The sequence below is a fragment of the Ammospiza nelsoni genome, chromosome 6 (assembly GCF_027579445.1).
Source record: "Ammospiza nelsoni isolate bAmmNel1 chromosome 6, bAmmNel1.pri, whole genome shotgun sequence".
NCBI lineage: Eukaryota > Metazoa > Chordata > Aves > Passeriformes > Passerellidae > Ammospiza > Ammospiza nelsoni.
Window position 1 is genome coordinate 2,456,118 of NC_080638.1, and position 72,089 is coordinate 2,528,206.

The window sequence follows — 72,089 nt, forward strand, 5'->3', positions numbered from 1 at the left end:
ACATATTTTTGAAGATAAAAGCCCAAATATATTCTTCCCTTCCAGCTTGTCAAAAGATAAATGCAGAGCTGCTGGAAAACTTAGGACACAAAGACACAAAATAAATCAGGTTTTCTAAATGGCTTTATTTGATGTCAGATAATGTTTGCTGCTGGGAATATCCTGTGACAAAGGGTTGACTATAGAAGAAATTAAGATATATTTTGAAAACTGATGTATTCAAAAGCTAATATTTTTTATATATTTATATTTAAAACTGAGATATTTAAAAGTCATCCTTTCTTTAATTAAGAAATAGAAGACTATTTCAAGTTCTGTGAATTAGAGAAGTAAAAATATTCACAATGTGAACAAAAAACATTATATCCATTCCAGTCTGGGTATGATCACCAGATTATTGGTTTTCTATTTGATGATTTCAATTATATTCCACTGAAATTTTCAGTGCTGCCAGACCTTGATCTTCTTGGTTTCAGAAATACAGGGAGGCCAGTGTCTCCTTTAGAAATGTGCTCCTACAAATTTTATCCGTGCAAGTTTGTCCTGTTAGGAGAGCTCAGTGATAGCAGGATTGTTCATAGCCATGTCCAGTTTGTAAATATTTCTCATAAAAGTCACTGCTGCTACCAACAAAAATCCTCCATGTGTGCTATTATGATTCTCTATTCTTAATTCTATCCAAATCTGAAATACTTACCAAGAATCAAATTTGGTTACATAAACTGAACTTAATAGTTTTGTTGAAGCTCTGTGTTTATTTTTTCGTCATTTCAAATTCATAGCAATTATTTGCAAATTTTTTAACACGTTGATTATGGTTTCAAAGAACTAGTCTTACCATAATACTCCCTGGTATACGGCCAAAATGTTAAATGGCAAAGCTTTAAATGCTAAACAAAAAATTTAAAAACAATTGCTATCTCCTGCTACCACGTGTGTCAACAAATAAGTGTGTGTATGCCCTGTGTGCCAGTTCATCCTTTGATGTGAAAACACTGAGGTTCTGCTGTGCTGCAAGGTGCCTTCAAAGCTGCAGCAGACACAACCAGGGCTCGAGGTAAATAGCTCAGATCCTTCAGGCTGGGAATTGAAGAATTAGGAAGACTTTTGGCTCATTGTGCAGGTACATATATATATATTTTTTTTCTAATATATAAATAAATAAGTGTAATGTCTGTATCTAAATATTTATAATATATAAATATATAAAATATTTATTATATAATATATATTATATATTATATTTTTATATGTATAATATAATGCATCTTTTATATGTGTGTATATAATATAAAGATTAGGTTTTGAATTTTTCATTTTCAAGATATATATTTATTTCACAATAGAAAGATCAGCCTGATTGCTCCTGACAGTTTAACAAATGAGTGAGTGATGCCATTTGTTTCCAACAGAAGTTCAGATATCCGTGAGCTTTCTGTGGATTAACTTCAGCAAAACTTTTTCCTAAGAAGTTATAAATTGTTATTCTACACGCTCATATGTTGACAAATTCTTTAGTTAATTTGACAATTTCTGTTCTTTAAACAACTACCATTGTCATAGTCACTAGTTGTCACCAGAGAAGAAGGGGATTCCTTCTATGGTACTTACAGCAGTCTGAAGGAAATGTTCACAGAGCTACAGATTTTCTGTTTTGTGGAAAGAAATGAGAGGTGCCATAATTAAACATTTTCCAAGCACTAGTGATAAGAAAAGCAGCTGGCTGGTGTGAAGAAATGTGGTATGTTTTGTATAAATATTCTGGTTTTCATTTTAATATAATAATTTTCTACTTAGTGGCTGAGGATCTGACTCTTGCAAGGCTACAGGTACATAGCGATCGCGTGCTCTGAAATATGGATTTGTCATTTTTGTTTTTAGGTTGTTGCTCAAAAAGGTAGGAAATGAGCAATTACAGTAAAGAATCTGAACAGTCTGAGTCCACACAGGTTACTAGCACAGTAAAAAATGTCATGTACTAATCACTAAAATGGACCACTGAGACAGGAGCAAGAAACAGCAGCTGGGAATGGTTTTGGAAAGTATTTCGTTTACAGGCAACAGTTACATAGAAAAGGGAGAAGAAAATACAGAATTTTATTTGAATAACTTAGAAAATGGTTCATGTTGATAGGGTATGGTGGCTAAGACTCAGATTTAAGCAAGATTTCTTGAAAAAAAATCCATTAACTTTGCATGTCAAAGCTCTAAAAAATAGTTGTCATTAAGGTCACTAAATAAACCATTGATTTGCTACTTCTCAAATCAGCAAAACCTTATCAAATTTTAAAAAATAATAAGCAAATAATTCCTGATGAATTTTCAGGTATTTCTAGCAAAAAATGACAACAATAAAGGAGCAGTAAAGATGAAAAAGGACAACTGCAAGTATATGAATATATTCAGAGACAAAAATCTAAACTAACATACATGTCTCAACTTCCACTGAGAGCTGAGACCATCAAGTGTTTATAGAGATGGTCCCATCCAGTGTTCAATATTTCAAATACTGAAATTTGGCCATGTTGCAGTGGTTACCAGCTGCACTGGACAGGTCAGTTTTTCTGCAGAATACATTCCTCTCCTTCACTGGGAAGTGCTGTCAGGAGAAAATCAGGTTTATAGGAGGCTGAGGGCCCACCACAGGGACATCCTGGGAGTGAGAAGCAGCTGCCTTTTGATGGGGTGCTCCACAGCAAGGTGATTCTGTTCCATGGGAAACCCTAAATTCCCACACTTCAGAACCTGATCTTGTTCAGTGAAGCATTAGTTCTTGCGCTGTTCTTTTTTCTGTCCTCCCTTCTCTAGGGCTGAGAAACCTTCCTGGGGAGAAGGGAGATGGGAAACCTTCTTGGGCAGAAGGGAGATGGGAAACCTTCTTGGGCAGAAAGGAGATGGGAAACCTTCCTGGGGAGAAGGGTAATGGGAAACCTTCTTGGGCAGAAGGGAGATGGGAAACCTTCCTGGGGAGAAGGGAGATGGGAAACCTTCCTGGGGAAAAGGGAGATGGGAAACCTTCCTGGGGAAAAGGGAGATGGGAAACCTTCCTGGGGAAAAGGGAGATGGGAAACCTTCCTGGGCAGAAGGGAGATGGGAAACCTTCCTGGGGAAAAGGGAGATGGGAAACCTTCCTGGGGAGAAGGGAGATGGGAAACCTTCCTGGGGAAAAGGGAGATGGGAAACCTTCCTGGGGAGAAGGGAGATGGGAAACCTTCTTGGGCAGAAGGGAGATGGGAAACCTTCTTGGGCAGAAAGGAGATGGGAAACCTTCTTGGGCAGAAGGGAGATGGGAAACCTTCCTGGGCAGAAAGGAGATGGGAAACCTTCCTGGGGAGAAGGGTAATGGGAAACCTTCTTGGGCAGAAGGGAGATGGGAAACCTTCCTGGGGAAAAGGGAGATGGGAAACCTTCCTGGGGAAAAGGGAGATGGGAAACCTTCCTGGGCAGAAGGGAGATGGGAAACCTTCCTGGGGAAAAGGGAGATGGGAAACCTTCCTGGGGAGAAGGGAGATGGGAAACCTTCCTGGGGAAAAGGGAGATGGGAAACCTTCCTGGGCAGAAGGGAGATGGGAAACCTTCCTGGGGAAAAGGGAGATGGGAAACCTTCCTGGGGAGAAGGGAGATGGGAAACCTTCTTGGGCAGAAGGGAGATGGGAAACCTTCTTGGGCAGAAAGGAGATGGGAAACCTTCCTGGAGAAAAGGGTAATGGGAAACCTTCTTGGGTAGAAGGGAGATGGGAAACCTTCCTGGAGAAAAGGGTAATGGGAAACCTTCTTGGGCAGAAGGGAGATGGGAAACCTTCCTGGGGAGAAGGGAGATGGGAGATGGGAAACAAAGAGCATCTCACAGTCCAGGTAATGATTTCAATGATTACAATGATTTCAATAGTTGCAGAATGGGGTGCACAGGCAGCTAGGGAGTTAAAATACACTGCAGTAGCTATCCTATTTCATCCACAGCCCCCTGTTTCATCCACAGCCACATGCTTTTGAGAAAGAGATCCATGAGGGAGCTTTGGCTGCTTTCCAAGCTGGTTCTGCTATTTCAAGGTCAGTGGCATGCCTCTGCTCTAACAGAAATGGAAGTTTGTCCCATCTAAGGTTCTGTATAGCCAAGCTCTGCAAAGGGCCTCACTGAGGGGGTTCCCAAAACCCCACAGCAGGGTAAGCAGGTTTCCCCAGTTTGTTCACTCTGGGCATCCCTGGGTTCCAGACTGGGGAAGTGAAGCACATCTGCTGTGATGTGGTAATGACCAGGTGGTCACAGGGGTATGGGAAGGCATTGCTTCAGCTGCCTGCAGAATTATTTACCAGTGCTCTCATCAGGAGGGGGGGTGTTGTTATAGGACACAAAACAACATGATTGCACACACTGCTGCTCTCCAGGTGAAGAAAAAGGGGAAGTTTATTTTCTGACTTTAACATTTATAGTTTTCTAAAAGTGACAGTGGATTGGAGGGTGAAAGTGCCATCTCTCCAGTGACACTGGACAAACCAACAGTCTATCAAATTTTTCTCCTTCTATAAAGGAATGCAAAACAATGAGTTACTTACAGAAAGTGAGGAAGTTTGTTACAAGAATGTAAACATGAGAAGACCTAGAAAATTTTTAGAAATCAAAGTGACAGGGGGGAGCAGCAGCTCTGAGGCTGGATATGTGGGATAACCTCATGCCTGTCTTTGGGCAGGAAATGCAGTAATTTACAGAGGAATACCACAACCTCCAGCTCCCCAGAACTGACACCACCCTGTCACATCTCATCATCATTCAAGTGTGAAACAGCTGCCCATCTCCCTCCAGCTCAGGTTTTCAGCCAGAAGAATTGCTGAAATCCATCTTTTAGCCTTACAAGACTTTTTAAAACATGCATGAGGCTTGAGCATGGAATGTTACTCAATGATTTTTGTAGGCACCTTGGCAGCCAATTTCTGCTCTGATGAGACATATCAAACATCTTCTTTTAGAAAGCAGCTCAGGTCTTTGTACAGTCTTAACAGTGGACTTTATTGCAGCTCTTATTTGTTAGTAGGCATGTTTTACCATACAGCCATCACTGATCTGATTTATCTTAGCTGTACTTTGTTCTTAAAAACAAAGCTTAACAAACAAATGTTTTACATTTGTGTGTATAAAACAGTTCAGCAGGAAGGTAAATTGCTCATCTTAGTTGCTTGAAAACAGTGAAAAGAAGAAAAAAATTAATTTGGTCCAAAGTAGATGGTAAAAATTGAGGTTAGATTTTTCCCAGTGGAGTTAGTAAGAGTTATTACTTAATAAATTGAGTTTCTTGAGTAGAACAGTGGGTGCAGATGATCCAGAGCTCGTGGTGTATATTTTTGAGGGTGGTGAATATGTTCTAGATGACCTCTGTGCTGGTTTTATGGGCAGAACACCACTAGAAGCTGTGTGCATCTTCTGGTTTAGTTCTACTCTGCACACCCTAATGTTGGTGAACCACATTGGTTACATGGGCACGGTAGAAATTATTCACTTCACAGACTTCAAAGCTCCCAGGCTGCATCTGCATCAGGGTTTCAGTTTGATGTGTGATTCTGAGTGCAATGGAATCAGTTATTCCCTTGGAATTGTTCTGGGACAAGTTTCTTGAAATCCCCTGGGTGTAATCCTTCGTGTTGAAATTCAAAAGGTCGAGGAGAAGTTCCAGCTTTGAAAGTGTTGCCACCAGGAGAGAGAACATCTTTTGTTTTACTTTGCAGGTACTGTTTTTGTGGAACAGAAATATTCCCCATCAACTGTGTATTTGTTTGGTTTTGTTTCCTTGTTTGTTGCCTCAATAAAACCCACACCTGTTTGTTTTGGCACCAGGAACATTCAGTTATCTGGCCTGTGTACACATTTCCCACCTGCCTTGCTTATCTCTCCTCCAGTGACAAATACTCACTCCTCTTGTTGTGGGTAATTAGCAGACCCGTTAATCCAGGAGAGGCAAATTCTTCAGGACATCTGCAAACACTTCTTTTTTTTGACGCATGCTTTCATATTAGAAATCACGAGAGGGGATTTTTTTTTATTGAAGATATGCTGGGATACAGAAGATGCCTTTCTGGATGACGTGCTGTTCTGATGAGCAGCATTAATAATTGACAGTGTGCTGAGGCAGAAGGCAGTGCACACTCTGAGGGAGGTGATGATATCATGGTAACCATGAGAGCAAAGCCCCAGTGGTCTGGGATGACGGCAGATGTGAGCATTGCTCTACACGAGCTGTTCCTCTGCTGGCCACTTGGCATTTGATGGAAACCCCTTTGTTAAAGTCATATGTAAAGCATCCACTCCTGGATGTCTGCTGGATGTGGGTTTCTCTGGGTCGGGATTGAAGGCACTTGAGACAGTAGCTCATGTTCAGACTCAGGTGTTTATTATTCCTTATCAGTAAAACAGTCTCACTACTGTCAGTTCAGCAGCTTTTCATTAGAAGGCACAAAATGGCCAACAATCTCTTGGTACAAGATCTTTTAAGACTAAACTATCCAATTAAGGACTGACACCTGGATTATTTTCCCTTTTAACCCAATAACTGATCCCAAAGAGCCCCCATTGTAGACTTTTCTGCCCAATTACCAAATGCCACCCAAACCCATAAAGAAGGAGGAAGAAGAAGCATGAAGGAGAAACCCAGGACAGCACCCTGTGCCCTCCATCTTGCTTCCATCCACAGCATACTACAAATCCCAAAACCTGTATTTCTCACCAAGTGACACACCTACACTGCTCTCTATAATCTATTTCACACTTTTGTGGATTCCAGTTTATCTTGAAGTCTGGGAAACTTTCTCCATGAATGAGGGTCAAAGTCAGTGCTGCCCTGGGGGTCAGGGCACCCCAGAGCAGAGAGAGAAATATTCCCAGTGCCCTGGGTTTCCACAATGGGGAGAGGGTGGGTCAGCTCAGTGGCACAAATAGGGGGAGCAGGAGAAGCTCCTGACAAGCATCACCCCAGAAATGGAAATGGAGCAGAATTTCTGTCCTTGTGTCACAGGGGAATGGCTGTGCTGCAAGGGAGGAACCTGCAGATGGATGAGCCTGTTTTCCAGAAGCAGTAGGTGAGATTTTCATCCTGTGTGCCCAGGGTGTAGCCTGCTTTATGAGATAGCTCCTATAAATTGCTGTAGTTGCAATTTCCTTTGGTAATCTGAGTCCTGTCCCAAATAAAGTGCAAAGATGTATCTCCTCTGTGGTTACTGGCATGCATCTCCTTGGATTTGTGTCACTTAAAAAATAAGATCATACAGTGCTGCCAGTATCCTCACACACTCACAAACCAGTGTACAGTAGCTCCTGAGAAAAACGTTGTTTTCTCAGATTTTTTTTTACTTGATAATTAATACACTTATCAAAATACAAAGTTATTATTTTCACTCTAATCATTTAGCAACGCGGTTCCCATGATGATAACCTCCTGAAAGGGCAGCATTTTGACTCAGGCGGCAGCTTTTCAGAATGGTGCAAATGGGCAGGATTGGAGCTGAGACTGGCACAGGACAGAGGACCTCCAACCCAATTTTGCTGAGGTGTCAGTGCCCAGTTTCCTGCTGCCTTTCCCTTTCCATGAGGGAAGGATGCACGCACACAGGGCATCACACAGAGCTGCTGCTTGTCTCACCATGTTCCACTGAGGCCTTGCCTTTTTGTGCATTCCCAGCTTTCACTGATGTTCTGCTCAGCTGCAGGAGCTGGTAAAGAAACTGACTTTTGGCATTGGAGAGTCAGCCTGGTGTGTGAATTCCATCATTGGAAAAGAGGTCTCTGCCCCCACAGCAGCACCGTGACAAGGGACCAGCCACCACAGGGTTCTCCTGGCTGTGCCTATCAATATGTGTGCCTGGGAAAGAAACATGTAGCATGATGCTGCAGGGAACTTGACATAAAAGGTGTTGCTGGGCTCTGCTCTGTGTGCAGCCCTGCTCTTTTGGGTAGTCCCTGTTTGGCAGCAGTATTGCCTCAGGCTAAGCAGGAGCAGGGTTGTCATGTCTTGTTTGTCTTACCCTTTGCATAAAGGATGACAAAAATCCTGAAAAGTTTTAGACATAAGATTTGTGCTCTTATCCCCAGCCTTCAAATCATGGACTGGGCTCTCAAGTGCTGCCATTAATTGAATAATTTTGTTTGTTTATTTCTTCTGCCTGAATACACTGCTAAGGCAGTTTAAAAATTCTTTTTCTTAGCTGTAGCTTAGTTTTATGGAAATGCATTCACATAACTTTGGAATGCATAAATCTGGAAACTCAGATAAGTATGTACTTACATGTTTAGAGAAAAAGAAATGTTGGTTGGAAAAAAGAAGAGCTCTTCAACACTGGGGTTTTAGTTATCACTGCAATGTAAGGCACTGAATAATGATAAATCTAGGCAGTTCTTTAAGACATGATCAGCTTAGTATATGAGAAAGTATTTAACAAAAATTGTTTTAAATGCATAAGAAAACATAAATCTAACAGAAATTTGCCTCATTTCTTTTTGTCCCCCTTCCCCTGATACTCAGATGTCTTGTGTGAAGACAAAATATTTGAGTCACCTGGGGGAGACAGGAAAAAATGTTCAGTGACAGGACATTTTGAACTCCATCTTTATGAATGACAGACCCTTTTCAGGTAAATACAAACTCTTCTGGTGTCTGTCCAGAGAACCTGTGGAGCTTATTGATCTTCTTCACTTGTGCTTACTCCTCAGACATTCATTGCCACAGGGTAGGTTAAAAGACAAGTTTCTACAGAGTTTGAGAATCAGCCTTCAAAGCTGAATAATTTGCATTGTATTTTCTCCCTGGTTTTCCCCCAGGGTCAAAGAGCTATTATGCGTGGAATTTACCTACCAAAATTAACATGTTTTGTTTCTATTAGCATTCAGATTTAGCTCAGAAGAAAATATTCACCCATTTCAACTTTCTGGTTTGTGCCAACCCAGCTTATTACAGGCTAGAAAGGTCAGAGTCAAATATAAAAAATTGCATTAGTTTTCCCATTAAAAAAAGCAGGAAACATACAATATTGGCACAAACCCTGTATTTCCTCTTTTAGAACACAAGGTGTAAGTAAACACCACGTTTTTAGTCCAATCAATGAGATCTCTTCCAAGAAAACTAAATAAAATTGTTCTTTCTGTTTGCTTTGTGTAGAACCCGTTTGTTGAGAACTGAGCCCTCGTAAAATCACAATCAACAATCATTTTCTCATTTATGACAACATTATTACATCTGCTTCTCTCATCAGGAGTGCCAGGTCAGGCTGGTCTTGCCATGGTGTCAGCAGTTCATTCCTGTCCTGTGCAGTTATTTTCCAAGGCTCATTTTCAGGCCAAATTGATGGAGCTGACATGATTTCACAAGCAGCAGCTGGAGGGTAACGTGGTGGGCAACAAGGGGAGAGGAGAAAGCTGGAAAAGATGGTGCTGGACTGGGAGGAGTGTCCATGGAAGCAGGATCCCAAAACTGCCCTTGCCAGGACGGGCTTGCCTCTTCCCAGCCCAGCCTGAACAGTGTCCAGAGAGAAAGGTTTGGCCTGGAGTCCAGCCCAGGGCCTCTGCCACACACAGGCTCTGCCTTGTTTGTTTGACAGGCAGCGCTCACTTCTGGTTTCTTATCTCACCTGCTGTTCCAAGAGCTCCTGAGATTTCCTTTTCAGATTTAGATACTTGCACTGCCTTGTTTGGCTTTACATGAAACATTTTAGACTGTGCTTTAATCCTCTCACCTGGTTTTCCAAGAGTTCTTAAGATTTCCTTTTCAGATTTAGATATTTGCACTGCTTTGTTTTGCTCTATGTGAAACACTTTAGACTATGCTTTAATCTTTTCCAAGAGCTCTTAAGATCTTCTTTTCAGATTTAGATACTTGCACTGCTTTCTTTTGCTCTATATGAAACATTTTAGACTAAGCTTTAATCCATTTATGTGTATTGGGGTTTTTTGGTCAGATGTTTCAGGCACAACAAGAACGTTGTTTTAAGTTTCCCAAAAAATTTATTTTGGTTTCAAGAATGCCACCTAAATGTTTTTCTTTTTGTTTCAGTACTACATGGTGACCAATTATGTATTTTTCTACCTACTATTACTAAGCAACCTGTATTTTTCCAGGCTGATTAATAATAGTAATTGTAATGATATAGTTTTATATATGGATACTGTGGGTATTCAAAAGGATTTTACCCTCCAAAACCATATATGAGCACATTTTATTTCTCTGTTTTACTTTGAAGTTTAAATTAAAATAATAGAAGCACAGAACATCCTGAGTTGGAAGGGATCCCCAAGGATCACTGATGTCCAGCTCTTGGTCCTGCCCAGGACTACTCCAAGAATCACACCAGCTACATGAAAGCAGTGTGCAAAATTATTCCACTAACATTTGGGAATTATTTATGGGTAGCAGATTTACATATTTAATATTAAAAATTAAATTTTAAATGGGAATTATGAATTGAGGCTATGAATCTCTTTTTTTTCTGTCTAGCAGGCGATCGAGCAGAATTCTTAATGTGAGATATTTTCACAAATGGCACTGTAGTAGCTGAAGATGGAGTAGAAATTTGACTGATGTTGATGGACATCTCTGCATTGGTACAGAGCAGGAATGCACACCAGCTAATTATGGCACAGGATAAATCTCCCTCACTTCTCAGAGCAGTCAGTGGAGAGAGAGCAACTTTTCCAAGGGGCAGTTTAGAGGTTAGCACAGCTGTTCTTGTTTGTGCCCTGAAGGGTCACATGGTGGAGTCCTGTCAGCCTCTAATTATCTATATATCCTAAGGTTTGTGTAAGATCCCACGTTGCAGCAGCTTACCCTGCCATAAGTATTACAATAGAAAATGACAATATTCATTTTAACTTTACATAGAGTAGAAGGTTGCAGTGTTGGTAGGTTTTATAAAAATGTCTGTTACAAAATTATACAGAGGCACAATATTATTTTCAATAAACATGCACAAAGCAAAAAAGATGAGCAGCTGAACATTTAAACTTCCTTTTAGGCAGATGTCTTAAAGACAAATAAGGGATCAGAAAAGGAAGAATGTGTGCCCTTACTCAGTAGTTAATAGTTAATTACTTGCTACCCCAGATTAATAAAGTTGTGCCTCTTGGTTCAGGCACACACACATCTCATTTTTTTGAAAAGTAGTCTGGAAGATTTATTGCATCTTGCCTTTGAGTTGTAAGGGAAAAGATTAAAAAATGTCTGAGTCAAGGCATTTCATGTTGTAAAATACATGAAGTGTCATGAAAGTATCACAAGTCCCAGCACTATCAGGGAAAAGAGTTCTTATGGGTTTCTTCTTAAACCCCTGCAAATGTCAGTTTCCTTATAGCACTGTGTATTCTTGTTAGGACTTTTTTTCACAAGGATTATGTATTTCACTTTTTTGGCTCATCTTACTGCATCCTGAGGTGCTCCCAGCTTTGTTCTCAGTGCAGTTATCAGTTCCACATGTCATCAAAGGAATGCCCAGGCTTTGGGTGCCTGTTTAATACGCTCCTTTTAGTTTCGCTTTCTCAATTTACTCAACAGCTGCACAGAAAAAAGAAAACCTGAAAGCAACCCAGATGTGTTTAAAACATGCAGTCCTAGGAATAATATGCCTGTTAAAACATTCATATCTAAACTGTTAGTTTAAGTAAGGCAAGTATAATCCTGTGGCACACACCTGAACATTTAAAAATTACAACTTCCTCGCTGTCCACAATCTAAAACTTGTGTCAAAAGATGCATACTGGAGTGGAGCTATCTGCTAAAAAATAAGCAAAGTAAGCTGCAGCACTGTGGTATTGTCTAACATGTCATCAACATTCAGGAGGCCTGAGGCTGCCCTGGGATGTCCAACGTTTCAGGAGCAGTGCTGGTTTAATCAGGCTGAACCTGGCTCCACCTCCAGCTGCTAATTCCTCTCATTCCCTTTCAGTGTGCTGGGACAGCTAGCTGTGCAGCTGGGGACTTCAACCAGCTCAATCCTATTATTTTCTCTGCTGGACAGCTGTCAGTGAGATCAGTTCCCCACTTTGGTTCACAGTGTGGATGAGTAAACATTTATGCCAGGAGGTCAAGGTGCTTTAACTGGTCAAAGGCTGTTGGAAGTTTTAGAGACAGCAGAGAAACCTTTTACACCTTCCCATGCCAGTGAGGTTCAAGTAATTCATACTTTTCTACATGTACATCAAGAACTCTTTAATATGTACATATATATCAAAGATTGTGAAGGAGTGGACTAAATAAACCAGTCTGTCATGCCTTAGGAGTGGTATTCTCCATGCCTCTATGGAACTGCCAGAGCATGTTTTTTTTTAAATATTCTGCCACTTTATCAGAGTCTTGTCATTGTTTAGGGGTGAACTTCCAAACCACTGGAGCAGAACAATCCTTCAGAAGATGACCCATTTTCTCCCACATTCCATGCCACTCATCTCTATCCACTCTTGGGGCACATCTCCCTAGAAATCTCTTTCATGACTCCAAACGTGGTATGGGCCCCACTGAGGAGACCTGGAAGACTTAGGAACAAGAATATGCTCTCCTTAACATCCAAAGGGAATTCAAGTCTCAAAAGCTGTTGTAACAGGAGGAAAAGGAGGTAAAAGGCTGGGGAAAATCACCCTCCCCTGGATCCACACACTGGATATGATTATTAATGGACTCCCAAAGGTCGTGCCTGAGTGTCACAGACATATTTTCTGAAAAATCCTTTCGCCAAGGTTTTTCTCCTGAGAAGCTGAGAGGCCTCAGAAATGAAAACAATTATTATCTGCTGCTGTGGAATGTGGCAGGTGCATCTTTGATTGGTCTCATGTGAATTGTTTCTACTTGATGACCATTCACAGGTCCAGCTGTGTCAGACTCTGGTCAGTCACAAGATTTTATTATGCATTCTTTGCTAGCCTTCTGATGTCTCCTTTCTCTTTCTTTAGTATGGCATTTTTAATATAATATATAACATAATATAATAAATCAGCCTCCTGAAACATGGAGTCAAGATTCTCATCTCTTCCCTCATCCTGGGGACTCAAAAACACCACCACACCTGAGGTAAGGGCAGGAGAGCAGCACTGCACCCACATCCCAAAACACCCTCATTGCCCCTGATGTCACCATGCCACACACTGATATGCCACAGCACAGCAATCCTGACCCCTGTCCCTGCCTGGACAAGGAGCACGAGGTGGGCACAGAGTGCAGGGATGGAAAGATGCACAGGGTCAGGGGCCACGGCCACACCAACAGACCCAGCAACACAGGGAGCAGGGGCACCAACCCAACACAGCAAATCAAACCTGCTTCCAGCCTGCTCTGGGCAGGTCTGCTGTCATCTCAACCCAGCATGACCCACACTGGGCACCAGACAGGGCTGTTGTGGTGTGGGAATGGCACTCCTGAATTTGGTTTCCCACTGGAACCACCCCAAAACATGCACTGCTTGTTCCATTCCCTGCCTCACTCCACTGCCTGCGTGGCACTGAGAGGCAAAGACCATGGGCTGAGGTAAGAACAATTTACAGGAACTGGCAATGGGATAAGAAAATAAAAAGTAACCAACAAATTAACAGCCAAATTGCCTAAGGGAGGCAAGGGATCCCCACAGGAATTCTCACCATGGTCCCGCAGGGTGCTCGACAGTACCTGGGTGCCCCCACACTTCCCCATGCCCACAAAATCACATCAGGTGGTGGAAAATACCCTCTGGGTTCTGGCCACTGCAAAAATTAACCCTGTCCTGGCCAGAACCTATGCCAGGACACAGACATAGCAAACAACAGATCAACCTTTCTGAAGAGCTGAGTTAACTTTTCCAGTGTTAACTTCAGCCCACAAATTATTTTATCTACCATGCACATACATCAAGAGTTTTTTTCATTATATAGTGCATCTTTTTTTTCTATAAATATGTTGCAGATGTCCTTTCTCACAAAAGAAGGGGACAAGGTGAAGAAGTCTATTATCTTTCTTCTCTGAGTGATGTTCAAGGCAAATAAAGGGCAAGAATCCAAGGCCATTCTTTCTCTTGTTTATCCAGTTCTGTGCATAAGAAGGGGATTTTAAGAGCCATACTTAATGTAGTTGGAGTTGGAATGAAAAACATCCCTTTTTTTTCCTTCCCTATTGTATTTTTATTTTAATTATGCATTCCACGTGTTTTCTTTATGTGTGGACTTAGTGCACAGACTTTTCATTGAGAAGTGAGGTAGATTGGTAAAATCTAATTTTGTAGTCTTTGCTTCAAAGACAGGAGTACTACAGGGACAGGGCAGTAATTCCCCCACCTTAAATTTGAAAGTGCACACGGCTAACTTTGAGCAGACACACAGATGTGTGCTTTGCAACACTCCCCGGTGTGCCTACAGAAAACGTGCAGAAAACATGGGCATTACCACGGTGTGCTCTGCTGGCTCTGGCTGGGCTGCAGTTCATTCCCTCCCCAGGGGCTGAGCTGGGGCTGCTTTGGGTTCCTGCTGGGCACAGCAGCGAGGAGACACAGCTGGGGCAGCGACCCGGGGGACTGAAGGGATTCCCCAGAGCAAAGGACACCGTGCTCCAGACAGAAAGGGGCATGTTGGGAAGGATGAAAGTTTGACAAGAAAGTCTCACAGATATGTGTGCTTAGCAGAAAGATTTTTAAATGTAGAGTCTGATGAAGGGATAGAGATGGAAGCAAGTTTTGATATAGAAGAAAGGAATTGCTGAGCCAATCTCACTGGATAACGGAGGAGGCCGAGGGTGTGTTAGTTAGAAGGGGTTTTTATGGCTTAGAGAAAAGGATGGACCCACCTCAAACAAGATGTTTTTACCAAGCAGAAAGACAGCACAGGCAAACAAGCCTGCTGATGGTGCAAGTAGAACAAATGTCTCAGAATTTTCCACTGCAAGAAAACTGAAAAACAATTTCTAGCTTAAACTGTAATGTACTTTTAGTGATTGGAGAATAGTAACATGAATATGGTAATTACAGTAGTTATGATAGGTTATAGATAATAGTTAAGGTATAGATTGGTTCTACTGTATGAAGATGCTCAGCAAAGAAAAGGATATAATGCATTGTAACCTAAAGAAAAGTGTGTAATGCATTGTAACCTAAAGTATATAATGCATTGTAACTTAAGAAAAGTCTATAATGCAGTGTAACCAAAACCAAAGGGTCTCAGGCCTGCCTGCAGCTGGAGCTGACAGCTGTGGGCACAGCTCTGTCACCCACCACCCTGGACTGCTGTAGCCTCTTGGGTGGAATGAACTGCATTTTGGAGAGCCCCTGGAGTCCCACATCTCTCATTCAGGCTCTTACAGGCGCAGAGCAGGATCGGGGTGGTGGCACCGGTGTTCCCAACCATGGTGACCATTAATTATCACCTGAGATGGGCCCTGCTCTCCGGAGATGGCTGAGCCCACGGGAAGGCTTTCCTTGCTCTGCCCTGCTTGTCTGCACAGCTTCTGACTCTCCTGCTGAATTCTCTCCATGGCACCGCTGAGTTTGTGCCTCCTGTCCCTTCCCATTGTGAAAAATGTGTGGTTTATGATTGGCTTTTTGCAAATATTGAAATTAATATTATATGTGTTATGTTAGAAAGTTATGCTGTATTAATTTTCTTAAGTAGTGTGTTAAATATGGTTTTAGGTTATAACACAATGTTAAAATAGAAACTATGCTATGTAAGATACTTTTTTAAAGGAAGGACTCGCACTGAGATAGCAGGCACGGGACACCTCTCAATCTTTCAGAGAAAACAAATTTATTGTTCCATTATTAGAAGAAATGAACTTCCTCCCGCTTTGCTCAGCCATGAAAACGCCATCAGGATTCAGCAGAAGAAGTTGACACTGACCAGACAGAATCCTGTGTTTGAATGGAATTTACACATCATGTATCGTGTATGAATATGCAACAGGCTGTTGTTTTTAATCCTCTGTTAACGGGTGTCCTTTTCGGGCTTATGCTGCCCAGAGAAAAGCTACCCAGACGTCCATAACTCTTTGATTTATTGTCTCATATTGTCCTAATTCAAATTGTCCAAAGTTTTTGTTACTCTAATTATATTGCTATTTTTATAACCATTTTATTACTATTAAACTTTTCAATTTTAAAAACAAATGATTGGCGATTTTCACACCCTGCCGTCCCGGCCGTTCTGCTGAGGGCGAGGAGCGGCTGAGCCCCGGCCGTGCCCCCATCCCTGCCCTGCCCTGCCCTGGGGGAACGCGAGGGACGCTGCCCACAGAGAGCCCCCTCCTCCCGCACCCCGGGCATCTCCTCCTCACGGCGAGAGCACAGTTCGTGTTTTATTTCATTTCACACAGCGCACGCCCCCAGGGGCAGCCTGAGGGGCACGGCTGCAGGCCGCCACCTCGGGCCGGCGCTGGAGCAGAACCAAAGGCGGCGGGACAGAAACCCCAGCCCGAAGCGCTTTGGATCGGAGGCGGCCGGAGCAGCGCCGCGAGGAGAGCCCGGGGGGCTGGAGCCGGACACGCGGAGCCACAGGCGCCCCTTCCCCGGCAGCCCCGGGAGCGCCGCCCTTCCCTCACGGCCGCCCTCAGTCCCTCCGTGCTCCCTTCCCTCCCGGCCTCCCCGCGGACCCCGTGCACGGCGCTCTGCTGACGTCACGGCGCACAGCCAATGAGAAGGCGAGGAGCGCGGCCTGCCCGTGTTTGAATTGCGCGGCCGGTGGATGGAGGTTGGTGTGGAACAGGGACCGAGAGACGGAGCCCGGGGCGGTGCGGGCACGGCCCGGGGGTGATAGAGAGAGAGACCGGGGACGGCCGAGGGCACGGCCCGGGGGTGACAGAGAGAGAGAGAGACCGGGGACGGCCGAGGGCACGGCCCGCGGGTGACACCGGGCACGGGCCCGCCCGCAGGGTGAGTGCCGGGGGTGAGCCCGGGGAGGGAAAGGCCCGGCCCGCAGGGTGAGCGAGTGCCGGGCAGGGTGAACGGGCGGCACGGGGGATTCTCCGGCCGCAGGGCCCAGCCTGGCGCTGTGCCCCCAGGAAGAGCCGCCTGCGGTGGGTGAGGAGGGGCCGGGAGAGCCGGGAGGGGCTCGGCTGAGGGAGGCGAGCCGGCCCTGGAGCGGCAGCGGCGGCGCTGGCAGCCCTGCTCGTGTCCCTGCCAGGGGTGAGCCGGCAGCGCGCTGCCAACAGCAGCAATGGGCTGTTTGAAGGGAATTCCGCTTTGGGGCCGGTTACTGCATCCCCTGCGGGGCACGGTAACGCAAATCCCGCTTTAACTCTCTTGAAATGTACGCGCGACGTGCCTGGCTCAGTCCGGGGAGGGCGACACGGGCAGCTCCTCTTTGTGCTGAAGGACAAAAAGACTGCTCGCCTTGGTCCGCAGAAATGCGGTGTCTCCTCTGAAAGCTTGGTCTGTATGAAGGGAAGCCTGTAGGCCAGTTGGTAGTTTACATTCTGAAATAAACTCGAGAATTCCCTGGGGCGGTGCTGGTTGGTTCCTTTCTGGAAGCTGCGCTGAGTTCAGGCACCTTTCGGTGCATCGCGGAGTTCCCAAAGTCTCCTTGGGGCGGCCCTTGGGCCCGGCACAGGGGCCCGAGCAAACGGGGGAACTGCTGGGAGGAGTGAAAGGCTCCTATTGCAAATAAAACCTCTCTTGTCTGCCGCAGAAAGGATTCGGCTGCTGGACCTGAAAGAGCGCTGGGAGCGGAGCTGGGGGCAGCCGGGATGGCTCCTGCCAAGGAAGAAGATGTGTGCAGCCATGTCAAAGTGGTGGTGCGAGTGCGCCCGGAGAGCCAGAAGGAAAAGCAGGGCAGCTTCAGCAGGGTGGTCCGTGTCATCGACCAGCACGTGCTGGTCTTTGATCCTAAGGAGGAGGAAGTCAGCTTCTTCAACAGGAGGAGAGTGACCCACAGGGATATTAACAAAAGGCAAAGGAAGGATCTTAAGTTCATGTTTGATGCCGTATTTGATGACAACTCATCCCAGTTGGAGGTTTTTGAGCATACTACCAAAAATCTAATTGATGGCTTCCTAAATGGATATAACTGTACAGGTAACTTTGTTCTTCATCCTCTTTAGTTAAAAAAAACTTAAGGGAATTTCTCAAAGTTTCTGCTGTTCTGTCCAGTGGCTGCAGAGCTGTTAAAAAAGCCTGAGATAGAAATAAAACATTGTGGTTTAATTCATAGCTATGAAAGCCTGACTTTTTAGCATGTGGAAGTTAGGATAGCTCTACTCTATTTTAAGAATAAGTTTGTGTTAAGGTTATAATAGACTTGGGAAATTTATCTGAAATATATGGGAGTCATCTAGAGTTATTTAAGCAGAAGCAGTTGTGTCAGGGTGTGTGACAGAACTGCTTTATGAACTCTTGGAGATCTTGGGGTTTTTTAATTGGCTGCTGGAATGTGGTGGGGAAATTAAATACTTATCAGCAGTAAGTTGATGGCTTAGGGTTATGAGAGTCAGTAAATAATATTTTCATGAGATGTATCACTGAATGAATTTTGAACTGAAAATTCAAAAATGTTATTTGGAAACATCTTGCTCTAATTATAGATCTGAAAGGTATAGCCTAAGTAAGAAACTTTATCCATTTATGAAACAGTTGTGCAGAATGACAGAGGTCTGTAAATGTTCATTTGACTTTGGTCTTCCTGATTAGCTTACAAATAAATTACATGTTTTTGCTTTGCTGTCTTTTGGGGAAAATTCAGTGCTTGCATATGGTGCAACAGGAGCTGGAAAGACTCATACAATGTTGGGTTCTCCTGAAGACCCTGGAGTCATGTATTTAACCATGATGACACTTTATAAGCGCATGGATCAAATCAAAGATGATAAAACATGTGATGTTGCTGTCTCTTATTTAGAGGTGAGTTCCTGCATTTGCTATGTTGCTTTTAATAAGTCATATTTTATAAATAAAAAGAAGCTGGTTTTACTCTCCTCTGGTCCCTTCTGGGGCTTGCCAAAGTGTGTCCTTACACGAGTGAAACTGTGTTGTGCTCTGCAAACTCGGTGTTCCTGGGCTGATTTACAGAAGGCTGCCCACAAACAACCTCCACTTCTGATATATTTACTGATTGTTGATGATTTGTGTCTTGCTGACCAATTACGTGCCTCTCAGCATCTGTTCGTGTGTACAAGGAAATTTCTTTTCAGGGTAGTGTTTTAGGACTCACAGTAACATCCTATAACACTGGAAAAGCACAACAAAATGATGTTGTGATTTTACAGGGAAATGTTTTGGCACCACTGCTGAATGGTGCTAGTGAAATGGTTATCTTTTTAGCTTCCTCAAAGTCTTCATGGACCCTAGGTGGTACTTGGGAGGGGAAAGTGTGCATTGCCATATGTTTTCACAGACCAAGAAACAAGAGATTTAAAAATTTTAACAGAAGTAGCTTTGAACTAAGAAGTGCTGCAGAAGTGTGGATCGTGATGTACCGTGGAGAAAAAAGAAATGCTTTGCATTCATGCTTGTTGCCAAACTGGTTTTTGTAAAAAAAAAGTTCTTTTTCAATAAAGAATGAAGATTCTTTTTAGATTTTAGAAGTAATTCTTTTTAGTAAATAAATAATATTAATTGAATACTTTAAGCTTGGTATATGAAAAATGTCAAAAATTTATAGCATGAATTCACTACTTTGTCTTAAAGGAGTATAAAAAAGACTGCTGATTTCTGCTTTTTTAATTCTGTCAGCTATGGGAGGATATCTTAACAAAATCTTGTCGATTCCCTCTCAAAGGTTTACAATGAACAGATTCGTGATCTGCTGGTCAACTCTGGACCTCTGGCTGTTCGTGAGGATGGCCAGCAAGGGGTGATAGTTCAAGGTCTGACACTGCATCAGGTATGTAAATATCTCTAGAAACTTAAAATGTGCTTGAGATATTTGAGAAACATTCCCATTGTTCTGAAAGCTGTATGGAATTTGGTCATTTCCTAGTGGGTTTTTTTTCTGGCCATAAGCACCAGTAACTTGAAAATCTAATTAATTAGTTAAAAGCACGTTGTGGAAAAAACCTGCTAGTCTCATTGAATGCAAATATAGGAGCATTCAGTCCTTGTTGTAAAAGGGTACAGTTGGCTTGATGCTCATCCAGCAGATTTTGGAAGATTTCTTTTTGGGCTAAAATATCTTGGCATTGCCTTCATCACCACCTACACAGCTGTGAAGGCTAAAGGTTGTTTTTGTTTGTAAATAACTATATTTGAAGAAGTCCTTGGTAAATTACTTTTCCAGGCCAGCACAGCAATTCTTAGGTAAGGTCAGTGATAGAACTTAGTTTTCCAATCTGAATATCCATTCCTGTGGACCTATTTTCTTGCAGCTTCCTTGTGTACTTACATGCTGTGACAGGAAACAATATTCTTAGTTTGTATTCTAACCTCTGAACATCCTTCTTCCCAAACCTTGAGTTCTGTGAGGAAAAACCTTTTCTTGTACTAATGCATTCAATAGTGATATACTAATTTAAGTCCAGACATTGTTAAAAGAGGCTGATTCTAACTATGGAAAATCTTTCATATTTGTTTAAATTCTAAACTAAAAATATTTGCTGATTTATGTTGCTGGAATTAAGTGCTTACTTCTCATACCTTACTGCTTTTCAGCTGAGAATATTTATTTGAAGTGCCTTTTTTTGAAGGTGAATGTTAAAGCAAATGTATTTTAGAATCAGTGTGTTACTATAGTTGTTGGAAATGAAAAGAATCCTGTATTTGTCATGTGCTCTATTCCTAAAGCCTAAATCAGCAGAGGAAATCCTTCAGATGTTGGATTATGGGAACAAAAACAGGACCCAGCATCCCACAGATGTGAATGCCTCCTCTTCCCGGTCCCATGCTGTCTTTCAGGTGAGGTGGTACAGCCAGAAACAGTGGCCATTACTGCAGCTGCAGGTTTTGTTTGAAGATGGACAGAAGGGAAGCTTTTAAACTGTGCTGAACCTCAGTTTGGGGAAGAGGGGGTTGAAGATTTTCAGTTTACTCTTTTTGTTACTCCTTAGTCCTTGGAAGGATGTAATGGTTGTTAGTGTTTATGTTGGAAGAAATTAATTCAGTGCAAAGATCTCTAATTCCAATTGTTTGAGCTTATATGTATAAAATATGTACTTATACCTTCTTAACTTATATTCCTTTGAAGAAATAACTTATGTAAAATCGTAATTTAAAGCTTTAATAGACTTCCATATTGTAATTTTATAAACTGAAAGGTATTGGTGGGGTATTTGTAAAGCTTTCTGGTATCATGATGTTGCTTAGCATTTCTTTGAGAAAAATAATTTACAGAATGTAAACCATGTAAATATGTAAATATCTTAGTAAACTAAGAATCTCAAGTAGTACTTTCTTATTTTACTTGGTTAATGTTAATTTCTACAATAAAGTGATTTCCTAATATCCTGCTATGGATCAAGTTTTAGAAAACTGAAATGATGCTTCTTAGTTTTCAGAAATGAACTTTGAATGAGTTGTGCAAATATGCAAAAACTTAAGACTTCTCCCAAGATTTTTGGGGTTGGCTACACTGCCTTATTCTCCTGTCTTCTCTTTTTAAATACAGCCTGTGATATTTAGAAACTAGTCCTGTTATCAAGAATGTCTTTTTTTTTGTCCTGTTTGCTGTTACATAGTGCAAAGCAGTACCTTGAATGACTTATGTGTTTCACTCTGGATTGAAAAATATTAAAACACATTTGATTCTGGTCCTTGCATTAGAGCACTTAAGTGTTGGGAAGTTTTTAACAGTACCTACAGACTTAGTCAATGCTAAATAACTATAACAAAGTTTTAAAAAACATCTTCTATGTATGGAACAGAGCAAAAGCCATTACCACTCTAAAAGCTTCTGTTTTCCTATATACCTTAAACTTATGTTAGCAATTGCCCTTCCTGTTTTGAATTTCCCCCAGGGCCTGCCCTTGTTGTGTGCTGTACAGGGTTGCACAAAGAGTTCTTTTGAAGTGGTTTGGCTTGAGAGCTGCCCTGTCATGGATGTGTGCTGCCTTCAGGAAGGCTCCAGGTGCAGAGCTGCACACAGACCAGAGGGAACTGCTGCTTTCTGCTTGTTTACCTGCTGCTGGGATCTCTTCTCTCCCTCACCTCTTGGGGAAAAAGCTCTGCATTTTATTATCTGGCAGGCTTTTTCTCAGTGCATTTCTACAAGTGGCAAGCAATTGAATAAATCACTTCAGTTCCTCATATATTTCCACAAATCTGTGACATTCTGCATAATGAAATTGTCTTTGTTTGCAGAGATGTAAGTGGTGAGAAATCCCCAGTGCTGTCATGATTGCTCTTTATTTTTAAAGTTTCTATTATTTGAAGAGTTGCTTTTTTGTAGAGATAGGTTATTTTTGGCTTTTCTTGTTAACGTTGTGGGATCAGGATATTTTCTGAAACTGACTCAGAAGTTGGTAAGTCTTGGCCCAGGACATTTTGAGCTGATTTTAAAGATGCAAGTTTTGCTTTACTGTACCATATGTCTTAAGTTTGAAATATCTATCTGGGTCAGGCAATTACTGCATCTGAGAGAAAAATCTGAATTGCTACACTGTTCTATTGAGAGTGTTCTGCTTTGGGGCATTTCCTGTATCTTTTGAATTTTTACAAAAGCTTGAGTCATACAACAGAGTTTAGCTGTCACTCTACCTTTCCCTCCTTCATTAATGATAGTTATTATGTTGTTCTGGTAGCCTGTTCCCAGCCTGAGGTTCTTTTTTTTTTTGTCTATTATACTGGAAACAGTGCAACTGAACTTAGTTATACTGTTTAATATAGAAACATATCTGTTTGAAATAGATTTACATTTCATGGCAAGTCATAGGAATTTTATTTTATTCTTTCACAGTACTTGTCAATCTGTTTTCTGTTAGAAACTTATGATGAAGCCTTATTGTGAAGGCTTCATTTCTCATGCACAGAGCTTAAAGCCACAGCAGTGGTGAGTCTTTACTAGTCAGTCACCTTGTGCTGATGGCAGCTCCTTTCTAATTCACTGTCCAGAAGGGCATTCATTAAAGTGTCACTAACCATTATTAATTATATTAACAAATGGCAGGGCACTCAACACAAGAGAAGGGGAAATAAATACTGTATAAAGTAGAAAGCCATCTAAGGATAACTTTGTTTCTTCTTACTGACTGTATATTCATGCTTTGCTTGCCTCCTTATAAACCTGAAGAAAGAATACCTTCAGCAGCAGAAGCTTTTAGTTCTTTGTCCATCTTGGTACTGTGAAATTTCAGGACAAATGGGATGAAGCAAGTGGCATCACATTTGAGAAGATCCTGAAGTATATTTTCACAGCAGTAAATGGATATTGTTTCCTATTCATGGAAGATACAATTAAATCTAAATCACTGAAGGGTCAGCCTTTTCCTGGTTTATCCCTATGCATTTCTTTATGGTGTACTCCTAAATGTGCATTTGAAAAAGGAACACCTCTTTCAATTTCAAGTTCAGGAGTGTAGTATGCATTTGTGGTGCACAAGAAGAGCTGTGAAATTCATTTTTCCTGTAAAAAACCTCACTTATCTTTGCTGCTTTGTGAGCCTGGGCCAGTTGGTCACTTAATCCTCTGCAGCAGGAGGGGAGAGAGAATCAGGAGCAAGAAAAGGAGGTACCTTGTGATTCAGTTAAGTGAAGGCAAAGTGGCAGGACATCCAATACAAATGTCTTAAACCAGTTGTTATGCTATGAAATTAATTTACTACTTAGATTACTTAGCTGTTACTTTTTAATTGTTTTCTTCTTTTTTTTTTTTTTTTTTATTGTAGATTTACCTACGGCAGCAAGATAAAACAGCCAGTATTAATCAGAATATTCGTATTGCCAAAATGTCTCTGATTGACCTGGCAGGGTCTGAGCGAGCCAAAGCCACCAGTGCCAGGGGGGCTCGCTTTGTGGAGGGAACAAACATTAACAGGTCCCTGCTTGCTCTTGGAAATGTCATTAATGCACTGGCAGATCCTAAGGTAGGTGCTGTTTCCCATGCAGTTCAGAAACCATTTTAAAAAGTGCTCAGCTGACGGAATGATGTGGTTTACATTGTTGGTGCTACTCACATCATCATTCTCATGTAAGATTGTCTTAAGGGTTTCTACCATCATATCTGTGGTAGCTAAAAGACAGTCCCAGTGAGAGAAAATTCTCAAAAGTTATGTGCAGCTGCCTAAGGATAGTACCAAAGATGAATGGTACCTGCTTTTCTTATGTTCAAAATCAAGCATATGTAGAGAAGATTGCATGAGTACATGAATAACCTTACAATTAACCTTTAATCTTGGGGGGGAGCAGCTTTTGTAGGATAAAACAGTATCTCTTCCAAGTTGTTCTTTTGGGATCTCACATACATCCATACACACACACATCCCTGCTCAGAGCAATGAGTCAATCTCCTAATCTGGCTCACCAGCTCAAGGCAAGGAATAGGTACAGTTGTGTAGCAGAATGATAAAACCTCCTGAATTTTTGCATAAGTGAAGTCCACTGTCTACCATAACACTCTTTTTGTCCTTCTGCTCAACTAGCAAATTCCTCCTTTGTCGCAGACATTTCTCCACAGAAATCCTTTCTTTCATATTTCTGTGTCTTCGGGAGCCAGAGGCCCCCGAAGAGAAGGTAAACAATTATTATCAGCTGCTGTGGAATGCAACAGGATTCACCTTGATTGGCTCATTTTCTATGTTTATAATTAAGAGCCAATCACCAGTTCAAGCCAGGGGACTGAGTCCTTGGCCACAACTTTGTTGTGGGTTTTTTTTCTATCTCTTCTTAGCTTAGCTAGCTGCTCTGCAAACCTCTCTTTATATTCTATTTAGTATAACTATAATGTATAATATCATATATTAATAAATTCAGCCTTCTGATCAAGAAACAAGATTCACTGTCTCTCTCTCACCAGCAGCAGCCCACACAGGTCGCAGTAATACTCCTTCAAATATGCCAGGGGAAAATCAGGTTTAATTTCCCTTCCTGATGCTGCATGTCCTTGTCACCATCTTGTTGGAGGGGAGGGTGGAGTTTAAAGTCTGTGCCACAGACACATGGAAAAATCACATTGATTTACTTGATAAGGGATTGGGTTCCTAGTGACCAAACTTGGTATAATGAGATGAAAATTCTGTAGCTTCACAAAGCAGAGTATGTGTTGCCTGGAAAGGTGTGAAATCTCCATCCTTGGAGGTAATCAAAACCCTACTGGGCATAGTCCTTGCCATCTTACTCTAGCTGACCCTGCTTTGAGCAGAAGGATTGAACTAGAGGGATTTTAGAGGTCCTTCCCAATCTGGATGATTTTGTAAACTCAGTGTAATTTAATGTAGTTTACTTTTTTTGTTAGCTGCTCTATCACAGAAGTAGGAGTTACATATCCAGGCATCAGGAAATAACCTAGCTAATACGTGTGTTGCAAAGGTGTTGAACAGTTCCAAGAGACTTAAACTGCTTAAGATGTACAGATACTTCAAAGGAAAGTCACTTGTGTCAAAGAAAATTTTCATGGCTGTTTCTCATGGTTTGTGTTACCGTTGAAATTCCAAGCAGACTTTTATTTGAAGTACAGTTAAATAAACCTTACCAATATCTCTCACTCTTCTTAGAGCAAGAAGCACATTCCTTATCGAAACAGCAAGCTGACTCGTTTACTGAAGGATTCTCTTGGAGGAAATTGCAGAACAATCATGATAGCTGCTATTAGCCCCTCCTCTTTGTTTTATGATGATACCTACAACACTCTGAAGTATGCAAACCGAGCAAAGGATATCAAGTCTTCTGTGAGTGTATTGCTTTTACTGTTCTCTTGTCAAAGTACAATAATCTACTATTACAAGAAAAATTATTTCTTTTGGAATATTATATTTTCCTTCACTTCTGACTCAAAAATTTGTTCTGTTACATCTTCTTTCTCTATGGTCAACTCTTTCTTATCTGACTGGTAGGTGTAGCAGATACAAAGTAGATCTAACCCAAAAGCACCATAGCTGTGTTAGTGATATGGTGCTGCCAGTTTGAAACAGTTTGTTTTGTGAGCATGAGATTTAGAATAATTCTCAGCCAGTAGAATTCACATCCTTTTTTACTGTTTTGCTCTTACTTTCTCAGAGAGCTGTAATGTACATTAAAGAAATTTCTGACCAGTTGTACAAGAGCCAGTCCAGGATTGTACAGGTAGAATTCAGCTGGAGTCAAGAAGCTCAGTGAGATTGTCTTGATAAATGAAAAGCTGGGATGTCCTTTTCTGCTCTCTATTGTTTAACTTTATTTTTCATTATCTTTTTTGCTGCAGCTCCTAATTCTTTTTATGTAATACAGGGTTCACGGTAGTTTCCATTTGTTGTGTACTTAAAGGTAGCTTTTATAATAAAATGCACAAGACAGACATTTAAATAGTAAAACTAATCTGAAAAAATGCAAAATGTGGTTGCATATGTAAATGTAATTATTCTTGGTTTGTTGAGGAAAATGTCCTGGCCACGGGTGTGCAACAGATGACAGCAAAAGCTGACAGTCATTTTCTCATTGTGCAAGTCAGAATTGTATTAATCTTTCCTCACAACATAGTGAATGTGTAACTATGTGCTACATATACACACTGTGCTTATTATGCATGAAAACGTTGAGGAGCTGCCTTTAAATTCTGATTTGTTTCTTTCCAGTTGAAGAGCAACGTTGTGAGTTTGGACAGTCACATAAGCCAGTATGCTAAAATTTGCAATGAACAAAAGAAAGAGGTACATAAAAAAATCTGTTGTTAAGAGGTTAAAAGGTTAACTGTTAACTTTGAATATAAAAAAATAGTTAATGGGATTAAATCTATAAGGGTCTAATGTATTTTGAAGTAAGAAAGTTTTGTCTTCTAAGAGGAATGTCACCTGCTGCCATTTGTAAGGCTGTTGAATATCAGCACAGAATGACAACTTTGGGAAATAAACCAAAAACCATATTTCTATTAAAGGGTGCTTCTTTTGGTTTAGATTCTAATGTTGAAGGAGAAGCTGAGAGAATACGAAGAAAAGCAAGCAAGCATTCCTGAAAATCATAATACTGCAGAACTTTCAAACAACCAGCAAATAGAAATAGAAAGGTAAATGAATCACATTTGCTTCCAGGCTGGAGTTTGTCTAAATTGTAAAAGCATTTGTAAAACAAACCTACTCTTTCCAGTATTGATTTTCCCATTTTAACATTGCTTTACTTAGATCTAGGTATGGCTTTGCCCAACGTGCTGTTCCTGTTCAGAACAACTTGGTGGTGGTTTTAAAACGAAAGGGGAGGACGTAGGAAATGCCATGTGACAGGAAGGAGCATCTGAGTGCTGGCTCCCAGCACAGCTCCTGAACAGGTTGTGTTTGTGGGTAGGCAGAATGTCGTTTGCATAAGTGACAGCAGCTCTGCCACTCTTGGCAGGCACTAGCTCAAGTGGGATCTTTGCTGCAAGGCTTGAGAGAGACAAAACCTGGAAGTTTTTCTACAAAGGGATCACTTTATGTTTGTAGATTGCTTATTTTCTATTGCTTTAATATTTCTTGGCCTCTTTTTCTTCTTGGTAGTGTTCCTGTGTATCTTTTCTCTTGTGACAGTCTCATGAGAGAACACAAAGTGTAACAAACTAAAATGTGAAGTAGCAATTTGTTGCAGAAATCGTTGTATTCCATGAAGAGGGTAGGTTTTGTAGTGAAAGACTTTCTGGATGGTCTCTGCATATCTCATCTTTCTGACAATTACTCACCTAAGTTGATTCAGCTAACTTTTTTTTTTTTTTATTTGGCCCTTTGAATATGCTGGTTTTTAACCTGGAAAGCTTTCTGAGGTATAGTAAGAACTCATTCGAAACAAGATATTCTCTGCATTTTATTTTAGTGGCATTGCAGACATTTCAATAAACCCTTTCATTCAGGTTATTTAAATTAAATTTTCAAAAGAAGTGTGGGCTTCTAAGTCATGTTGATAGTTCTGACAGTTTTCCTGCATATTTTTGCACTGTATGTCTTTAAGATTGATTTATTTCCTGTGATTTGCCCTTTATTTCATTCTTTGTGTGTGGGAAGAGTCAGTCAAGGGCAAGGTCTCTAAAATATCTTTTCAAAAGGCTGGATGTATTCTATGCCAAGGTTTGCTGGTCAGAGAATATTTGTTATGGAAAATCCAAAGGGCCAAATGTAGACCTGTCCCAGTCCCTCTGGATGTCAGGAATTATGTGCCTGTCTCATTCTCTTCCTTCTCATGAGTATCCTGCCAGGCTCACCATACTGTTGTGGTGTGGGTAATGAACTGATTTCTCCCATTCATTTACGGCTTTTGAAGGTATTGTGCTGCCTTCTCCCTTTTAGTGGGGACAGAGAAGAGAGCCTTGTCCATGATCTGGTGTTTAGGTCCAACCACCCGTGGTTTTTGCATCACTGAAGAAGCATCACTTGCTTCTTCAAACCTAAAAGTCATTCATCCTTCTGCTAAAGCTTGGAGGTGGGTTGTGTGCCAGCCCTTCAAGTCTTGAGCCTCTTAGGGTAGACAGTGGGCACTGGCTCCATAACTACAACCAGCAGGTCCTTGAGCTCTTGGACACCAGGTAGTGTAGGGGGGCTCATACCCTCAGTGTGCCTACAGGGTGACTTTGTCATTTTTACAGTGCACACCAGAGGGTAAAGGTAACTCCATAAGAACAGGAATGTGCTCATTGAAAGGCTGAATCCACAAAGGCTTCTGTACTTGATGCTGTATTGGGAACACTGGTAAATAGAAGTACACAAAAGGTTGGTTTTCCAGCAGAGGCCCCCCATAAGGAGGGTAAAAAGAAGCAGAATCTCCATCCTCACCTGAATTATGCCCGACTTTCTACTGTGATCTCTTTCTCCGGGCAACAACAGACAGAGCAAGAGGACACAGTCTCAAGCTGTGCCAAGGGAGATACAGGCTAGAATTAAGGAGGAAGTATTTTACAGAAAGATGATTCCAGTATTTGACCACTCTACCCAGGGAGGTGGTGGAGTCACCATCCCTCGAAGAGCTTAAAAAAAGACTGGATGTGGCACTTGGTGCCATGATCTAGTTGAGGTGTTAGAACATGGATTGGACTCGATGATCTTAAAGGTCTCTTCCAACCTAGAATTTCTGTGATTCTGTGATGGAAACTGGGAGGATTTGCTTTGATCCCTTATTGCTGTGTTTGCCAAGCAGCTGGGAGGCAGCATGTTTCTGTGGAGGACAAAAATTCTGCAGGCAGTACAATCAGTAGTAAAGCTGTATAGATAGGAGCAGTGTAGGGTAAAGCTCTGATACTCTGCAGCTGGCTGTTGCATTATTATAGAATCTTTTAGGTTAGAAAAGACCTCAAAAATCATATACTCCAACCATTAACCTGTTATTGTTCCTTAAAGAAATGGCTCTTATGAATTCTGTGAGTGTTTTAGTACACTTTTTTTTTTTACCTAGATATGATAGCATCCTCTAGACACTCAGTGAAAAGCTCTTGTATTGCTAAATCTGTGGAGAAGAATTATTTTCTTAATTCTGTTTCTTTTTAAAAGGTGAGTGATAAAACACTCAGAATAGAATAAAAGACTTAGTTATTCAAACTTTAGTCTGTGAAATAGATTTGCTACTTCTGAAACACTGGCAAGAAGTCAATTGCATGACAAGAATGTCTCTTCAGCTTGTTCTGGAGTTGAACATGGGGTTTTTTACCATTTTTACAGTTCTAATTTTATGAGGTTTTTTAATACTAAAAATTGCATAACCTCAAATGTTGCATGTCTTTAGAACACTTGCATGTTAAACTTTGATTTTTGTGTACAGTTCTAACAAGATAGGATACAATGAAATACTTTGTGTATGTGGTTGGTTATTTTTGATATGTACAGTATCTTTTTGGCCATTCTGTACTGTTCATTTTCAGTATTCAGGAGTGAAGAGGTGCCACCAGTGAAAGTTACATGGCAGTATGGCAATGCTTCCAAGAGTTGTTCTTGTTACTCTGGCTTGTGTGGCAGACTAGGGGTACCCAGAGAAGTGGTTACTCAATAACTCCTTGAGTACCATCCACCACAGTTTGGTTTTCCTCCTGGTGTTAAAACATGGTGAATGTTCTGATTTTTGTCCTCCATAAGTGATGGAAATTGTACAGCTCCTTGAGGGAAAGTGAGCATCCAAAGACCTTTGTGGTTCTCCTTTTCTTTGAGGATAGCTTGTGGGGTTTTGAGCACCATGTGTGTCTATGGCAACACTAGTCTTATGTGTTTAATAAATAGATGTTAGAAGTAGAGAACATAGGTATTTAGTATCTTCTGGAGTTAGAGAAAGGCATCTGAAACTCCTTCACATGAGCCTTTTAAATCCCCGTGTTGTCTTCATAATTATAACAGGATTTATTTTTAGTGACTCCTTCCAAATTTCCCATCCCATTTTCAGGTCAAATACATAAAATTCTTACTGATGTACTGACATTTTATTTAGTGCCTATCTATATTAGGCTTTACTCATTTCCTTTTCATGTCTTGATTTTATTAATTTAGATTTTAAAATTCCCTTACCAAAGAGATGGTCATAAAAAGTCTTCAGTAAATAATTAATTATTATCCTTTGGTTTTAGGTACAAAGAAATACTTAAAAATGTTTTTACAAATCGTGAGGAAATCAGAAAAGAGTACCTCAAGGTGGAAAAGAAACTGAAAGAAAATACACTGAAGAAATATTATCAGAATCAATGTCATGAACAAATTCAACTGATATGCTCTGAAGAAAGAGTAGAAAAGGTGAGTTTTCTGTAATGTAGTGCAGGGTATCATCTCTTCATTTTGTTATAATTGTGTTAATTTTTCTTAAGTAACTGTGTAATTAATTAATCCATAAATATTTCTTTCAAATGGGAAACACAGATTATCACTCCTCTGTGACTGTTGGTGTAATGATCTCATTTTTGAGGTCAAGAGCAGAGTATGATTGTCCTTTTCTAAATAGAAAAGGGAACCCTCTGCCTGGTTAGGACACTGCCTTGCTTATATCCAGCTTGCTCTTGCTGGGTTTGTGCCTTCTAGTTAGCATATTTCAGAAACAGTGCAAACATCAGAAGAGTTTGATATTTGAACATACAGGATTTTCCTTTTTACTCAGTGCTTTATCCTTTAGTAGGCTTTTTGTAGGACATACTCGACTTAGTAGGAATTATTTGGTTATGTTATATCAAAGTAAGGAAAACAAATCTTTATATATAGAGAATTTGGTGAACATAATTTGAAAGTTTCCACCTTAAATGCTGATGGTTTGGGGGGGTGGGATTTTTTTTCAGGCCACTTGCAAGCGGGATCTGAGGCTTTCAGCTCTGAACAGCCACTATGTGCGCATGCAGAAGAAGAAGGAAGAGCAGAGCAATCTCTTTGAGGAGAACACCAAGTGGCTGCACCGTGTGGAGAATGAAATGCGCCTCCTGGGCCCGGATGGGAGCATCCCAAACGTAAAACACCTTTCCCTTTGTCATGCTTGGGGATGGGGAGATTGGGAAAAAGGGTAAAACCTCTCAGTTAGGAGCAGCTTAATAATGGAAATAAAATGAAGTATATGGGAAGAGTGTACAGAAAGAGGCAAACGTGTTTGGGCATGCATAGATAAGCATCCATGTGGGCCTGTTGGACATTTAATGCTGATTGCAGAACACACACACTATTGGTCAAAGGAATCTACAAATTCATATTTATGCATGGAAATAAAAATCAAATAATTAATACTTTTCTACTGTAAAACTTTATTATAATAATATAGCTCCACTCCATCTTTACTGATCTAATTATTTTTAGTTGAATTTTTAGTTTCTTTCTACCAGTTTGATGTACAGCTATTTGATTTTCATTTTTATTCCTAATTTCCTAAAGGAACTTTGTCAAGATCTGCAGTATTGCCATTTAAATCTAGAAGTTCAGGCCCTTAAAGCCCAGATTGAACACATGTTGGCGCTGGTGTCTCTTCAAGATCAGTATAACAAGCAAACAGAAAAGTAAGTATGGTTTCATGGCAGGTAGGATAAGACTTACATTCTGGCTTGTAACTTGACAATACCTATTTAGAGAATTTAGTTTTAATTGAAACAGAAGCAAGGTTCTTCTCAAACTTTTTGTTTTCTGGGTTAAAAATTGTGTTTTCTCAAGGGAGCTTGTCTTGCCTCTTGCTGTTTCAGAGTACTAAATACGGCACTTCCAGTGCTTCGCAAGCAGCACCTGATGCTGAAAGAAGCTGGGCTGACAAATGACTTAAGTGAGACTGAATATGCAGAGGTTGAGCAGCTGATTCAAAGACAAAAATCAGTAGCTTGGGCTGACCAGACTGAAGAAAAGGATCAAAATCAAAACCATGAAGTAGAAATGTTAGCTATCTTTTCATTCCCACAGCTTGTGAGCAGACCAAACACCCCATGCAGTAAGTACATCATTAATTTTTTCTTTGTTGGAAGTACTTATAAATATCTCCTGCAACAGTCAGATATCATCCATAAACACAGATTGCACTTCTGCAGACACTGAAGCCAAATGTAAAATTGATTCTCAGACCTACTTTCTATAAATTTTGCACCATTCTTAATTGGATATGGGAAAGTAATTTACTTTTTCAATGACTAGACACACACTGCAACAGATGAATTCATCCTCTTCTTGTTATAATGTACCCCATGTATCAATATTCATAGATCCTGTGAGTGCTATTAAAAATTGCATTTCAATCTTTCATGTGACATTGATGGGAAAGGAATCAGTGTTAGTTGGTTATAATTCTGTTAAAGTGACTTGAAACATTAAGCAGGTACAGTTTTCTGTAGTTTCTAATAGCCTTGGGGGAGATGAGATTTACTATTAATTACAGGTTCACTTGGAAGCAATTTACTACAATATTTCAGGAGTTTCTGTTTCAAAGAATCAAAGGATTCACCATATCTGCCATGGAACTGACTTGTGCTATATCCTGATGGCCCCAATTTTGCCCCATAATTCTATATTGCTGGTTTTTCTTCTTTAGCTGTGAAGGGAGTTGCCCTGGAGCATAGTCTGGGTAAAAAGGGATGAAGAATCCTTCTAGACAGTACTGCTCTGATGGATTACATGCCAAATTTCATCCTGATAGTGCAACTGCTGTGGGGCCCATGCTTGTGTTTTGTGCTGTGGACAGGGAGCACTCAACACCCTGAGGCTTTCTCATTACTGCCAGTAATCCATAACTGACAGACATCCCTAGGTAACTAGGCAAAAAGAGATAAATACTGCTGCAAAAATACTTCAGCTTCTCAAAAGCTGGTAGTCCCAAAAAGAGTATTGACTCCTGGTGAGGAGTGAAATGAGTTCCCTCCTTTTGGGAGCTTTCTTCTTCTCTGTAGCTTGAGAATTATTTTATCAAAACCACGTATTGCCCCTCTCATAGGGAGCATCTGTGATTTTTGGCACGTGTTTCTGTTGCTGTTGATGGTACCAAATAGTTGATACACGGTGTTTCACTGTCTGCAGCGTGAAATTCAGACTGTGTTGGAGTTGTTTGGTTTGCTTTGTTTGTATTTTGGTTGTTTCAGGGGTTTTACTCCTGAGTGGCATTGGTTTGATTTTAGTTTGGGTTGGTTTTTCTTTTTAATGTGTGCTTGCTTTTTTTGCCACAGAGAGGAGGAAAAGTTAGCAGATTTGCATGCTTACACTTCTTGTTCTGCCCATGTCAGTCAGGGATTCGTTCAGCAAGGGTGAAAGCTGGTATTCAGTTTAAATCATAAGCCTATGATTTTAGATACTGGGGTTTTGGGGTACAGGTACTTTTTTTTCTGACAGAATATGTAAGGACACTAATCCAGAAGCTCTGTAATATCGTTTGTAAGGAAATACTGATTGTAATGATTCTGTCTTGTCATATGTAGGTTGCATTCTTGTGAATTTTAGTTTCTGATGCTAGTGAGCTGTGTTAGAGTTCTTGATTAATCTACTTCTTTTGTACCTTTCTTGAAGTTTTGTAAAGGAAGAGGCCTCATCAGTTCTTAGTGAAACCAATACTAAAATTATACTTGTTTAAATTCCACTCTTATTTAAATTCCACTATTAAAACATTAACATTTTACTATATTTAAGTCATTTGACACTATTTAAGGGGTTTTCTTGAAAACCTTCTGTGTAGGTTTTCCAATTATTCTATTATCCTAAAGTTCTTGAACTTTATGTTGAAGTAGGTAAATGATTTTCAGTTTTCAGCTAAGACAGACTTTTTTCAGTTGTAAATTGTCTTTGCCTGAAGATTATCACAAAAACTTTTGTGGTATTTTTATTTGCTTTTTGCTCTTTGGAAGAGGAAATAGGAGGCATTACTGTTACTCCTTTCCCCCTATCATAACATGGTAGAAACAACTGTTCTCCAAATTTTGCAACTTTTGGGGAAAGGTTACCTAAAATACTAATGGTGTTGATACAATCACTTCAATACCAGTGGGGAGGAAAAAAGTGACCCACTTGCTAATGCTTGAGGGTTTTTTTCCTGTTCAGCACAAGCACAACCAAATTGCTCCTCTTCAATTGTTTGTTTGATGGCAGTGCAATGATTCCTTGCTGTGAAATGTAAGTCTGGAGCATTTAGATTGAGGAAGACACCGTACTAGGTCTGCTAGTAACAAATCTCAGCTGTTGCTTTGAACCTATGTTAACACATTTGAAAGACAATTTTTTTGAAAAATTGTAGCATTGTGTTTTATACATTATAGCACTAATGTATAAAACACGAAGCTTTATGAGAAAAAATGGTCATTTCTCTTCAGTGTAGGCTTACAGAATAAATAATTTTATCTCTTGTGATACTCAGAAGTATCTAGGGATGTGTGCAGTGTCCACCCCTTATCCAATTTGGAAATTTCAGTCGTAAACAAACTACAGGTCCCTCTTTAGTTACTGTGTGTTTAAACTGGGAGGGATGCAAGAAACCATCAGTATTTAGACAATGTGAATTCTTTGTGTTGCAGTAATTATTGCAGAAACTTTATTAATGACATAAACTTTTGCCTGTGGTTCTTTGAGAGAACCATGACAATATTCAAATGCAAGCTAATTGTTATTGGATGTTTTCATAAAAATTATATGTTCATAAAAATTTTATGTTTACATAAAAATTATGGTCTTTTAAGTCAAATAACTTTTCTGATTACAAGCACTTTGACACTCCAAAAGGTCAAAGCAGCTACATAATTTCTGCAGAATGGGTAAAACTATGCAAGCAGGACCTTAAAGTCTTGTGTGTTTCTTTGGAATTGATTACATTTGTTTAACTGATCCTGAAGAGCAAAGTCAAACCTAGTAATTGACATGGGAAAAGAATCTGAAAATTGCAAAGAAAAGAATGGCAAAGGTGAAAGGGTGGTGGGATTTATTCTAATTCTGTTAAAAGTCTTCTTTAGAGATAATATAATAAAGTCAAAAATATTTAGAATTATATTCCAAGAACTTAATTGATTTTGATATTGTCTTGTTGTAAGATCCTTCTTCCAATCAGGAGTTTCAAAATAGCAAAGAATTTCAGCTGATTTGCAGTAATGCCCAAGTCTTTGTTTGTAATGAAGATGACTTCCTTGGAAAGGGTCTCTCATATAATAAATAGTATTAAAGTCATAGTATGGGAGGAAAAGATAAAGATGTTTTCTGTCCATTCATTCAATGTCTGTTTCTATGTTCAAATTATCAAGCTGGTCAATTCTTGTGAATCAGCTCTTGATTTCTAGTGAAAGCTAATTAAAGTTCATGTGCTTTGCCAAAGCACATGGAAGGCTTCACTACAGGAGTTGACCTCCTTCTATCTTCTTTTTCCTTTAGCCTTTGAAATCTTTAAACACCTTTTGTAAAATTCTGACCTTAATTAGAAGTTAGATTTGTTGCTTTTTACAGAAAATGCTGGCTTTCCAATATCCTCTTTTTTTTGCCACATAGATTAAAAATTTAGGTGAAGCGTGTGTATGCTTATTGTAACTATAAGCATGCAATGTCATGCACAATTTAACTGTTTGTCTCAAAGAAAGCACAGGCTGTGGAAACAAGTCCATTTAAGAATGTATTTGGGAGAACCCTTCCTTAAGTGCTCATTCATGGGGAGCCATAGAGTATTCAGAGTTCAGCCTGATGGGTGGAGAGCTCTGACTGGTATTTGCAAGTATTTCTTTGAATGGGGAAGTTCTTGGCATTGTTTCAAGCATCCCATTTCCAGAAGCCTTACTGTACATTACCACTGAGAGGATGCAATTGATGCATAGGAAAAAATAAAAGGAGTCCATTGCCTCCCCTTGTCACAAACGTTCTGATCTGAAGAGTCAATTTTTTATTTTGTATGGCAGGAAAAATTGAGGTATAGTTGCACATAGTAAAAGATTTTAATAAAAAGTAGGAAAAGCATGTGCCTTGTACAGGAAAGATTTCTCTAAGCAGCTCTTCCATACTGTCTTAGGTGACTTCTGAGTGTTTTTTCTCATGCTGTGTAAAGCAGTACACCTGATCACTGGGACTTGCAAGAATGCAGCTTGGATTTGAGCCTTTTTCAGTTCACAGCTGTTGTTTGTGGACCTGTTGTGAAACTTGCCATCACAGTGATGATGCCTTTGGGTCCCAGGAATATGAAATAATTGAAATGCATTGACTAGACGTCATTTGCAGCTTGGAATTCCATGAGTCAGTTGTTAAAGGAATGAAAATGTATGATTAGAATTGTAATTTGATCAATCAATGGTAGCCCAGAAATGTTTATTGAAATGAATACATTAATATTTAATTTCACTTTAGCAGAACAACCTGCTGGACTTAATTTAGCACAGTTTCCAGAAATAATCCTCTTCTGCATGCATTAGCATGAGTTGCAGAAGAAGACAAGTCTTGGCTATTATTTTGTCCCTAATGTCAATTAGAACTAACTCAATTCATCAGAGCTGTTTTGCCATGAGCTCTGCTCACTTTTCCTGTGACTCATGTTTCACACATAGTGCATTCTGCTTCTGATATTAGTGCCCAGGGCTGTAAATATCTGCTATTGCTGTTTCTTGTCAGATAAATCAGTACTTCTGAGTAGTCTTTTGGGAGAAATGATACAGCAGACTCAGGACCAACACCACCTCATGTCACTGGGTGGGGGCGGTTGATCAGTGGGTGATGGCTGTTATGTTTAATTTCCGAGTGAATCTCTTAAATAGTATCTTCAAGAATTTTGATAATTATCTTTTATAAACATCAGCCTGAAATTAAGGATCAGCTAATATGTGATATCTTCTTTAAAATATATTTGGAATAATGTTTGTTTTTAAAGTGATACATTGTAGCTGTGAAAGTACTAATTAAGGAAATAAAAGTTCCACGTTTTTCTTCTAAGCTACTTCATCAAGTTAACTGTGGCTGTTCTGTAAAGCATATAAGTGATTAATTTTTGTACATGAAATAAAAAATATTACTGTACTATGATGATATTGATGCAAAAGATTGAAGTAGCTATAAAACATGAAGCAAATATAGTCTATAAACATAATATCCCTGCCTTATTATGGAACATGTTTGAAATTTTTTTTTTATAGTTGGAGCATGTTGTTTATCTTTCAGTAGGAAAATAATGGCAATATTTAATGATTACCATTAGCCATCCATTCAGGAACTTTAAGGAAATATAAATAGCCCTACTTGGTTCTCCACTGCATTGTCCTCAGTACCAGGTATTTAAGAATGTATGGAAGTAGTAGAGTTTCTGTAGCAACTTCTGTTGTCCGAGTCCCTTTTGCATAAACTACTCCATAGTAGCTATTAAAAGCACTTGCCAAAAAGTTATCAATTAGCTTCAGTATCTTGCTTCCTCAGTAAGGTGGAAATAGCAACAGTGGCAATTCTTTCTTTTGTGGGTGTCAGTGTTTTTCTTGCTGTATGTTTATTGACCTGAGGTCATAACTGATTGGAGCTTTATGCAGTAGAACAAGAAGCCAAAGTGGAATTAGGATTTTGGAGTTGTTTTTGTCACACCATATTTGGTTTATGTTGTTTAGTGAAGGTTAAATACAATATTGCTGGTTTGTTTACCTGTTTATGGTGTTAGGAGCAATCTAATATCCTCACAAAAAGCTGTGGGAAGGAACACTTCTTAAATATCTTGTATTATTTCCAACACTTTTATGACAAGAAAAGCTTGTTGTGTTTTAAATTCGTTTAACAGTGAGTTTTATTCCAGAAATAAATAGATTTTAAAAATAGGTCTTTGTTTTTACTAATAGCTTATATTTGCCTTTTATAGAATTCCTGCAACTATCATTATTAGTTTACTTGTATTACTGTAAAAATGCTCTCCAGTATGATGGAATTCATCAAATTATTTATGTTGGCAGTACTTTTGTGTTCTTTATGTATTTAGTTAATGATTTAAATGCTGGTATTTACAGTTCATTTGAAAATGCTTCCAATATTTAGGCCTGTAGAAGCTTCTAAACCTTGGCACTCCCACCAAAATGTTTCTCCATCAGACTTCCTTCTAGTAACTTTAGGACATTAGCAAAACCTCAGTGTCTTACAGTAAGCAAACTTTGTGAAACTGAAACCTCCCTGTCCTAATGTAGCAATGGACTAATAGAATTCTAACCATTATTTTTCCTGAAACAGACATTCAGATGCATATAAATAGGAGTAAAAACTAATAAATGAATATTTTAAATGTGTCCTGAGTCATTTAATGGGTAGTTATGTCAAACACTGGATTATATCAACCTTATTCTTGTATTTAAGAATATAAGATGTTAAGTCTTTTTAAAAAAGATTTGGATTCAATTTTTGGTTGTGATGACTAGAATTTTTTTAAGATGTTTCAGTCTATTACACTGAGATATATATTCTACTTATTAAAACAAAATTAAAGAGCAAGTACATAATGAAGGATAGCATTGTTGATAGTGACAGAGAGTAGATGTTCTAAATTGTTCATAAATAAGTTTCTTGTTTGTTACTAAATCCAACCAAGTCTTGGAGAAGTATGTCTTTATCACAGTGGGCCTTCTTTATTTTGGGTGGAGGTGAAGATTATGTGGGGAACACTCAGGCCCTGAATTAGTTTAATGTTTAGATTAGTCAGCATTTCAGCAACCTGCTGCATTTCACCTGGTGAAGGCTGGCTGTGGATTAGATGTGGTATAAGATAAGATATATTTTGTATTTTAACAAAGAAAAGGTCCGTTACATACATTAAGTGAGCCGTTCATAAGAGCACACATAGACAAATTCACAATTCAGTTATTTCATGCCAGGTAGTCCTCTCAGGACCAAGTTTTCCATGTATGTGGAAGCTTTCTTCAAAGCTCCAAGCAATGTCATGGAATTGGAATTGTTCATGTAATTGTCCACACTGCTTTTCCCATGAGCAGTTTAAACATTGCTCATTCTGACACTGAGCCCCTGAGTGAGGAATTAATGTTTGCTTTGTTTTTTCAATGGTTTCATTATTGAATTAAGTTGTGACAACATAAAAAGACTTGTGGCCTGTATCAATTTCCTTGGTACTTGTAGATACTTTGATACTACCTGTTGTATCCTCTTGGCACAGGTCTAGGTCTCACTGTGGTTGTTAAATCCTTGGCTGTCCTTTACAGCTCTGTTTTCTGTCTTCTGACTGGGCATCATCTCACCTAGCTGAGTATCCCATCCTATGGCATGTCTGGTTCCAAGGTGTGTACCAAAACCAGTGTTGGGCTCAACCCTCCTTGGCTTTTCTGCATGAGGACCTTGCTTGGGCCTTTTCCCAAGATTTCTGTGCTTGGGGAATCAGCTTTTGTAAAGCCTCTTGGCAAGTTTGGATGCAACTGGGCAATGAGGTCAACATTAAATGGGGCCTGAGAAAAAGCTACAACTATTTAAGCCTTGATTTCTGTAACAAATCAAGCTTGTGGAGGTGAAATAATACATTAAGAACATGCATACATGTTCTTAATCAATCTTTGTCGTGTTCAAAGAATGTTTTTGGAACAGTTAAAATGCCCTAAGTGTTAACATGTGACAGAGAACTATAGAAGCATTCAGACTGAGGAGTTCAAACTAGCTTTCTTAGTCTGAGGCAAAAATAGAATGAAATTTAGAAGAAATAAATATTTATCAACACTGTTGTAGGAATACTGTAGCTAATTCCTGAGTAACTTGCATCAATTTAAGAAGCAGGAGTTCTTTTGCAGTTGAATTGCTCATAGGCTTGAAGTAGGCAATGCAGAAAAGAGGAGTATGAGTCTGGCTGCCAGCTGAAGGGGATCCAATCCATAGGCATTTTAAGGATTCTAGGCTTCATTTCTTAAATTTACACTGGAAGTTAAATATAGAAGCACTTGGGGTTTTGACAGCCCTCTCCTGCTCTTGATTTGTTTAAAACAACTCCACAGCTTTTTGGTATTATAACTGTTTAAGTCACCATTTGAACAGTGAGCTGTGTCTTAAAATGATCCTCCTTCACTGAAAGCTTGAGAAAGAGAAAGGCCTTTTCTGTCTTGCTTTGGACATTGCTTTTATTACCACTTACTTGAAAATAAAACCATTATGACACTTCAAGAAAAGTAGTTGAAATCAGGATGAATGAGAATGGCCAATTGCACTGTATTGCTTGCTTTATTTTGGAGGGTGGGGGAAGTTGTTAGTCAAGAGCTTTGCTCCCCACAGTTGATTCAGCAGGGTGACAGAATCCTAGTAACTTTAACTTCTTTGTTTGCCTCCTTGCAAAATACTGCTTCCTCATTTGCAGTGTCAGAAAATTTTGTCCTTCTAGATGGTTCTGTGTCATTCCTTTTTCAACAGTTTCTCATTATTCTGCATGGTACTTGCTGGGGGAAAAACTGCTGTGGTCAGGAGTCAGCTCTAGGTATTGTGATTGTACCACCTTAAAGTAGGAGTTTTGTCATGGTGGTACAATAATTTTCAATACTCTTACTCTTGCATTCCCTCTTGTCATGTGTCACATCTGAGTTGTGATTATTTCTATAACCTCTGGGGTTAACTATGCCAACCTATGCACGTTTGTAATATTTTGAGTTTTATTGTAAATCAAAGGTGACTCCAACGAAGGGGAGAGAATGATGAGGAGGACTCTGTGGATATCAGAAAGCTAATTAATACTTTATTATCCTGTGCTATATACATTTCATCTAAACTGAATGTGCCAAGCAGTCACTCTGCACTCACCTGCTCACACTGCCCAGAATCTCGTGCCTGTGAGCTGACAGTCCCCCCACACACACAGAGTGGGCCCTGACAGGCCAAGGAAACAAAACATCCTCACTTTGGGTATACAATCTCCATATTGCATTCTACTTTGGCACAACACAAGCACAGCAAGTGATAAGAATTGTGTTTTCCCTTTCTCTGAGGTTCAGAGAATGTGAATCTCAGAAATCTTTGGGAAGAATTGTGCCTTGCTTTTCTCTATGAAGAGAAATATGGCAACAGAGTGTCACAGCAAATGCCATCTTAGACAATGCTGCAATAGAAATAATTTCACTTACATGATCAAGTTGATATGTATATGAAATAAACAGCATTTGTAATAATTTCTGCTAATGTCTCACTAGGGAAGGGGAGGGGAAAAGCCAGCTGTGAGTAGTATGTGCAGTTAGGTGTGCTAACCATCATTACTCATGTTTTACAGGCACCTCTTTAGGTACACCATCACAAGAAATGAGTAACAGTACCCAACAGGTGTCAGCATGCACAGAACCACCACAGAAGAGAACGAGGAGGAAGCTGATGGACTCTCCAGTGGTAGCTCCAAGCCCTCCTGCCTCCAGCCAGTGCAGCTTGCAGCACCTGGAGGATTCTCTGGCCAAGGAGGTGTACCCTCTGGTGGATACTCCAGACTCCTGCAAAAAGCCAGGGCACAGCTTCTGTGCTCAGGCTGTGCTGCAGGAGGCTTTGCACCTGGCAGGCCTGGGGACAGTCAGTGCCTGCAGTGCAGATGTGGCTGCCAGGAAGGGCAGCATCATGGACACCACGTGTGACGTGATCCCAGAGAGCCACCAAGCTCTCATGAACTCCACTATCATTCTCTATGAAGGTACAGATGAAACAGCTGAAATGTCTGCTTACTCATCTGTGAAGGAGTCTCAGCCATGCAGCAATAGCATTGTGCAAAGGTATTTTCCTTTTTTATGGGTGAGAAACATTATCAAGTCATTTAATCCTGCCTGTCTTTACAGCTGGGTTTTTCCATTTCTATCCATTTTATAAATACACCTAACATTTTGAAAATCAAACCCTCAGTTTTGATCAACATCAAATTCAATTCTGCCATTATTTTTAAAACAGTAGTATGTTAGTGACAACAAATGAAGTCAAAAGCTTATCCCGTTTTAGAAGATACGTACCAAAAAAAAAAAATAACAACACACTTTCTAAATTGATTGTGATGCCTTAGGCAAGTTACTTTCTCTAAGCCTTATGTTTTCTGTTTGTAAAATGGATACTTAACCTCTCCACATTGTGAAATGCCATGCTTAAAGCTGCCGAGTTCTTGAAAAGAACTCAGTCTTCAAAGCTTCTTCAAATAATATTAATGAAATTAATTTCCAGTTTTGGTTTTCAATTTACCGCATATATGTTTACAGTTAAGAACAAATTTACTTGACTTTTACCGAGAATATGTTTTACAAAACTAGAATTCTTTTATTTTAGACTTGATCTTTCTTCCCTAAGAAGCAAAAATTCTGCTCCAGTATTTGAGAAGCCCTCATATATGGCAATGACTTCAGCTGCTCAGAGAAAAAGAAAGATACTAAGGTAAGATTAAATTAATCCTTAAAAAAATCCTATACAAAATCTTATACAAAATGAATTTTCATTTCATATGTTCTTACTTCAGTTTCATTCTACTATTTCAAATCTGAAAACCTCTAATAAAAGTCATTTGAACCTGCATATGACATGTTCTGATTCAAATATGCTTGAATTCAATTGAATGTTTTTGTTCCTTTTCTGGGTAACTTCCGTTGGGTTTTTTTTTTTTTTTTTTTTTTTTTTTTGTTTTTTTCTTTAGTCTCATATTGCAACTTAATTTTTGCAGTCTGCTCTAGGAAGAACTTTTGTTTATGACCCTAAAAGAGATTTATTAGCAGGAACACCAGAAAAGCTGAAACTGAATAGACATTAAGTTGAATTGTAATTTTTTTTGTGTATGTATTTCTTTGGTTTTGGGGTTTTTTTTACTGTATTTAAACCTGATCAGCTCTGAAACAGCTGGTCTTTTTTTTCCTATTTCCAAAAGCAGAAATTGATACAACCATTTTTAAAATCATGTTACAAATGACCTGTTGCTAGACATGAGTGGAGCCAGCACTGCACAGGTCTTATAAAGAATATCTCTAGACTGTTGGGACAAGGCTATAGACAGATCACAGGACATGGAAGAAGCTCTAGTGCCTTTTTTGTTTATTAGCACCTTTAAAATAGAGAATTATTCTCAAAGATCAGTCATCTGGTCTAGTTTCATGTAACTGTTGTGATTGTTATCAATTACTGTTCTAAACTGTCTTGTTAGGAGGAGGAATAAATTCTTTTGCTCTAGAATGAGAAGGGAGGCGCTGCTCACTTTTTCAAATAGCTGATTATGAATTTAGCAAAATGAATCAGCTGTTCTCTGAAGGCAAGCTAGTTTTTTCTACTTTCTCTCTAAGGAAAGGTCAGGGAACTTTTGAAGCCTGATTTGTCTAGTCTTAAGGTAAAAGTTCTCAGACAGGCTTTTGAGGTACATTTTTTTTGTAATAACTGTGCAATAATTTTAAAGCATTTATATATATGCTTATTTCTTCCCAAAAGAGTAGCTGTTTCTGTTCACCTTGTTTCTTCTGTGTCTCCAACTTATTTCCCAGTACACTACAGAAAACTCCCACAACTTCTGTTCCTTTTTTAGAGATTGTCGTGCCTCAGTAACTTGCCTGTAGAATTAATTTTTTTCTGGTTTTGTCTAGCTGTTGATGATGAAGAGAAGGAATAAAAACACATTTCTGAAGGAGAAAAGGAGTATGCTCTTACTTTTCAGAGTGCCTTCATTCCTTTCTCTTCTTTACTTTTTCCCTCTTTTCTCCCCCATGCTTTCCCTAATTCAAGTGGCTCAATCCAGTCATTCATCTCCTACTAATGCTAGAATAAAAATATAAATTTCAGTCATATGGTCTGCATTATGAGTATAATTTGAAACAGTTGTATTTTCAGGACAAGGGATTAGAGGCAAGTCAGTCATAAGAGACTGTTTTACCAAATAATGGTATATTCTTATTGGCATAAGTTCTCATGAAAGAGGCATGCATGAGTAAATTTTTAGGACTGGCACAAGGAAAGTCTTAGTCTTTGCTCCTTGCTATATATTTTCATTTAGGCAGAAAATTATTATTAAGAAAGTGTGAGTTAGGGGACTCTAAAGTGGAAATAATACAATATTTATTACAGGAATAGGAAAAGCCAAGGAACTTGGGACATAAATACCATTAGCTTGTTTACGAGGCTGTCTGGCAGAGTGGAACTGAGGAGGTTTGTGAGGCAATTGCAGAAGGGTGAGATCAGATAGGTTCATAATTTTCACTGTAGACCTTAAGTCCATCACATAAAGTGCTGTGGATAAAATATAGAGGTTTTGTTTTAATGAATATGAAGCTGTAACAGTTTTCTTGCAGCTTAGTTAAAAAGTATTGTCTGCTATGAAGCCACCCCCTCCAACTGTGTTGGAGGATGTAGAAAAGTTATTGTAGCAATAAAAAAATGTGATTTGTTCAATAAACACAGCTTGGTCATTTCAAGGATTTTGTAACATGCCTTAAGATTATTTCTTAGTATAATTTGTATGTGGTGGCCATCAAACTGGCTTCTGTGGTTTCAAACAAAACTGTGACATATTGTCCTGCCTTTGAATACAAGTGCCAACATTGGTTCTTATTTCACAGCTGAAGGATTCTTGTAAATTTTTAAAAAGGAGAAAGGGCAAAGTATCCATAGATATACATAATAAATTAGCTTATTCTTTGCGTTCTGTTATGATTCTGTGAACACTGGATAATATTTAAAGTATTTCTACATTGCAAGCCAGAAGCCCTGTGAGCAGTGGCTGTACTGAAGGCAAACTCTTTGTGGCTCTTTTGCAGCTCCAGCTCGAACGCGGTGCTGGGCAGCCTGCAGGCGCCGGTGGCTGCCAAGCGCTCTCGGCAGGACGTGCTGCTGAGCCACGCAGCCCTGAGAGTGCCCCAGGGGGCTGGTGAGTGTCAGGGCTGGCCTGGGGACACTGCCTTGGCTACCTCAGCCCTTGCCTTTGGTGTTTTTCACATTCTGTGCTGCTTCAGTGTGTGGGTCTGGGCTTCACATTCAGGGATGGTGAGCTCTGTGCACAGAGCAGGGAGACAAAACAATTCCTGCTCCAGCTGGGCACCAAGGACAAATGATCCCAATCTCAGCCCCAGAGCACAAACCCCGTGGGCTGCAGAGAGAAAAACAAGCAGGCTGGGAGTGCCTGGGCTAAAGCTGCAATGGGACAATGAACTGCAAGGTGCAAATGGAGCAGAACTGATCCCAGGGAGAGAGCCCGGCAGCGCTCGTGCATTTTGGGGCCATTTTGGGTCATCTTGGGTGCAGCCCTGGCTGGGCTCTGGTGCTGCCCAAGGTGGATCCATGGAGGAGATGCTTTGAATCAATCCCTGCTTTATTCTGTAGCTCTGTCCAGCCCCTGCTCCAGGGCAGCCTGCACAAGGTGTCAGTTTCTGGGACAGGCATCACCTTGGTAACAGTGATTGCACAAGTTAATTAATTTTGCACAAGTTAATTAATTTTGCACTTGCCTCTCAATTCATTTTGTCACTTTAATAGCACGTGTTACTATAACAGTATACTAAGCCATTGGTTTGAGTAGTATATCCTTTTTTGTTTAAAAAAAGAGTCAGAATGTCAGTTATACAGATAGTAACTAATCAGAATTCAATTCAGTATTATTACAAGGTTGTTGGGAAACGCTTTTTCCCAGGAGTCAAGGTCTTCCATCAGAATAGTTTATCAACTTGTTGAGAAATTTTTTATTACTAATTATGTCTTTGCCCAAGTGTGGCTTATCAAGAAATAAAATTGTCTAATAATTTCCATACCAGTTTTTAATTCTTTGCTTTATTTTACAACACCAAACTGATTTGTTTTAACAGATAAAATGTATTTTCAGAGATTTATTGGTCTTAAAATTTGGGGCTATTTTGGGCAGAAACAATAACAGAGGCAAAATTATTTTGCTTTTAACATACTGCTGATAATAATATTAGCAAGTTCTGTTGTGTGAGAGTTTGGTCAATTATATGGCTTCTCTATGAGGTGCATAAATCTTTTCTGTGATAAAATCAGTTAGAATAATTTTTTCAGCCAATATTCACAAATGTCTTCACAATTCTATAAAAACCTCTGCCTTTTCTAGTGCATGGCATCAAGTTGCTTGGCATCTGACGCAGATTTTAATATGCTAAATCTGTACTAAATTTCTGTCTTCAGAGATACACTTGACAATCTTCATGGGCTGTCTAGGGGAAATCCAATATTAGTTTTTAAATTTTAGTCTGCTTTTCTTATGAAATAGAAAAGCAATGTGAGAAAACATCTCCATTGTATAGCTTTTTCCAGTGCTATGAGCAATACACTGCTTTTACAGCACATACATGTTTTTAAGTAAAAATTGCTGAGGGAATGTGAGGGAAAAGGTCTTACTCTGTATTCAGTGGAAATGTTGAGGTTGTGTTACAAGAAGCTTTCTGGAAACTGAATATCTGAGTCTAAGTTCTGTCTAACTGACTTATTAGGTAGATTGCAGACAGGGTTATGTCAGTACCAATGTCTGCTCCAGCAGGCCAGGTTAGGAAGGTTCCACTCTTCAATCCCAACTCTGGAATTAAGGAGCTATGGAGTGCAGAAGCACATTTTGAAATGAGAATAAAACTTTGATTATTCAGCATTGAACTGAATATGAAATAGATGTGATTTTTGAGAGCATGCATTACAAGAGCAGAATAAACCTTAACCAAATACCTAAGAGAAAGGGTTGTTTTCAGATTAAAAAGACCAAACTTTCTATAATAACATAGTGTTTATTTTTCAATGCTATTCTATAATAAGAAGGATTAATAACATTTTTTCTACATATTTTGATAGACCATGGTGCTTTTTTAATAGCATCTCCTGTCAGTTGAGCATCTAATCGTGGGTCTTTCTAGACAATTAAAACACTGCATTACCGAGCTAAGAGTGATTACATATTTGCATATTAAAATGAGGCTTTCAGTAAAGGAAAGAAATGTGTAAAAACTCCAAGACCTATTCTGAAAAGGAGGTCCATGTCAGCTACTGTCTACTTATGTTTATCAAAGGAGTTTCTCTCTGTTTCTAATAGCATTTTTTTTCTTCACTAGGAGTTAAAATGAAGAGCAGGAAGCAAGAACAGACTGTGCCAAGGAACTTCATTAGAAGCCTTTCTCAAGGAAGTGTCCCACTGGATGTTAAATCAAGGACATCAAAAAATCTTTTACTTCGTGTTTCCAAGAAAAAAAATAGGATTTAGTTCAGAGTTCATCCCTATTTCAAGTGGGATTGATGGATAGCAAATGTGAATAGGATTAATTGTGATTTCCTCCTGTAAATAGTTTTGAGAGCTTCGAGGTGGAAATCTTACAAAAGTTATTTTGACCCCTAAATTATTTTCATTGGAGTAGCTTCCTTGTGTTAAAATAGATTTTCATTTAGAAGCAAGTTAGGCAATTGCTAATATTGGAACGTGTTCATGCTTAGCATTACAATGCCTTAGATGCTCTTAGATTGTTAGCATCTATGGATGACCTGTGGAGTTCCAAGAGACAGAAAAATATTTCCAAAACTGGCATTTTTTCCTTTTTTTTTGTCTTTCTGTTTTTTCGTCTGTTACTTGGTTGTAAATGTTCCTGTTCTGTTTTTTCAATTTAATTCAGCTGTAAATATGTCTTTTATTAATGACTGCAAATAAAATTTAATATTAAGACCAATGTAATGTGAAATGTATTTCTAGCAAAAGATGTTCCTTTCTTCTTTTATGAAAAATGTCTAAATAGATTTTGACAAATATTGTTATAAGTACATACTGTTTATAGTGACTTCTAGCAAATCATTAATGTTCAGAGACAGAGCAATGTATAGCTGTGCTGTAACCTTGACAGCCTGCCCAGCCTTCAGAATGTCATTCTGCTCTGTTGGGCCTGTGCAAGTGAAGTGAATTTCGCCAATCTGGTGAGAGGCAGAGGAAGAAGTCCTGTAAGTAGTTTGTGGTGTCAGAACTGTCTGAAGCAAGGAGCTTCCCAGAGCTTGATCATTTCACTACTGTGCTGCAGAATTCATGCTTGACACATTGAAGGAGCATTTTTCACAAGCCTCTGAAGAAGGAAATGGAAACTGCCTGCAGAAACGTCCAGGACCACCTCTGGGAGGAGCAGACCGTGGTGCAGGAGCAGTCTTCATTGGGGAAGTTCAAAGAGGAAGAAATCATTTCTTAAGAAGAAATAGGCATTGCTAGTTAAAAATACTAGGGGAGAGAAATTGAATCCTCCTAGTTGCTTTCTAAAAGGGTTATGGTTGATATAGTTGTGGTGAGCCTGGGATCTTGTAGTGTAATGAGAACTGGGAAAAGGTTTCTGTGAAGCCTGAAAACTAGGATTTGGGATATTTTGTCCACATAGCAAGGTGAAGTCATTTCAGTAGAACAAAGAGGGAGGGTCACTTCAATATTTCCCTATTATGATGAACAGCAAGATTTTGGAATTAATTTTAATTTATGATTTTGATACAGCTGAAGTTGTAAAGACTATTTTTTTTTTGAGTTATGAGATTTTTTTCAGATTCTCAGTGTTTCTTGTAAAATGTACAGAGGGAGCTTCTTTTGTTGCTGTCATGTGTACAAGAGGCATGTTGGGTTTTGCTAAATATATTTGTTACTTTCATTGCTCTCATGACTTGCAAGACACACAAATGTCCGCAGCAAAATCTTGCAAAGTTTTTAGACAAGCTTGTGCATGCACCATATTGATAGTCAAAACATAAAACTGATGACTCCCATGTTTTCTTAATGGCTTTGGCATGCACTTGAGTGGAATCGCTTGGTTCAGTTGCAACACTTGCAGGGACAAAAAAAATTATTGAGAAAATTAAAACCTGTGATTTGAGAGTGATTCAATCAGAAGTTGATCATAGATTTGTTAGCTAGGTACATATTTACCATTTATAGCTAGCATAAATTTATAGCTAGCAGATTGAAGGGAGGTTTTTTATTTCATATTGCTATTGAGTAATGTTCTGCACTATTAATTGTACATGCATTTGTTTTCTTACCTACTGTGAGCATATCTAGACTTCATAGGCAGAAAGTGCTTCCCAGCACATTTCTCACACATTACTGGCACAAAACTTCTCATAACTTTTCATTACCCAAGAAGTTTTTCTGTCAGATTGCCAGTTAGGTAGAAAGCAATGTGTGTTTGGGAGGCAGTGGAGGTGTGACATAGCTCATTTCATTTCCTTGCCAATCTACTCTGCTACCTGCTGGCTTGTCTTTACAAACTAATTAAGGAACAGCATTTATCTGAAGTACACATTTTGCTGATTTCACTGTTGTACCACACAGGGTTAAGTGTTGCAAGTGTGAAACAGATGTTAAAGATCTCATCCCACTGGGAAATTCTTACAAAAACATTCAAAGGCTGCAGGCTATGGTTTGCACTATTATAATAACATTCAATCAGCATAAAATGCTTCTCAGACCATTAACTTGGCCCATTCAACTTAGCAAACTTTAAGCCCAATTGATTTTTAGTTACTCAAGAAATTCCAAGAAGGAGGAATTAGAAGAAAGAGAAAAGCTCACTGCCCCATTCTGGCTTCCAGCAGTGTTCAGATGGAAGCTCCAAGATGAAGGGAGGGTCAAGATGAAATGTTCACCTCATGTCTGGCCTCAGACAGCCCTGTGCCTTCCCCCAGCTGGGGCTTGTGCCCCTTTGGCTCTCAGGAGCTGGGTTAGGGCCGAGTGGAGCATTGTGCCTGTGTTTGGCTCCCCTGCCAGCCTGGGACAGAGGCTCCAGGGGCACTTCAGAGGCTTTAATAGAGCCACAAACCATTTCAAAAAGGGCTTCCAGGGTAAACTGACAAAAATTATTGAAATTGAATTATTCAGTTAACTGGAACAAAAGAAGAGATGGAGAAGCATGTTAGTTGCTGAAGTACTGGGCAATAAAATAACGAATGTAACTCAAAAAGGAAAACAGCCCAAATTGTACATATGTGGCAATAGGTTCTCAAATAGATATTACTAGTCAGGAAAGAGACCTTGGAGTTATTGTAAAAATGCCATGAGAACGTCATCTCTGTGGTCAAAATAGCACAAAAACCCATGAGGAACAAACCCTTGTGCAAATTCCTTGCCTGAGTCCTGGTGCTGTCCTATACATTTCAAATAAATGTGGTTGGATTACAAAGAGTATAAAAATGGATGAGAGGATCAATTAAAGCAGTGAACAGCCTGAATACAAATAACAGTTTAGGAGCACTTCACCCTGGAAGTGAGGAGTTCTGTTCAAAGTGTATGAAATAAGTCATGGAAAAAGGGACTAGGCAACAATTATTCACTGCTTCTTGCTGTATGAGACCTAAATGGCAAGTTCAAAACACATGACATTTCCTCCCTGAATAGCATATGTGATGACAAAGTCTGGAGCTTAAAATGTGATGGATGTCAAAAGAGTTGAGTTCAAAACTGATTACTCAGATCTGTGGAATACTTTGTTCTTTAACTCTGTCTAGCCTCTGTTCTAGGCCAGCCTTCACAAGGCACCAGCAGTGCTCAACAGCAGCTGCTGATGGAAGCCTGAAAGAAAGGAAAGGGAGAGAATTTTTATTTACTACCTGGTGCTACCTTCACCTGACAACAGTCATGGAAGGACTCCCTTGGAGGGGGAAGGCTGGGGGTTGTACTTGTATAATATCATTTGTGGGCACAGAGTTTGGGGTGATTGGGGCCCAGCCTCATCCCCAGTGTCTCCAGCTGTGCAGGACAGGTGAATGCTGTTGAAGGTGAGGAGCCATGGGGTGCCCAGGGGTGCTGAGCAATCACACAGAGGGCACACAGGGGCAGGGCATCAACAGGAGGGCATAAAAGGATGAAAAGAGCTGAGGGACGAAAAGAGCAGCCACTAGCAGCCTCCTAAAGCGCCGTGTGTTACTCTGGGCTGAAGCTTTCTGGAATTGAAATTGTGTGGTGGCACTCTGGGTATGGTGGCTGTCTCAGCTGGGACGTGCTGTGACACAGGAGGGTAGCCCTCCGACAGCCTGTGTGGTCAACAGAGAACAGAAGGGTGGAAGAAACTCTTCCAGAAGGCAGCTCAGAGCGGGCAGCTGGCTTGGATTCTTTTGGCAATGCACTCACCGAGCAGGAAAGTCTTGTTCCTAGAGACCTTGAAGCTTGGTGTTCTGGATGTCTCCTCCCAAATGAGTTTTATGTTTACTCTCCATATTTATATGTGTGGATTTATAATAATCCCATATATGTAGTTTTATAACTATTCCATATGTGTGGCTTTATAATAATGCACCAGGATGAGGAATGGATGAAAGTTTCTGACCTTTTGGCCTGGTTTGGGGCATCTTTCTGAGATTGGGACTTGTAGGTGAGAGTCCACCCTCATGGAGATGAAGAGGTCCAGGAACCATAATGGGCACCAAGTGCTGTTTCTGATCTCAGCAGGGTAATGGCTTTGTGTAAATTAGGAATTCCCATTTTGGAGAGTGTAGTGGTTTTGCTTTGAGAATTTTTTAATTTTGAGATTGACAGACAGATATGTAGAAGCTTTTGTATTACACCTATAGATGTCTCCCATGTTAAACTACCACAGAGAGTGACAGAAAAAAGCTGCAACAACCTAAAACAAACCACAAACCAAAACAAAACCACAGAATCCACATACATTCCAGTATAGCTATAAAACTTGGAAATAGTGATTTTCATCTTTTCATCTTGCATCATAATCTTATTTCATAGTCTGGCTTTGCTTTTTAATCTGGTTCTCAGTTTGTCTTCCCTCCAGCTGACCTTTAAATCATGCATTTCTCAGGCTTCTATTCTGTGACACTTTTCTGTTCTCCTTCACCCAGAAGAGAAAATATATGTTGGACATTGATACAGGGGGGGTTAATTTTGTGGTTGCTTTAGGATATTTCATTTCAGGCTCATTGGCCTGTTAAAAGATAAAGAAATTTTTAAGCACTGAAGAAGTTTTAAAGCAGTGGGAAGCTCTGGAAGCTGGATTGCCTTCACACTATTCATGCATCCAGAATTTAAAGGTGCTGTGGAAGCTCACAGAAATATATACTGAATATGATAAAATATATTGGAATTATAGAATATTTTCTGACTGAATCAATTCCCATTCCTCAGTCCCTGGTCTAAGACTTTTCAGAGATGATCAGAATGTTTGCACATTATAATTTGTGTATTTTCTAAGTCTTCCCCTTTGCACACAAGCATGTGTTTTGCTTTCAGGTAATTTTAGGAGAAATACTTTTAAAGGGGTTTTCTTTACAAAGCAAATTTAAGCTGCTTTTTCCTAAATGGTTTGGAAAAAATAAATGTTTTGGAGAAAAGTGGAAAAAATTGTTTATTTAATAGGCAAACCATTTGCTAGCACAAATAATGAACAATATTGAAGAATAAAACTTCTTGTTGCTTTAGAAGATGTTATAAACTCAAGTTTTTTGTGGGCTGTGGCTTGGTTTACTCAGTTTGTTATTAATTTTTCTGGCATTGAAATTGTTGTGGTTTAGGTTTGGTTTGGTGGGGTACAGGTGTGGGATTTTGGTGGTTTTTGGGGTGTTTTTGTTCAGAGTAGGTTTAAAGAAAAGGAAAAACCCTCCAGTTTAGGGAACTCATCTGCTGTAGTTCGTTAAAACTAACTAAAATAAAGGAGAGCTCTGGTTTGTTGTCTGGTTGTGTTTTATAGACAGAATTGTTTTGCAGTAGGAATGTGCAGGAGTGAGGAGTGAGAGTGCAGCTTTCTTGAAAACAAACTCTGGGATTTTGTTCTTTTGTTGTTTTTAGGACTAATCTTAAAGGTGTAAAACTTATTTTTGAGTTACACATATGAACGGGGATAGGAGTATTATAAAGTTACTTTAGGATATTTTACTTTTTATTTTTATATGCTATATATTTTATATATGGTTCATTACTAAAACTGTTATATATTCTAACTTTATGAACACATATTATACATAGGTATATGTAGCATACAGTTATATATAGACAATCACAGTAACATTTAACAAGCAGTGATATTTACCCATAGTTCTTACTTAATTAGATTTTTTTTGAGGTATACATTGTGTTGCTCTTTTATTCTTTGTATTATTTACTATGTGTCACTTGGTCTTTGAGTAAAAACAACTTTATGAATTTGTTTTTTTTAATTTGAGGTAGAATTTATTTAAATCTTCTTTTACAATAAACTTCAAAACTAATGACATGCATTAATAGGACTTTGTTTTTGTTTATTGTATGTAGGGGTTTAGGTTGTGTAGGGTTTGTTGGATTAGTGGAACTTTGGGTCTTAATTAGGTGGCTTTTGTTGGAGATTGTTCTTAATTACTGAAAGATCCCCCACCCTATATTTTAAGGGGGCTTTTAGCAGTCTATTGTACTTTTTTACTTTGTAGTTGGTGTATGGTAGGAGACATGGTATATACTTATTTATACACTTATTTATACACTTATTTAGTGTTAGATTTTTTCGTTTAGGTGTTGATAAGGTTGGTTTTGAAATGAGTTCTGTGGTTTGATTTCATTTTTTCAGGGTTCTATGCTTGTAAAGGATGTGTGTTTTAAGGTTCAGCATGGTGCTATGGGCTGTAGTGTGAGGTATTTATAGGGAAGGGTTTAAGTTACTCAGTGGTGGTTATTGTTGCTGTGAGCACAATAGGGTTTGTTTTGGTGTGTTTGGGGTAGTGCAATGTCATTAATCTGCTAGTTTTTTATATTTATATTTGGATTATTGCTCATTATGTTATAGGAGGTTTGGTTTGGTTGATGGTAGTATATATTTTACACTTGTGGACAACTTGAGAAATACTCTTTATGGTTAGCTTTGCTCTTGGGTTTTGTGTCTACCTACAGGTGGTATTTTTATTTTGATGACTGGAGGCACTCTGAGTTTATTTACTTAGGAATCACTTTTGTGTTGCTAATTTAAATTTGGTTTTGATACTTGTACTTTTGTAGCTTGATTTACTTATTTGTTGTTCTGGTGGTTTTTATTAGCTTTATTTTTGAGAATATGGGTCTTTATATGATGGACTTTTATAGGAATTTTTTTTTACTTTGATAGTGATAGTTTTTTACTTATTAGTAGCTTAAATTGGGTTTTTCTACAGTGTTAATTAGTTTTTTATATCTTAGTTTTATAGAGTATTGGTTACTGTTTACAAATTAGAGTAGAGGTAGAATTTTGGGGTTTTTTAGTAATGTTTTGGGCTACTTGAATAGCTTTGAGTTTAGTGAGTTGGTTTGATGTACTGTTTTAGTAGTTTTGTGATTTGTTTTGTGGGGTTTTATATAGTTGGGGAGTTTTGGGTTGATTTTCACAATGGGATAGGAATCATTAGTGAAAAGAGTGTAAAGTTTTTTTTTGTTGGTAGTTGGCTACATGGTGCAGTTTTTAAATATGTGTTACCTTTGGGGTTTTTTGGTTAGTGAGACTAAATTTTTTACTTTTAGGTTAATTTGTAATTATTTTTAAAATCTTTGGGTGATTTAGTGTTTTAATATGAGTGTGTTGAGTAATGAGGGCAATCTGCATTATGTGGAGGTGGTAACATGGTGGGCAGAGGGAATTTTTCTCTTTGAGTGTTTACTTTGGCATTGGTGGAGGGGGTTTTTTTGGTGGGGTTTTTTGGTGGGGTTTTTTGGTGGGGTTTTTTTGGTGTTTTTTATTTGTTTTTTAACTCTTTTTTTTACTCGCTTTTTGTAGTTTTAACTTTAAAATCTTCGTGGTTGGCCTTGAGTTTTGTTAGGCACTTTCTGTTAAAGGTTTAAAGACAGATGATGGTTCTTGGTTGCAGAGTACATTTTTTATGTGTGATTTTGTTTGGACTCTGTTCAGGGTTATTGTGTGAGCAATTTTTTGTTTAACTGGGGTCAAGGTTTGTTGTTTTTTAGGGTTTTATTGGAAAGTGATCTTTTTGGGGGTGATTAGGTAAAGAGGGTTTATCATTGGGTTGTATTTAGGAACGTGCATTTTTTAAAAGCTTATTTTGCTTGGGAAAATCTGTTGAGTTTTTTTATTGGTTGGTGGAGATATTGTGAGTTTGTTGATGACATTGGTGGGAATTTGATGCTGTTTATTTTGTTATTTTATTTTTAGGAACTGGACTTTTTGAGTAGGTTTTTTTAATTTTTCTGATGGTGAAATTGGTTTTAAACATTTTTGCTGCTGTGTTATTTTACTCAATGATGTAATGAATGTATTGTAGATGGTTTGGAGCTTTACTCTTTTTTAGTGTAGTTTGGATGAGTTTATGTTAGATGGTGGGGCAGTGGTTTTATTTTTGGGTAGTTGGTTTTAGGTGTATTGTATGTTTTTTATGTAAGAGTAAACAGGTTTGTATTTTGTTGTTAGAGGAAAGGAGAAAAATGTACTGGTAATGTTAATAGTGTTATTTTGTTGTTTTGGATTTTAGTTTGTATTGGAGTTTCAATCCATTTGATACAGCAGTGTTTAATGGTGGTATTAGCGTTTAATACAGCAGTATTTAAGGTATGATAGTTTATAGTTAAGTTTTATTTGTTTTAGATTTGGGAATAGGCTAAATGGGCTTGTTGAAGAGTGAGTGGGTTTTGGGGTTTTTTTTGGTGTTTTAGTTTATGATGTATTTTTTGGATGGGAATTACACTGTTTTGGGTTGTTTGGTGCTGGTGGTGGTGTATTGTTGGGTGGTAATTGGTATTTGTTGGGGATATTTTAAGAAGTTTTATTGTAGATGGAATTTTTTGATAGTTAAGGTCGGGTGTTTAATTGTTTGATGCTTTTTGTTTTTACAGTTGTTATTTTAAATGTTTACATGAGTTTCTTTGGGTTTTTGAAAAACTGACTTTGGAGGAAGTCTGTGCTTAAATTGAATGGGGGCTTTGAGCTAGTTACAACAGAGTGGCTTTTTGGACTTTCTTTTAGTTATTTAGTTTTTACTAAAGTAAAACTTTGTGATCTTTTTGTTACGCTAGTAATAGAAACAGATTTTGTCTTTATATATTTTGATGGGATAATTGGGTACTGTGTGCTAATGTTGATTAAGGTTTTATATTTTTGTGGTTTTGATGTGCTAGGTTAATGAATTTATGCAGTTTAAAACCAGTTTTTTCTAGCTTTTACTTTAAGCTTGGTTTTTTTTTTTCTCTTGGTATATCTTTTGTAGTGCTTTTTATGGGGATTGGATATGTTGGTTTTATTATTATTATATTTGGTAGTTTGGTTACGGGTTATTGGAGCTGAGTTTTTTGGGGGGAACTTTTTCTTTGAGTCTTGTTTTTTTAATTTAGGCACTTGCTGTGTTACAGTAGCAGTAGATTTTTTTATCTTATTTCCTTATGGAAATAGAAAATAAAAATATGGAAATAGAATTTTATGGGAATTTCCTTATGGAATTTTTTTTTTTACCATCATGTAGTGGGGGTACCTTCTCTCTCTGTTTGGGGGACATTTACATTTGGTATTAGAACTTCTGATTGGTATTGCTGAGATATGGAGAAGGTATTTTTAAATTTTTTCTTTGAGTTTTTTGTGATTTTTTTAGTTTTATATTTTAATTTTTGTAGACATGCTTTTACAGTTGTGATTTTTCTATGTATTGGGTTATGCACAGTATTTGTATATGTTTGGAGCTTTTTTGTTGTATTTTCTTTGGGGTTTTGGGTTTTGTTTTATTTTCTTTGGGTTTCTTTGGGTTTTTTTAATTATTGTTAAAGTACAAGTGCATTTTTGTGGTCTAAGTTGTACAAGTTTTTCACTATATTATGGATGTACATGGTACTAAGTCTGGATTTATAGTCTTTAGGTTATTTGAGAAGACAATTTCTGCTACTGCCATTTTTTTAAGCATTGAATTTTTAGGTTTCTGGTTTTTTATTGAGTTTGTTGTATCTAGAGATGGTTTGTATATAGATATTTTTGTGTTACACTTCTTAGGACCCGTGCTCAGAGATGGTGAGAGTCAGACCCCCTTATTATTCTTATGTTGATATTTGGATTATGTGATGGGGATTTTCAATGTTTTGCTTTAGAGCTATTTAGAATTGTCGTTTTAAAGAGTGATTACCTAACTAACTATAGATTTATTAGGTCTTTGAGTGTAATTTTTTTTTAGGCTACCAAGGATTTTTAGGGAACAGGGCTTTAATAGTGGTTTTTGGCTTTGTGTTAGTTGCTTTAACTTTGGTCTCAGTGCTTGGTTTGGAGGCTCTCTGCCCTGGGTTGTTATTGTTGGTCACTGGCCAGTTGGGTTTTTTGTGTGGTTTTTTTTGCAGTGGCTGCCATGGTTTAGGTTTATTGTTTGGTTTAGTTATTGTGGTGGTGCTCACAGGGGTCCCAGGACCAGGGAAGAGATGAGAATCTTGACTCCATGGTTCAGGAGGCTGATTTATTATTTTATTATATACATTATATCAAAAGAAAATTGTATACTAAAACTATACTAAAAGAATAGAAGAAAGGATTGCATCAGAAGGCTAGCAAAGAAAAGAATGGAATGACAATGAAAAAATTATAATAAAATCTTGTGACTGACCAGAGAGCCCGAGACAGCTGGGCTGTGACTGGCCATTAATTAAAAACAACCACATGAGACCAATCACAGATCCACCTGTTGCATCCCACAGCAGCAGATATGTTTTGTTTACAATGCGTTTCTGGGGTCTCTCAGCTTCTCAGGAGAAAAGATCCTATGAAAAGGATTTTTCATAAAATGTGTCTGTGACAAGTTATGACTTGAGTGGCCGGGCTGTTGGCTGTAGCTTGAGTGACTGGGGGAGCTGCTGATTTATGGTTTTGTCTTTTTGCTTTTATTTGTTGCTTTACAGTATTTAGGAGTGTGTGATAAATATAGGTTAGGGCTTAGCTTATTGTAATGATTCTTTTTCTCCTTAGAGTCATTATGGTCCTTTTTTAGGTATTTCTCTACTTTTTAGTTGGGTTTTTAATTTGTATATGTGGAAAGTTTTAGGTTAGAAAATTTTTTTAAAGTTTGGCTTATTTATTTTTATTTTTTATACTATTCAGGATTTTTGACTCTTGGGTTTACTTTCGGGTTAGGGGCTTTATTAATTGTTCTGGATATTTTAGCTTTTATTTCAGAGAGGTTGTAGGGTGTATAGAGGAAGCTTACTAGGTTAAATACTAGGAAAGTGGTGTCTTTAGCATTTAGGGGAAACTGACCCTTTTTAAAAAGTGATGTAATAGATTTAAAGGATTAGAAGGAAAGGAAAGGCTGAAAACCTTCATTTTTTGCTTTTCTTTTAACAAACTGGGTGCAATTATTAATAAAGCATCTTAAAACATGTTATTGGAATTGGGTTGCAGGGTAGGACAAAGAAACCATAAACTTAGCTTGAACAGACCAGTACTTTTCTAAACTCTATAAATTATCACTGAGCTTAGTGCAATGGCTATTTCAATCTGTGCTTTCTACTGTAAAAACTGTGTTACAGATAATATTGGAGCTCTTTTTGGATAAGAAAATAATTTTAGTGACTAGAAATGTATCAAAACTTAAAAAAAACTTAGGGACTAGAAACACATGAAGAGACACTTTTACCCTGAGAGACATTAGGAATTTAAAATTATTACTGCCTCCTTTATCTCATTACAAAATAAACAGAACTAAAATGCAATCAGTACAGGTTTTTTCTGCTTTCTCGAGCTACATGTTGGGCACAAAAAATTATAATGTTTTGGTTTAGGGTAATTTTGGGAGAAAAACTTGTAAAGGTGTTTCTTTTAGAAAGTAAAAGTAAGTGACTTTTCCCTTAACTGGTTCAGAAAAAAAAAATTTTGAGAAAAGTAGAAAAAACTGTTTGACAGGGAAAGCATTCACTAGCACAAAGAAATGAACAATATTAAAAAATGAAACCCAAAGAGATTAAAAACACAGAATTTTTTTTTTTTGTGGGCTGTATCTTGATTTACTCCGTTTGTTATTAATTTCTTTGGTGCTGGAAATGTTGTGGCTTAGGCTTGGCTTGGTGGGTTGCAGGTGTGAGATTTTGGTGGTTTTTTGGGTGTTTTAGTTTAGAGCAGGTTTAAATAGGTTTAAAGAAAAGGAAACAAAACTAAACTTGAGGGAACTTCTCTGCTTTACTTGGCTAAAACTAACTAAAATAAAGGAGAGCTCTGGATTGTTGTTTGTGTTGTGGACGATGTTGTTTTGCAGTAGGAATGACAGGTTTTCAGTTTTTTCTGAAAACCACCTCTTCTTCCCCCTCTTTGCTCTCAAAGGTGCAAAACTTATTTCTGAGCCACACAGAGGAATGGGGATAAAGTCACTCCAGGACTTACCCAGTCTCCTGTTTAAAGAGATGAGATGGATTTCTATTTTGGGGGGTTTTTATCAATATTTAGCCCTTTTGGTGGAATTCCTTTGGTCGTGATCTGGAGCATTCAGGGCAGAGGACAGAGCTTTATCCAAAATCTCATTTCTTGCTTAAGATGGAAGAAATCTTGTGAAACACTCAAAGGAAGGGAGGGGGGGAAAGGATGCTGTTTTGGTTTTTGGCCAGAGTGATGGCTCCTTTCATGAAATGGGCTCACCATGCTTGTTTTGAGGCAGCTGAAGCTTGGTATCAAATAATGTTGGTATCAAATAAGGTTGAACATGTGGAACATTTTGTGTTCCTAGCAGCAACTGGTGGAATCAGGCTCTTTCCTCTGAGCATATAAAAAGCCTTAAAAAAAAAAAACCCTTAGCTCTTGGAAAACTCAGAACCTCAGACTTCCAAAATTGGCAAACAAAATTAGCTGACACTCTGAACATTTTGGCTTTTATCTTAAATATTCTGTTCCCCCTGTGTAAAATAGTGATAAAAATATCCTCAAACTTCAAAAGGATGTTGAGAGGATCTGTTCATTAATGTTTTCAAAGAATTCAGATGCTGTAGTGAAATCACCATGCAAAATCCCATAAGGAAATTAATAATTCTGTGTTCATTGTAGGCTTTGGGTTATGGTAAGTCAATAACTCATAGGATTATGCACTGCATGAGAGGGATATCAATATAACCTTTTTTTTGGGAAGTTTTCTTCCCTTCTGTGGGTGCTGCCCACTCTGTGTGCCAGGAGCAGCACAGAAAGCAATGTTGAGGGGAAAAGCATCTGTACTGCAGGGATGGACACACAGACACACTCATATTGCACCCTCAAAAATGTGATTTTGATGGGACACTTAAATGTTCTCCTAGTATAAAATGTAGCTAGTGCTGTTTAATATGCGCTCAAGCAAATGAGATGTGTTTGTTTAACCATCCCCTGAGAGAATCCTGCTCATGTGGTTTAAAAGCAGCCCTGCACCTTCTGAAGCTCACACCTGCTATTTCAGGCACCTGCCAGAGAGCTTTGCGCAGCACACAGAGACTGCAAGGAGTGAGGATTTCGAGGAACAGCTTGGGAACTGCATTATAATTGCTGCCATGAACCTGAGAATCCCATCACGTCAGATAATCTGGGCATTTACAGACTGGGAAACACCAAACTTCTTTGTTCCGTGGAGTAACAATAAATAAGCTGCTCAGAGTTGCTCAAACTATTCAGAGCTGTGAACATTTAGGCGGAAACTCCAGTTAACAGCTGGTAGAAATCTAGAAGTGGATGGAACATGACTTTATTCAGCATCTCCTTTAAATGTGTACATTTAAAGAGTGAAGAGTGGCAGAAAACATGAAAATTAGTGGGAACTGGTGGGTGTTATTAATCCATGTGTTCAGCTCGTGGAGAGCTGTTAAGAAAGCATGTTTACCTGTGGAAACGTGATTAAATTAGGTCATTAAACCAGGTGATTAAATACTGCAACAAATGGCCCGTGTGGGGAATTCTGGGCTATGCATGGGTGAAGACAACACAGTAACTGACAATCAATCTAAAAAAAACCACAGCCAAACAAATGAAATAAAAAAGCAAAAAAATAAACCAAAAATACCACAAAACACAGAATCATTTGGCAATTATATCAAAATGTCAAACCAGCCATTCAAATAGAAATTTAGGTTAATTTCTTGAACTATTGCAGTTGGCAACGTAGCCAATTAGGCGCTCAGAACTGACTTGAGGATTTAAGGAATATCTATTTACTGGGCAAATTGTGCAAGTTCAGGCTCTGTGGTGTGTTTGCGGGCGCAGGCAGGAGGTGGAAGATGCTGCATTGTGGCAGAACAAGTGGATTTTTCATCACTAAGGATTCTGAAGAAGGCTGTTTGCACCTGCCAATTTTCAGCAATAGAAATATCAAAAAATAAGGAGGGAAGGAAAAGGACAAATTTGAAACCAAGGGGTTTTGTTGCAATACTTATTTCTCGATGATTCCAGGTTGTTTTTTTCTTGAAGGCAAAATATTTTTTTCCTTTAAACTTTACACTCAATAAGAATAATAGCTGTATAATGCATCTGAATCCAGGATTGAAAGAGTAAAATTGGGAGTCCAAGTGTCCTAATTTAATTTTCTCTTTGGGGGCTTAAATCTTTATTTAAGTTTTACTAAATTATGTTATAAAAAGATTAGCCCAAAAAAAGCTCAACTCTTTCAGCTCCTAAGGGGAACCTGGAGCAGAAAAGGGAATGTGCTTTCTAGACCTTGTTCACTTTTTAAGAAGGGAATTAGATCATGTACGACACTGCCCTTACTGATTCATGCATAATTAGTGGTTTTGCTCTCAACATCATCACTGGTATTTTCTAAAAGTGTTTGTTTTTGCACACTAGACCACCTCAGTTACCCAGAAAATGTTTAACTGGCCATTACTTGACTTGTGTAAACTGTCATACTCATTAACTAATAAGCACAACAATATATCACCTAGTAAATTAATTTTTAAAAGGTAATTAAATTGGAAGTAAAAGTTAAAAAGGGAGAATTAATTTGTATTCATTAATGTGTGCAATGAATTGGTAGCTATCCATGGCTAGGCATCTCTGCAAGTGTTTATGTGTGACCGTAAGAGTAGACTTGGAACAATGACAGTTTGCTTCTAAATTTTGTAGGTGAAAAAAGTAAATTTGTCAGTACTTGATTAAGTTATGTCTACAAGGTAATGAAGCAAGAGATGAAACAGAGGCTGCCAGGCTCTCACAGGATGATTGTGAACACAAAATTGGGAAGAAGGCTGTGTGGTAAAACAAAGAACCAGCACAAGGCGTTGGGGAGGCTGCTGGGGACTATGAAGGTGACAAAAGGCACAACTGCTCCTACACTGTGCACATGGCCACTGTCACACACACACACTGTGCACACTGCCACTGTGTCACACTCACACTGTGCACATGGCCACTGTCACACACACACACTGTGCACACTGCCACTGTGTCACACACACACTGTGCACACTGCCACTGTCACACACACACACTGTGCACACTGCCACTGTGTCACACACACACACACTGTGCACACTGTCACTGTGTCACACTCACACTGTGCACACTGCCACTGTCACACACACACACTGTGCACACTGTCACTGTGTCACACACACACACTGTGCACACTGTCACTGTGTCACACACACACACACTGTGCACACTGCCACTGTCACACACACACACACTGTGCACATGGCCACTGTCACACACACACACACTGTGCACACTGCCACTGTGTCACACACACACACTGTGCACACTGTCACTGTGTCACACACACACAGTGTGCACACTGCCACTGTCACACACACACACTGTGCACATGGCCACTGTCACACACACACACACTGTGCACACTGCCACTGTGTCACACACACACACACTGTGCACACTGCCACTGTCACACACACACACACTGTGCACACTGCCACTGTGTCACACTCACACTGTGCACACTGCCACTGTCACACACACACTGTGCACACTGCCACTGTGTCACACACACACACACTGTGCACATGGCCACTGTCACACACACACACTGTGCACACTGCCACTGTGTCACACACACACACTGTGCACACTGCCACTGTCACACACACACACTGTGCACACTGCCACTGTGTCACACACACACACTGTGCACACTGTCACTGTGTCACACACACACACACTGTGCACACGGCCACTGTGTCACACACACACTGTGCACACTGTCACTGTGTCACACACACACACACTGTGCACACTGTCACTGTGTCACACACACACACTGTGCACACTCCCACTGTGTCACACACACACACTGTGCACACTGTCACTGTGTCACACACACACTGTGCACACTGCCACTGTGTCACACTCACACTGTGCACATGGCCACTGTCACACACACACACTGTGCACACTGCCACTGTGTCACACTCACACTGTGCACACTGTCACTGTGTCACACACACACACTGTGCACACTGCCACTGTCACACACACACACTGTGCACACTGCCACTGTGTCACACACACACTGTGCACACGGCCACTGTGTCACACTCACACTGTGCACACTGCCACTGTGTCACACACACACACACTGTGCACACTGTCACTGTGTCACACACACACTGTGCACACGGCCACTGTCACACACACACACACTGTGCACACTGCCACTGTGTCACACACACACTGTGCACACTGTCACTGTGTCACACACACATACTGTGCACACGGCCACTGTCACACACACACACACTGTGCACACGGCCACTGTGTCACACACACACTGTGCACACTGTCACTGTGTCACACACACACACACTGTGCACACTGCCACTGTCACACACACATACTGTGCACACTGCCACTGTCACACACACACACACTGTGCACACGGCCACTTTAACACACACACACACTGTGCACACTGCCACTGTGTCACACACACACACTGTGCACACTGCCACTGTGTCACACACACACACACTGTGCACACTGCCACTGTGTCACACACACACACACTGTGCACACTGCCACTGTGTCACACACACACACACACACACACACACACTGTGCACACGGCCACTGTCACACACACACTCTGCACACTGTCACTGTGTCACACACACACACACACACACTGTGCACACTGCCACTGTGTCACACACACACACTGCACACTGTCACTGTGTCACACACACACACACACACACTGTGCACACTGTCACTGTGTCACACACACACACACACTGTGCACACTGCCACTGTGTCACACACACACACACTGTGCACACTGCCACTGTGTCACACACACACACACACACACACACACACTGTGCACACTGTCACTGTGTCACACACACACACACACTGTGCACACTGCCACTGTGTCACACACACACACACTGTGCACACTGCCACTGTGTCACACACACACACACACTGTGCACACTGTCACTGTGTCACACACACACACACACACACACACTGTGCACACTGCCACTGTGTCACACACACACACTGCACACTGTCACTGTGTCACACACACACACACACACACACACACTGTGCACACTGTGACTGTCACACACACACACACACTGCCACTGTGTCACACACACACACACACACTGTGCACACGGCCACTGTCACACACACACTCTGCACACTTCCACTGTGTCACACACACACACACTGTGCACACGGCCACTGTGTCACACACACACTGTGAACGGTCTCATTGTGTCACACACACACACTGTGCACACAGCCACTGTGTCACACACACTGTGAATGCTCTCACTGTGTCACACACACACTGTGCACTCTGCCACTGTCACACACACACACACAGACACACACACACTCTGCGCACTGTCACACACACACTGCACACTGCCACTGTGTCACACACACATTGTGCACACTGCCACTGTCACACACACACTGTGAATGCTCTCACTGTGTCACACACACACACTGCACACTGCCACTGTGTCACACACACACACACTGTGCACACTGCCACTGTCACACACACACTGTGAATGCTCTCACTGTGTCACACACACACACTGCACACTGCCACTGTTTCACACACACACACACTGTGCACTCTGCCACTGTCACACACACACTGTGAATGCTCTCACTGTGTCACACACACACACTGCACACTGCCACTGTGTCACACACACATACACACACACACACACACACACACACACACACACACACACTCTCTGCACACTGTCACTGTCACACACACACACTGTGCACACTGCCACTGTGTCACACACACACACTGTGCACACTGCCACTCTCAGTGTCCCTGCTGCTGGCAGCTATTGCTCTGAGGAGCTGCCCATGCCCCCAGACCCATGCTGAGCTATGAACCCCTGTGTCTTCCTCTCTGTCCTTCAGAAATCGATGGGGAACTGAAGAATTATCACAATGAAATCTGCTCTCTTCTGTAATTGGCTTTAATTTTTCCTCCTTTGAAAACACATCCCTTGTTATGGGTAGAAACTTCCCCCCTGCTCTGGCTGAGTGCAAGGGTGAGCAGGGCCAGACTGCCAGGCCTTCCCCTGGTGTTTGGGAGGATGATTCCTCACGGAGCTGCTTTGCTGCTGCTGTTCCTGCGCAGGAGGAGCTGCCAGGGTGAGCTCAGGGCGCTGCTCAGCTCCCTGCTCGTGTGCTGCACCAGGAGCTCTCTGTACTCTGATCTCTGCCACGTCTAGACAGATATTCATAATGAAATAGATGTCTGGATAATGAAGCAGCCTTCCCCAGCCCTAATGGGATTGATGCCCACGGAGGCTGGAAAAAGAGCAACTTGCCTTGCTCCCTGCAGGGCTGCTGGGTGTCACAGGTAAGATGAGCATGGGCAGCAGCCAGGGTGCCTTGGCTTCAACTCCCCTTCTCCTCACATGCTCAGCCTCACCTGACCCGGCCTGGGCTCTGGGGAGGACTGCACAAGCACCTGAAACAAGCACAAGTTCACTGGAACAACCAGGAGAGCTTTATACAGTACTCCATCTCATCCAGCATTCTCCAGAATGCAGGGGTCTTTTCCAGAATCAAACTCCAGCTTTTAAATACTGTGTGCAAACATGATCTGCTGATGAACGATGGAGCTTGTGTTTGCTTGCATATTTTTATGCTTCTTGGCATGTGGAAACCCTTCCCAGCTAAAGTAAGAGTGACTGCAGCTCCCTAGGGCTGTCCTTTTCTGGTCCAAGAGCTCCTTGGAGGAGTGGGTCAGGCTGGGAGATGTTTGTGGGAGTGCTAGCAGAGGCAAGAGGCAGGGGAGAGCGTGCAGGCAATGGCTTTTTGTTCTTAACAGGGTTGGACAGCACAGGAGAGCACATCCCTGATGTCAGGAGCGAGCTACGAGGGGTTGTCATCAGCAGGGTGTCGCAGACACATTTTAGGAAAAATCCTTTCCTTAGGATTTTTCCTTCTGAGAAGCTGAGAGGCCTCAGAAACAAAATGCAAACATTGATTATCTGCTGCTGTGGAATGCAACAGGTGCATCTGTGATTGGTCTCATGTGGTTGTTTCTAATTAATGGCCAATCACAGTAGCTGGCTCAGACAGAGAGCCAAGCCACAAACCTTTGTTATCATTCCTTCTTATTCTATTCTTAGCCAGCCTTCTGATGAAATCCTTTCTTCTATTCTTTTAGTATGGTTTTAATGTAATATATATCATAAAATAATCAATCAAGCCTTCTGAATCATGGAGTCAGATCCTCATCCTGAGGCCGCTGTGAACACTGTCACACCAGGGCACAGAGGAATGGCTGTGGGACAGGATTTCAGCACAAGTCATGGGCTTTTCACCCTCCTTCCATTCTCATCCACATGCAGAATGGCTCCTTGCTTCTTTCCATATTAAGAAAACCTGAAAAAATTTAGGAGTGGGGGGTCTTTGTGTGTTTCTCTCGTGGTCCTTTTGGCATTAGACTACTTTGGGTTCACTTCCAGTGGCTCTTTTGAGAGGAGCCCGGATGGGCACTGGAGCAAAGCCTGCCTGTGCTGAATGAGAGCTCCCAGTGAGTGAAACTGGGTTAAACTGGTGCTCCCAGCTGCCCTGCCAGGGCAGGCACAGAGGCAGTGCAGATAAGTGGCAGATGTATTCAGCAGGCATGCATTATGCAGCTTCCCTTGTAACTGATGACCTTTCATAACATACCTGTGTGTTGGGCATTCATCAGCTGTAATGTGATACAGAACTCATGTAAGTGTATCTCTGCAAAACCCCTTCAATAATGCATGGGCCTATTGAAAAAAGTATAACAAAAGGAGGAGGTTTAGATTAATAGCCTCCATTTCCATTTTTTTTTTCTTTGAAGGTAAAATTGTAATTTTTCCATATTTCAAATAAAATTTCTGAAATTCTTTTTAAAGTAAAATAATTTTTAAATTAATTTGCAATTTCAAATTATATTTTCAATATGCCAAAATCTATAAATGTATTTTGCAATATTCATAAACATGTGTGTAGATTTAAAAGGTGTAGAGCTAAGGAACAACAGAAGAGAACGCAAAGATTTCAGATCCTTTGTATTGAAAGAGATTTTCAGGAATTAATTTTTTTGATTGTTGTTTTTTGATCAGCCCTTAGTGTACATGTGTGAAAGAACACACAGTGTGCATTTCCCATAATCATGTGCTTGAAGGCAGGAACCTTTTCAAAGCTTCAGCTACATTAACAGCATTCCAGTCAATAGAACTGTTTACACTGGATGAAATGTTCCCTGTGATTGATAGGGCATCCATTGACATGTATTTGCTGATAAGATATATCACTAAAAAGTATGAAACAGTATATACATTTTTGGACTACTTTTAGAGGCAGGAAAGTGTTTCATCTTGGGCAGGTAGGCATGAATAAAATGCATTCAGGTTTAAGAAAGAATGCTGCAGTAAAACTTGGGTATCAATACTAAGTCTTTTTATCCTTTACTGTGAGTTTTTCTGCTCTTTGGGATACCAAATTCCATATATAGAAGAGCTATTATGGACCTCCGTGGTCTGATTTTTTCTGAAATCTACATACATTATCAGTGTGCCTGTATAATGGACTGAATTCTATGGCTTTGGCTTTAGCAATGTGTAAACCATTTGAAGGTATCACACTCTGGAAAAACTGCATCCTGACATCATTGGCAGAGTGTTAATCCATTAACACATCAAAAGGACTACACTTGGCTCATTTTGTGGGGAATAGAAGAACCTTGGGGGAAATCTGTCAGTTAAAACTTGTAATTCTTTAATGTGGTGTTTGTGAGGGTCCCCAGGACGAGGTGAGAGGTGAGAATCTGACTCCATGTTCTCAGAAGGCTGATTTATTGTATGATATATGATACATGATTGATGATATACGATGTATGAAATGATGTATGATTTTATATGATGCATGATATATATTATATGACATAGGATGTGATATATGATACCTGATATATGATAACATAATATATGATAATATATGATATTATATGAATGCTATACTAAAACTATACTAAAGAAAGAGAAAGGATACATCTGAAGGCTTGGCAAGAATGAGAATGAAAGCTTGTGAGTGACTCCTCAGAGTCTGACACAGCTCATGGTGATTGATCATTAATTAAAAACAATTCACATGGAACCAATCAAACATTCACCTGTTGGTGAACAATGTCCAGACCACAGGCCAAAGCAGCAATCAGATAATCATTGTTTTCATTCCTCTCTGAGGCTTCTCAGCTTCCCAGGAGAAATCCTGGCCAAGGCATTTTTCATAAAATATCACAGTGACAGCTGGGTGTTTCAGCCTCTTTGGTCAGCCCCAGCTGTGACCTCACCTGGCAGGATTTCTCCTTCTGTCTCTTCTCTGATTGTGACTTTGGGACAAATTTACACCACAAATTACACCCCAAAAAATATTCTGTTCCACAAACCTCTAAAACGAAATAATTTTTTGCTTTTCATTTTCATGGGGACCTTATTAATGGGAGTGAAGCTGGATATGTGTGTGTTATTTCTGGAGGTGAAACCTTGCTTGGCTAACCCAGCAGAAGACCACAGAGGTTCAGACCTTTAGTGCATCCACAGTGCATTTTCCTCATTTGTTCTCAGTGCCAGGCCGCGTCCCAGGAGCAGAAGAGCTCTGTGAGAAGGAGATCTTCACCCATGGCCAAACACATGCAGGGCTTCGCACTCCCTCTCCTAAGGCCAAGGTGGGAACATGGGATGCATGAAGGGAAAGCAGACACTTGATGGACAGGGAGTGAAGAACATCAAGGATTCTGGTGTTTCAAAAGATGGGATGAAATCCTGGTAGGAGGAGAAGGCTTTCTGGGCAATGCTTTTTTTGTGTCTTTTACCACAGTGTTCACCTTACTCATACTCAAATTTAATGTGTATTCCAAATACCACATGTATAAATTTGGTGTTTATAAATATTTAAATATCAATAGATTAATAAATATATAATGTAAACAGATTATCTACAAATAAATTAATAATTATTTCTATATCAATTTGGTATTTATAAATTGTATCTATCACCTGTAAATAATAGCAACTCTAGTGGACAGATACCTGAACAACTGTACTGGCCATCTTTGCAATTTTGTGTTCATCAGAACTCAACTTACTCTGCCTAGCTGTTGTATGCCTTTTTTTTTCTTTTTTCTCCTCTCTCCTTATTTAGGCAAATGTATCTGTAATTATTTTCAGAATAAAAGTAAAAATTACTGCATCTTTAATTTGACAATTAAGAGGTAAGAATGAGAAACATTTGAGCTGAGGGAAATCTGTTCTTTTCTTTTCAGGATGCCTTTTGAGTGCTGGGAAAGGAATACTTAGCTTTGAGTTTGGCCATGAGGGATAAATTCAGTTTTCCTAACGTGTGTAAGACAGCTAAAACAAGCCTGCTTAGCCCCAAATTTATCACATCAGAGATGTCTAAATCCCAGGTCTTTGTCTCAAGGAATCTGTGTGGGAGCATAACACAGATGATCTTTAATTTCCAGTGTCCCAATTAACTGAGTAATTTGCTGAAGTGCTAATCCAGTATATTGCATTTTTAGTGTCAGCTTTGATTCAACAGCCAAATAAAGACTGTTGAAGGTGTCCTGACCCCCTCATTTGGAATGTTAGTGCATTCATTTTATCTGCTGTCACTAAATGGCCAAAGGAGGAACAATTGCAGCATTTAAAGGTCTTTGCTTGGCAGCAGAACGACCAAAACACAAAATCCTGACTGGCACGTGCCAACTGACACCATGCACAAGTAATTAACAGTCTGCAAAACAGAAATAAGCACATAACAATTAGTAAAATGAATCTTTTGTGGCTTTTCAGTTGCTGAACACATTCCTGCTGGAGTTTAACCAATGCAAACTGTCCTGTTTAGCATTCCTAAACTGAGCAAGGTCCTTGGTTGAGCCATTTATTCTCTTGGGTTCTTTGTTTAAGATGATGTTATTCTGTAATGAACAGGCATAACTAGAGATGGTTTTTTGTTGTTGTTATTCTGCATTTTTGATGCTCAGACTGGCCATGAGCTATTGCAGAGATAAGTAGCATTTTCAGGAGGTGACTTTTCCTAAGGCCTGAGCACAGTTCTTGCTCATTGCTTCAGGAGGAGTGCAGATGATCCTCACTTCTCTGGGTGATGCCTTGTGGTGTTGTGAGGACCCCAGGCCGAGGTGAGAGATGGGAATTTGACTCCATGTTCTCAGAAGGCCGACATTATTTTATGGTATTGTTATATTATATTGTATTGTATTATATTGTTATATTATATTGTATTCTATTGTATTTCATTATATATTATATACTATATACTATATTATATCTTATATCTCAAATCTCAATCTCATCTCAATCCCATCCTCATCTCATCCTCTTCCTATAATGATATACTAAAACTACACTAAAGAAAGGGAGAGGAGACATCAGAAGTCTAAAACAAGAATGATAATAAAAACCTATGACAGACTCAGAGAGTCTGTCACAGCTGGCTGTGATTGGACATTGAAACAATTCACATGCTGGGTAAACAATTCTCCAAATCACATTCCAGAGCAGCAAAATAGGGAGAAGGTGAAGTTTCCCAGGAGAGGAAATCCTGGTGAAGGGATTTTTCATAAAATATCCTGGTGACAGTGTCTAACACATTTTGTTATTCAAACTTAGTCAAAAGTGCAGGTTTCTGATGTTGCATGAGAGGTGTACCAGGTCACTGCAGACACCTGAATATCTGCCCATGATTGCTGGCATAGACATTAATCATTTCAGTGGCTTCTCAGTACAACTGAGTCTGGGGGCAGAAGTCTCATCCCTCCACAGGTCACAGCTGGATATTGTCAGAGGGCACAAAGTGATGGCTAAATGCTGCCAGTGATGTGGCAGCTGTGACAGCACTTTCTGCCCTTCACCTGGCACCTGTCAGTGACTCAGTGGCCAGCAGAGCTGTCCCCTCCTGCCTTGCCAGGACAGCTGGCTGATTCTGCAGCCACCCAGAGGAGGCAGAGAGGGAAGAGAGGGAACCCTTGGGATTGCTGAGCAGGCCGAGAGCTCTGGGTGGCAGCTAAACCTCAATTAGCCCCACCTGCTTGTGGCGGGTCCCCTGCATGTCCCCACAGCTCGTCTGGGAGCAGGAATTCCAGATTGAAGCAGGGCAGGTCTACACTGGATGTTGGGAAGGAATTCTTCCCCATGGGAACAGGGTGCCCAGGGAAGCTGTGGATGCCTCGTCCCTGGAGGTGTTCAGGCCAGCTTGGATGGGGCTCTGAGAAACCTGGTCTAATGAAATGTGTCCCTGCCCACAGCAGAGGTGGGAGCTGGGCAGCCTTTCAGGTCCCTCCCTACTCAAGCCATTCTATGATTGTGTGATTTTTCATGCCAAGAGACACAAGTGCAATGGAAGCCCATCCCTTTCTGTCCTGTAAGGGAAGCAAAGAGCAAGGCCATTTTTTCAGAAAGCCATCAAGATGCAAGAG

At 39.8% G+C, this 72,089-nt stretch overlaps 1 protein-coding gene across 1 annotated transcript; it reads left to right on the top strand.

Moving 5' to 3' along the window:
- Positions 1 to 16,683: 16,683 nt before the first annotated feature.
- On the top strand, positions 16,684 to 47,928 carry KIF18A (kinesin family member 18A). Its single transcript, XM_059474417.1, has 17 exons — positions 16,684 to 16,845; positions 17,600 to 17,985; positions 18,650 to 18,807; positions 19,685 to 19,789; positions 20,686 to 20,796; positions 23,721 to 23,918; positions 25,545 to 25,718; positions 26,601 to 26,675; positions 26,919 to 27,028; positions 30,530 to 30,692; positions 31,226 to 31,390; positions 31,806 to 31,927; positions 32,108 to 32,346; positions 41,563 to 42,046; positions 42,585 to 42,689; positions 45,044 to 45,153; positions 47,333 to 47,928. Exons 2-17 carry the CDS (start codon positions 17,658 to 17,660, stop codon positions 47,479 to 47,481), a joined length of 2,796 nt encoding a protein of 931 aa, XP_059330400.1. The 5' UTR covers positions 16,684 to 16,845; positions 17,600 to 17,657; the 3' UTR covers positions 47,482 to 47,928.
- The last annotated feature ends 24,161 nt before the right edge of the window (positions 47,929 to 72,089 follow it).

Excerpts from the sequence above, each read along its gene's own strand:
- KIF18A (XM_059474417.1), top strand. The coding sequence starts at position 17,658 with ATGGCTCCTGCCAAGGAAGAAGATGTGTGCAGCCATGTCAAAGTGGTG. Across the intron at positions 26,676-26,918 it reads GCAATGAACAAAAGAAAGAG|ATTCTAATGTTGAAGGAGAA; the intron begins GTACATAAAAAA and ends CTTTTGGTTTAG. Across the intron at positions 31,928-32,107 it reads TATAACAAGCAAACAGAAAA|AGTACTAAATACGGCACTTC; the intron begins GTAAGTATGGTT and ends TTGCTGTTTCAG.